The sequence below is a fragment of the Lampetra fluviatilis genome, chromosome 65 (assembly GCF_964198595.1).
Source record: "Lampetra fluviatilis chromosome 65, kcLamFluv1.1, whole genome shotgun sequence".
NCBI classification, from domain to species: domain Eukaryota; kingdom Metazoa; phylum Chordata; class Hyperoartia; order Petromyzontiformes; family Petromyzontidae; genus Lampetra; species Lampetra fluviatilis.
This window is the reverse complement of record NC_136339.1, coordinates 6,976,548-7,048,636: the sequence shown is the minus strand read 5'-3', so window position 1 is coordinate 7,048,636 and position 72,089 is coordinate 6,976,548. Positions and strand designations below refer to the sequence as shown.

The following is a 72,089-nucleotide window of genomic DNA, read 5'->3' as shown; positions in this document are numbered from 1 at the left end:
CAACCCGGGCCGACAACAACCCGGGCCGACAACAACCCGGGCCGACAACAACCCGGGCCGACAACAACCCGGGCCGACAACAACCCGGGCCGACAACAACCCGGGCCGACAACAACCCGGGCCGACAACAACCCGGGCCGACAACAACCCGGGCCGACAACAACCCGGGCCGACAACAACCCGGGCCGACAACAACCCGGGCCGACAACAACCCGGGCCGACAACAACCCGGGCCGACAACAACCCGGGCCGACAACAACCCGGGCCGACAACAACCCGGGCCGACAACAACCCGGGCCGACAACAACCCGGGCCGACAACAACCCGGGCCGACAACAACCCGGGCCGACAACAACCCGGGCCGACAACAACCCGGGCCGACAACAACCCGGGCCGACAACAACCCGGGCCGACAACAACCCGGGCCGACAACAACCCGGGCCGACAACAACCCGGGCCGACAACAACCCGGGCCGACAACAACCCGGGCCGACAACAACCCGGGCCGACAACAACCCGGGCCGACAACAACCCGGGCCGACAACAACCCGGGCCGACAACAACCCGGGCCGACAACAACCCGGGCCGACAACAACCCGGGCCGACAACAACCCGGGCCGACAACAACCCGGGCCGACAACAACCCGGGCCGACAACAACCCGGGCCGACAACAACCCGGGCCGACAACAACCCGGGCCGACAACAACCCGGGCCGACAACAACCCGGGCCGACAACAACCCGGGCCGACAACAACCCGGGCCGACAACAACCCGGGCCGACAACAACCCGGGCCGACAACAACCCGGGCCGACAACAACCCGGGCCGACAACAACCCGGGCCGACAACAACCCGGGCCGACAACAACCCGGGCCGACAACAACCCGGGCCGACAACAACCCGGGCCGACAACAACCCGGGCCGACAACAACCCGGGCCGACAACAACCCGGGCCGACAACAACCCGGGCCGACAACAACCCGGGCCGACAACAACCCGGGCCGACAACAACCCGGGCCGACAACAACCCGGGCCGACAACAACCCGGGCCGACAACAACCCGGGCCGACAACAACCCGGGCCGACAACAACCCGGGCCGACAACAACCCGGGCCGACAACAACCCGGGCCGACAACAACCCGGGCCGACAACAACCCGGGCCGACAACAACCCGGGCCGACAACAACCCGGGCCGACAACAACCCGGGCCGACAACAACCCGGGCCGACAACAACCCGGGCCGACAACAACCCGGGCCGACAACAACCCGGGCCGACAACAACCCGGGCCGACAACAACCCGGGCCGACAACAACCCGGGCCGACAACAACCCGGGCCGACAACAACCCGGGCCGACAACAACCCGGGCCGACAACAACCCGGGCCGACAACAACCCGGGCCGACAACAACCCGGGCCGACAACAACCCGGGCCGACAACAACCCGGGCCGACAACAACCCGGGCCGACAACAACCCGGGCCGACAACAACCCGGGCCGACAACAACCCGGGCCGACAACAACCCGGGCCGACAACAACCCGGGCCGACAACAACCCGGGCCGACAACAACCCGGGCCGACAACAACCCGGGCCGACAACAACCCGGGCCGACAACAACCCGGGCCGACAACAACCCGGGCCGACAACAACCCGGGCCGACAACAACCCGGGCCGACAACAACCCGGGCCGACAACAACCCGGGCCGACAACAACCCGGGCCGACAACAACCCGGGCCGACAACAACCCGGGCCGACAACAACCCGGGCCGACAACAACCCGGGCCGACAACAACCCGGGCCGACAACAACCCGGGCCGACAACAACCCGGGCCGACAACAACCCGGGCCGACAACAACCCGGGCCGACAACAACCCGGGCCGACAACAACCCGGGCCGACAACAACCCGGGCCGACAACAACCCGGGCCGACAACAACCCGGGCCGACAACAACCCGGGCCGACAACAACCCGGGCCGACAACAACCCGGGCCGACAACAACCCGGGCCGACAACAACCCGGGCCGACAACAACCCGGGCCGACAACAACCCGGGCCGACAACAACCCGGGCCGACAACAACCCGGGCCGACAACAACCCGGGCCGACAACAACCCGGGCCGACAACAACCCGGGCCGACAACAACCCGGGCCGACAACAACCCGGGCCGACAACAACCCGGGCCGACAACAACCCGGGCCGACAACAACCCGGGCCGACAACAACCCGGGCCGACAACAACCCGGGCCGACAACAACCCGGGCCGACAACAACCCGGGCCGACAACAACCCGGGCCGACAACAACCCGGGCCGACAACAACCCGGGCCGACAACAACCCGGGCCGACAACAACCCGGGCCGACAACAACCCGGGCCGACAACAACCCGGGCCGACAACAACCCGGGCCGACAACAACCCGGGCCGACAACAACCCGGGCCGACAACAACCCGGGCCGACAACAACCCGGGCCGACAACAACCCGGGCCGACAACAACCCGGGCCGACAACAACCCGGGCCGACAACAACCCGGGCCGACAACAACCCGGGCCGACAACAACCCGGGCCGACAACAACCCGGGCCGACAACAACCCGGGCCGACAACAACCCGGGCCGACAACAACCCGGGCCGACAACAACCCGGGCCGACAACAACCCGGGCCGACAACAACCCGGGCCGACAACAACCCGGGCCGACAACAACCCGGGCCGACAACAACCCGGGCCGACAACAACCCGGGCCGACAACAACCCGGGCCGACAACAACCCGGGCCGACAACAACCCGGGCCGACAACAACCCGGGCCGACAACAACCCGGGCCGACAACAACCCGGGCCGACAACAACCCGGGCCGACAACAACCCGGGCCGACAACAACCCGGGCCGACAACAACCCGGGCCGACAACAACCCGGGCCGACAACAACCCGGGCCGACAACAACCCGGGCCGACAACAACCCGGGCCGACAACAACCCGGGCCGACAACAACCCGGGCCGACAACAACCCGGGCCGACAACAACCCGGGCCGACAACAACCCGGGCCGACAACAACCCGGGCCGACAACAACCCGGGCCGACAACAACCCGGGCCGACAACAACCCGGGCCGACAACAACCCGGGCCGACAACAACCCGGGCCGACAACAACCCGGGCCGACAACAACCCGGGCCGACAACAACCCGGGCCGACAACAACCCGGGCCGACAACAACCCGGGCCGACAACAACCCGGGCCGACAACAACCCGGGCCGACAACAACCCGGGCCGACAACAACCCGGGCCGACAACAACCCGGGCCGACAACAACCCGGGCCGACAACAACCCGGGCCGACAACAACCCGGGCCGACAACAACCCGGGCCGACAACAACCCGGGCCGACAACAACCCGGGCCGACAACAACCCGGGCCGACAACAACCCGGGCCGACAACAACCCGGGCCGACAACAACCCGGGCCGACAACAACCCGGGCCGACAACAACCCGGGCCGACAACAACCCGGGCCGACAACAACCCGGGCCGACAACAACCCGGGCCGACAACAACCCGGGCCGACAACAACCCGGGCCGACAACAACCCGGGCCGACAACAACCCGGGCCGACAACAACCCGGGCCGACAACAACCCGGGCCGACAACAACCCGGGCCGACAACAACCCGGGCCGACAACAACCCGGGCCGACAACAACCCGGGCCGACAACAACCCGGGCCGACAACAACCCGGGCCGACAACAACCCGGGCCGACAACAACCCGGGCCGACAACAACCCGGGCCGACAACAACCCGGGCCGACAACAACCCGGGCCGACAACAACCCGGGCCGACAACAACCCGGGCCGACAACAACCCGGGCCGACAACAACCCGGGCCGACAACAACCCGGGCCGACAACAACCCGGGCCGACAACAACCCGGGCCGACAACAACCCGGGCCGACAACAACCCGGGCCGACAACAACCCGGGCCGACAACAACCCGGGCCGACAACAACCCGGGCCGACAACAACCCGGGCCGACAACAACCCGGGCCGACAACAACCCGGGCCGACAACAACCCGGGCCGACAACAACCCGGGCCGACAACAACCCGGGCCGACAACAACCCGGGCCGACAACAACCCGGGCCGACAACAACCCGGGCCGACAACAACCCGGGCCGACAACAACCCGGGCCGACAACAACCCGGGCCGACAACAACCCGGGCCGACAACAACCCGGGCCGACAACAACCCGGGCCGACAACAACCCGGGCCGACAACAACCCGGGCCGACAACAACCCGGGCCGACAACAACCCGGGCCGACAACAACCCGGGCCGACAACAACCCGGGCCGACAACAACCCGGGCCGACAACAACCCGGGCCGACAACAACCCGGGCCGACAACAACCCGGGCCGACAACAACCCGGGCCGACAACAACCCGGGCCGACAACAACCCGGGCCGACAACAACCCGGGCCGACAACAACCCGGGCCGACAACAACCCGGGCCGACAACAACCCGGGCCGACAACAACCCGGGCCGACAACAACCCGGGCCGACAACAACCCGGGCCGACAACAACCCGGGCCGACAACAACCCGGGCCGACAACAACCCGGGCCGACAACAACCCGGGCCGACAACAACCCGGGCCGACAACAACCCGGGCCGACAACAACCCGGGCCGACAACAACCCGGGCCGACAACAACCCGGGCCGACAACAACCCGGGCCGACAACAACCCGGGCCGACAACAACCCGGGCCGACAACAACCCGGGCCGACAACAACCCGGGCCGACAACAACCCGGGCCGACAACAACCCGGGCCGACAACAACCCGGGCCGACAACAACCCGGGCCGACAACAACCCGGGCCGACAACAACCCGGGCCGACAACAACCCGGGCCGACAACAACCCGGGCCGACAACAACCCGGGCCGACAACAACCCGGGCCGACAACAACCCGGGCCGACAACAACCCGGGCCGACAACAACCCGGGCCGACAACAACCCGGGCCGACAACAACCCGGGCCGACAACAACCCGGGCCGACAACAACCCGGGCCGACAACAACCCGGGCCGACAACAACCCGGGCCGACAACAACCCGGGCCGACAACAACCCGGGCCGACAACAACCCGGGCCGACAACAACCCGGGCCGACAACAACCCGGGCCGACAACAACCCGGGCCGACAACAACCCGGGCCGACAACAACCCGGGCCGACAACAACCCGGGCCGACAACAACCCGGGCCGACAACAACCCGGGCCGACAACAACCCGGGCCGACAACAACCCGGGCCGACAACAACCCGGGCCGACAACAACCCGGGCCGACAACAACCCGGGCCGACAACAACCCGGGCCGACAACAACCCGGGCCGACAACAACCCGGGCCGACAACAACCCGGGCCGACAACAACCCGGGCCGACAACAACCCGGGCCGACAACAACCCGGGCCGACAACAACCCGGGCCGACAACAACCCGGGCCGACAACAACCCGGGCCGACAACAACCCGGGCCGACAACAACCCGGGCCGACAACAACCCGGGCCGACAACAACCCGGGCCGACAACAACCCGGGCCGACAACAACCCGGGCCGACAACAACCCGGGCCGACAACAACCCGGGCCGACAACAACCCGGGCCGACAACAACCCGGGCCGACAACAACCCGGGCCGACAACAACCCGGGCCGACAACAACCCGGGCCGACAACAACCCGGGCCGACAACAACCCGGGCCGACAACAACCCGGGCCGACAACAACCCGGGCCGACAACAACCCGGGCCGACAACAACCCGGGCCGACAACAACCCGGGCCGACAACAACCCGGGCCGACAACAACCCGGGCCGACAACAACCCGGGCCGACAACAACCCGGGCCGACAACAACCCGGGCCGACAACAACCCGGGCCGACAACAACCCGGGCCGACAACAACCCGGGCCGACAACAACCCGGGCCGACAACAACCCGGGCCGACAACAACCCGGGCCGACAACAACCCGGGCCGACAACAACCCGGGCCGACAACAACCCGGGCCGACAACAACCCGGGCCGACAACAACCCGGGCCGACAACAACCCGGGCCGACAACAACCCGGGCCGACAACAACCCGGGCCGACAACAACCCGGGCCGACAACAACCCGGGCCGACAACAACCCGGGCCGACAACAACCCGGGCCGACAACAACCCGGGCCGACAACAACCCGGGCCGACAACAACCCGGGCCGACAACAACCCGGGCCGACAACAACCCGGGCCGACAACAACCCGGGCCGACAACAACCCGGGCCGACAACAACCCGGGCCGACAACAACCCGGGCCGACAACAACCCGGGCCGACAACAACCCGGGCCGACAACAACCCGGGCCGACAACAACCCGGGCCGACAACAACCCGGGCCGACAACAACCCGGGCCGACAACAACCCGGGCCGACAACAACCCGGGCCGACAACAACCCGGGCCGACAACAACCCGGGCCGACAACAACCCGGGCCGACAACAACCCGGGCCGACAACAACCCGGGCCGACAACAACCCGGGCCGACAACAACCCGGGCCGACAACAACCCGGGCCGACAACAACCCGGGCCGACAACAACCCGGGCCGACAACAACCCGGGCCGACAACAACCCGGGCCGACAACAACCCGGGCCGACAACAACCCGGGCCGACAACAACCCGGGCCGACAACAACCCGGGCCGACAACAACCCGGGCCGACAACAACCCGGGCCGACAACAACCCGGGCCGACAACAACCCGGGCCGACAACAACCCGGGCCGACAACAACCCGGGCCGACAACAACCCGGGCCGACAACAACCCGGGCCGACAACAACCCGGGCCGACAACAACCCGGGCCGACAACAACCCGGGCCGACAACAACCCGGGCCGACAACAACCCGGGCCGACAACAACCCGGGCCGACAACAACCCGGGCCGACAACAACCCGGGCCGACAACAACCCGGGCCGACAACAACCCGGGCCGACAACAACCCGGGCCGACAACAACCCGGGCCGACAACAACCCGGGCCGACAACAACCCGGGCCGACAACAACCCGGGCCGACAACAACCCGGGCCGACAACAACCCGGGCCGACAACAACCCGGGCCGACAACAACCCGGGCCGACAACAACCCGGGCCGACAACAACCCGGGCCGACAACAACCCGGGCCGACAACAACCCGGGCCGACAACAACCCGGGCCGACAACAACCCGGGCCGACAACAACCCGGGCCGACAACAACCCGGGCCGACAACAACCCGGGCCGACAACAACCCGGGCCGACAACAACCCGGGCCGACAACAACCCGGGCCGACAACAACCCGGGCCGACAACAACCCGGGCCGACAACAACCCGGGCCGACAACAACCCGGGCCGACAACAACCCGGGCCGACAACAACCCGGGCCGACAACAACCCGGGCCGACAACAACCCGGGCCGACAACAACCCGGGCCGACAACAACCCGGGCCGACAACAACCCGGGCCGACAACAGGGCCGACAACAACCCGGGCCGACAACAACCCGGGCCGACAACAACCCGGGCCGACAACAACCCGGGCCGACAACAACCCGGGCCGACAACAACCCGGGCCGACAACAACCCGGGCCGACAACAACCCGGGCCGACAACAACCCGGGCCGACAACAACCCGGGCCGACAACAACCCGGGCCGACAACAACCCGGGCCGACAACAACCCGGGCCGACAACAACCCGGGCCGACAACAACCCGGGCCGACAACAACCCGGGCCGACAACAACCCGGGCCGACAACAACCCGGGCCGACAACAACCCGGGCCGACAACAACCCGGGCCGACAACAACCCGGGCCGACAACAACCCGGGCCGACAACAACCCGGGCCGACAACAACCCGGGCCGACAACAACCCGGGCCGACAACAACCCGGGCCGACAACAACCCGGGCCGACAACAACCCGGGCCGACAACAACCCGGGCCGACAACAACCCGGGCCGACAACAACCCGGGCCGACAACAACCCGGGCCGACAACAACCCGGGCCGACAACAACCCGGGCCGACAACAACCCGGGCCGACAACAACCCGGGCCGACAACAACCCGGGCCGACAACAACCCGGGCCGACAACAACCCGGGCCGACAACAACCCGGGCCGACAACAACCCGGGCCGACAACAACCCGGGCCGACAACAACCCGGGCCGACAACAACCCGGGCCGACAACAACCCGGGCCGACAACAACCCGGGCCGACAATCAACCCGGGCCGACAACAACCCGGGCCGACAACAACCCGGGCCGACAACAACCCGGGCCGACAACAACCCGGGCCGACAACAACCCGGGCCGACAACAACCCGGGCCGACAACAACCCGGGCCGACAACAACCCGGGCCGACAACAACCCGGGCCGACAACAACCCGGGCCGACAACAACCCGGGCCGACAACAACCCGGGCCGACAACAACCCGGGCCGACAACAACCCGGGCCGACAACAACCCGGGCCGACAACAACCCGGGCCGACAACAACCCGGGCCGACAACAACCCGGGCCGACAACAACCCGGGCCGACAACAACCCGGGCCGACAACAACCCGGGCCGACAACAACCCGGGCCGACAACAACCCGGGCCGACAACAACCCGGGCCGACAACAACCCGGGCCGACAACAACCCGGGCCGACAACAACCCGGGCCGACAACAACCCGGGCCGACAACAACCCGGGCCGACAACAACCCGGGCCGACAACAACCCGGGCCGACAACAACCCGGGCCGACAACAACCCGGGCCGACAACAACCCGGGCCGACAACAACCCGGGCCGACAACAACCCGGGCCGACAACAACCCGGGCCGACAACAACCCGGGCCGACAACAACCCGGGCCGACAACAACCCGGGCCGACAACAACCCGGGCCGACAACAACCCGGGCCGACAACAACCCGGGCCGACAACAACCCGGGCCGACAACAACCCGGGCCGACAACAACCCGGGCCGACAACAACCCGGGCCGACAACAACCCGGGCCGACAACAACCCGGGCCGACAACAACCCGGGCCGACAACAACCCGGGCCGACAACAACCCGGGCCGACAACAACCCGGGCCGACAACAACCCGGGCCGACAACAACCCGGGCCGACAACAACCCGGGCCGACAACAACCCGGGCCGACAACAACCCGGGCCGACAACAACCCGGGCCGACAACAACCCGGGCCGACAACAACCCGGGCCGACAACAACCCGGGCCGACAACAACCCGGGCCGACAACAACCCGGGCCGACAACAACCCGGGCCGACAACAACCCGGGCCGACAACAACCCGGGCCGACAACAACCCGGGCCGACAACAACCCGGGCCGACAACAACCCGGGCCGACAACAACCCGGGCCGACAACAACCCGGGCCGACAACAACCCGGGCCGACAACAACCCGGGCCGACAACAACCCGGGCCGACAACAACCCGGGCCGACAACAACCCGGGCCGACAACAACCCGGGCCGACAACAACCCGGGCCGACAACAACCCGGGCCGACAACAACCCGGGCCGACAACAACCCGGGCCGACAACAACCCGGGCCGACAACAACCCGGGCCGACAACAACCCGGGCCGACAACAACCCGGGCCGACAACAACCCGGGCCGACAACAACCCGGGCCGACAACAACCCGGGCCGACAACAACCCGGGCCGACAACAACCCGGGCCGACAACAACCCGGGCCGACAACAACCCGGGCCGACAACAACCCGGGCCGACAACAACCCGGGCCGACAACAACCCGGGCCGACAACAACCCGGGCCGACAACAACCCGGGCCGACAACAACCCGGGCCGACAACAACCCGGGCCGACAACAACCCGGGCCGACAACAACCCGGGCCGACAACAACCCGGGCCGACAACAACCCGGGCCGACAACAACCCGGGCCGACAACAACCCGGGCCGACAACAACCCGGGCCGACAACAACCCGGGCCGACAACAACCCGGGCCGACAACAACCCGGGCCGACAACAACCCGGGCCGACAACAACCCGGGCCGACAACAACCCGGGCCGACAACAACCCGGGCCGACAACAACCCGGGCCGACAACAACCCGGGCCGACAACAACCCGGGCCGACAACAACCCGGGCCGACAACAACCCGGGCCGACAACAACCCGGGCCGACAACAACCCGGGCCGACAACAACCCGGGCCGACAACAACCCGGGCCGACAACAACCCGGGCCGACAACAACCCGGGCCGACAACAACCCGGGCCGACAACAACCCGGGCCGACAACAACCCGGGCCGACAACAACCCGGGCCGACAACAACCCGGGCCGACAACAACCCGGGCCGACAACAACCCGGGCCGACAACAACCCGGGCCGACAACAACCCGGGCCGACAACAACCCGGGCCGACAACAACCCGGGCCGACAACAACCCGGGCCGACAACAACCCGGGCCGACAACAACCCGGGCCGACAACAACCCGGGCCGACAACAACCCGGGCCGACAACAACCCGGGCCGACAACAACCCGGGCCGACAACAACCCGGGCCGACAACAACCCGGGCCGACAACAACCCGGGCCGACAACAACCCGGGCCGACAACAACCCGGGCCGACAACAACCCGGGCCGACAACAACCCGGGCCGACAACAACCCGGGCCGACAACAACCCGGGCCGACAACAACCCGGGCCGACAACAACCCGGGCCGACAACAACCCGGGCCGACAACAACCCGGGCCGACAACAACCCGGGCCGACAACAACCCGGGCCGACAACAACCCGGGCCGACAACAACCCGGGCCGACAACAACCCGGGCCGACAACAACCCGGGCCGACAACAACCCGGGCCGACAACAACCCGGGCCGACAACAACCCGGGCCGACAACAACCCGGGCCGACAACAACCCGGGCCGACAACAACCCGGGCCGACAACAACCCGGGCCGACAACAACCCGGGCCGACAACAACCCGGGCCGACAACAACCCGGGCCGACAACAACCCGGGCCGACAACAACCCGGGCCGACAACAACCCGGGCCGACGTCATGTCACCTGCTGCCGCCTGACGTGACGAGGGACCAGGAAGTTGCCGCTCGGCCCGTGCACTGAAATCCGAGGTGAGAAATTCTCATCGCGGTTGTGGTGGTGGTTATATTCTTAGGTTTTTTCGGTAAAGTCACGTAGGTAAAACATTAAAATTAATAAAAATAAAATAAAAATCACGACGTTTCGGAGGCAACACAAGCCTCCGTCTTCAGGTGGAACCGTCACAGCCACGACAGCTGTATCTAGTAAATGAGAGATTGCAGGAGCTACCACTCCGTTTATATAATGGTTGGAGAGGGGGGGAAGGGCCAAGTACAGAATAAAAAGTGTGCTGTACTTGGCCCTTCCCCAAAACGTCGTGATTTTTATTTTATTTTATTTTTATTAATTTTAATGTTTTACCTACGTGACTTTACCGAAAAAAACTAAGAATATGAATCCTTGCAGTCACGAAAGCTTCAAATCTAGAAGTGGTGGTGGTTGTTGTGGTTGTGGTGGTGGTTGTGGTGGTTGTTGTTTACCGAGGTAGAGCCTCGCTCTCTCTCTCGTAGGGATGTCAATTGAGTAGCAGCGAGCATGGAAGCGATGTCCAGGTTGGAACTTTACAACGCGGGGCCTTGCCTCCTGCCCTCGCCTGGTCGCGTTCGCTTCAATTCTCTCGCTTAAGTTGAATTTGTCTTCACCCGGCTCGCCACTTTGTAACTTTGTTTTACTTTAAACATTAACACAGTTTTTATTTTTACCAGGCCACGCCCGCTTGAGCTGCTGTACCGCTCTTGTTTTCACAAGAGACCTGCCAACAACAACAACAAGGTGAGGCTCGTCAACAGCGTGGCGGTGTTCACTCTGGACGCGTGGCGGTGTTCACTCTGGACGCGTGGCGGTGTTCACTCTGGACGCGTGGCGGTGTTCACTCTGGACGCGTGGCGGTGTTCACTCTGGACGCGTGGCGGTGTTCACTCTAGACGCGTGGTGGTGTTCACTCTAGACGCGTGGTGGTGTTCACTCTAGACACATGGCGGTGTTCACTCTAGACGCGTGGTGGTGTTCACTCTAGACGCGTGGTGGTGTTCACTCTAGACGCGTGGTGGTGTTCACTCTAGACGCGTGGTGGTGTTCACTCTAGACGCGTGGCGGTGTTCACTCTGGACGCGTGGCGGTGTTCACTCTGGACGCGTGGTGGTGTTCACTCTAGACGCGTGGCGGTGTTCACTCTAGACACATGGCGGTGTTCACTCTAGACGCGTGGCGGTGTTCACTCTAGACGCGTGGCGGTGTTCACTCTAGACGCGTGGTGGTGTTCACTCTAGAGGCGTGGTGGTGTTCACTCTAGACACATGGCGGTGTTCACTCTAGACGCGTGGTGGTATTCACTCTAGACGCGTGGCGGTGTTCACTCTAGACGCGTGGCGGTGTTCACTCTAGACGCGTGGCGGTGTTCACTCTAGACGCGTGGTGGTGTTCATTCTAGACACATGGCGGTGTTCACTCTAGACGCGTGGCGGTGTTCACTCTGGACGCGTGGCGGTGTTCACTCTGAACGCGTGGCGGTGTTCACTCTGGACGCGTGGCGGTGTTCACTCTAGACGCGTGGCGGTGTTCGCTCTAGACGCGTGGCGGTGTTCGCTCTAGACGTGTGGCGGTGTTCACTCTAGACGCGTGGCGGTGTTCACTCTAGACACGTGGCGGTGTTCGCTCTGGACGCGTGGTGGTGTTCACTCTAGACGCGTGGCGGTGTTCGCTCTAGACGCGTGGCGGTGTTCACTCTAGATACGTGGCGGTGTTCACTCTAGACGCGTGGCGGTGTTCACTCTAGACACGTGGCGGTGTTCGCTCTGGACGCGTGGTGGTGTTCACTCTAGACGCGTGGCGGTGTTCGCTCTAGACGTGTGGCGGTGTTCGCTCTAGATGTGTGGCGGTGTTCACTCTAGACGCGTGGCGGTGTTCACTCTAGACACGTGGTGGTGTTCACTCTAGACGCGTGGTGGTGTTCACTCTAGACACATGGCGGTGTTCACTCTAGACGCGTGGCGGTGTTCACTCTGGACGCGTGGCGGTGTTCACTCTGAACGCGTGGCGGTGTTCACTCTGGACGCGTGGCGGTGTTCACTCTAGACGCGTGGCGGTGTTCACTCTAGATACGTGGCGGTGTTCACTCTAGACGCGTGGCGGTGTTCACTCTAGACACGTGGCGGTGTTCGCTCTGGACGCGTGGTGGTGTTCACTCTAGACGCTTGGCGGTGTTCGCTCTAGACGTGTGGCGGTGTTCGCTCTAGATGTGTGGCGGTGTTCACTCTAGACGCGTGGCGGTGTTCACTCTAGACACGTGGCGGTGTTCGCTCTGGACGCGTGGTGGTGTTCACTCTAGACGCGTGGCGGTGTTCGCTCTAGACGTGTGGCGGTGTTCACTCTAGATACGTGGCGGTGTTCGCTCTAGACGCGTGGCGGTGTTCACTCTCTACATGTGGAGGGGAAACCCGGGGATCGGGAAGGAAATCCATGCGACCACGGGGAGAGAGAGAGACACGTAAACTACAAATATACAGCAGGCGTCAGGGTCGGGATCGAACCCACGACTTCCTGTATTCCAGGACAGGTAGTGAACATCTCACCACAGAGAGACACGCAGCCTCGGCTGTGTTGGTTGATCCTCAATGATGCTGCATGATGCTGCATGATGCTGCATGATGCTGCATGATGCTGCATGATGATGCTGCATGATGATGCTGCATGATGCTGCATGATGCTGCATGATGATGCTGCATGATGATGCTGCATGATGATGCTGCATGATGATGCTGCATGATGATGCTGCATGATGATGCTGCATGATGATGCTGCATGATGATGCTGCATGATGATGCTGCATGATGATGCTGCATGATGATGCTGCATGATGATGCTGCATGATGATGCTGCATGATGATGCTGCATGATGATGCTGCATGATGATGCTGCATGATGATGCTGCGTGATGCTGCGTGATGCTGCGTGATGCTCCGTGATGCTGCGTGATGCTGCGTGATGCTGCATGATGATGCTGCGTGATGCTGCATGATGCTGCATGATGCTGCATGATGATGCTGCATGATGCTGCATGATGATGCTGCATGATGCTGCATGATGATGCTGCGTGATGCTGCATGATGCTGCATGATGCTGCATGATGATGCTGCATGATGCTGCATGATGATGCTGCATGATGCTGCATGATGATGCTGCATGATGCTGCATGATGATGCTGCATGATGCTGCATGATGATGCTGCATGATGATGCTGCATGATGATGCTGCATGATGAGGCTGCATGATGATGCTGCATGATGATGCTGCATGATGATGCTGCATGATGATGCTGCATGATGATGCTGCATGATGCTGCATGATGCTGCATGATGATGCTGCATGATGCTGCATGATGCTGCATGATGATGCTGCATGATGCTGCATGATGCTGCATGATGATGCTGCATGATGATGCTGCATGATGATGCTGCATGATGATGCTGCATGATGATGCTGCATGATGATGCTGCATGATGATGCTGCATGATGATGCTGCATGATGCTGCATGATGCTGCATGATGCTGCATGATGATGCTGCATGATGATGCTGCATGATGATGCTGCATGATGCTGCATGATGATGCTGCATGATGCTGCATGATGCTGCATGATGCTGCATGATGCTGCATGATGCTGCATGATGCTGCATGATGATGCTGCATGATGATGCTGCATGATGATGCTGCATGATGATGCTGCATGATGCTGCATGATGCTGCATGATGCTGCATGATGTGAAATATGAGGAAGTGAAGGTGAAATGTGAAGAAGTGATGGTGAAGAGCAAAGACGTGAAGGTAAAATGTGAAGATGAGTCAATTCCAAAATCGGACCACAGCGATGGAGGCAACGTGAAGCAGGAGGAGAATTCTGACTGTGAGGCAGAGCAAGGCAAGTCCCAGCAGTTTGTGGAAGTGGAGGTGTGGGTGGACTTCCTCTTGAGACTACAAAGTCAAATTAAGACCTGGGAGATGTGTAAGTTTGAGACGATGTCGCTCCAATAGATGCTCCTTTGTCACAGGCCTTTAATGACAAGAATGTGAAGTTTAACACTCAATTCCTCCGTTCTACCTGCTGAGTAAGAGCGGCCAGTCTTTGTGGACCTGTGGGTTGGGTAGATCTCTAACCAGGAGCGAGAGCCAATAAGCTCCCAAGCATTCACTATGTTAGCATAATTTCATTTATATTGTGCTTGCTTAATTGCCTCGGCAATTCGGATTTTTGCATCATATCTCGTCTCAAACACTCGAAGAGCATCCCCAAGTAGCAGCTGCCCCTGTGCCACAAGCCGAGGTCGCAAACGGGTTTTGATTCTGTACCCGTACCCGGCCGCTCCAGGCTCGCAAACAGTACCCGTACCCTACCCAATACCCGGCTACCTGTACCTGGCCAGGTATCGTGTACGGTACAGAGACGGGTACCCGATTGCGACCTCTGGGATGAAGCCATGTTGCAGGCGCGGTTGGGTTTATTCTAGGAACTTGAATTGTGAGAAGAGACGAGACGTTGGGAAATGAGTGACAAACGGTTACTCGCCAGTGACTCACGGCCTACCCATAACCGGCCGCACCAGGGTCGCAAACGGGTACCCGTACCCGGCCGGGTAGACGGGTATCGGGTAGGGTACGGGAATCGGGTACCCGATTGCGACCTCTGGTCACAAGGTGGTGGCCCTGCACTGGCCTGCATGTGGACTAGAGCCGGGCAGTAGGGGGCGATGATTGATGTGGCATCTCAGTTGTGTAGTTTGTAGATAATGTTTAGAATTTGCTCAATTTTGACCCAGACGCCAGCATGCAATGGCCTACTCGTTTTGAATGGTGCATTAGTATGTTGTACATATACTGTTAAGCAGACGATGCTGTTTTTTTTAATATAGCTTGTTAATGCGATGTAACCTGATGCAGTATATTTCAGTGCAGTAATTACATTTTGTTAATATGCCTGTCACTAATTTAGAATGAATACTTGTCTGATGGTGTGCGTAAATGTAACCTTTTGTCTATAAGGGTCAAACATTGAATACGTGATGTTTTGAAAGTAACCTGGACAGATAACTCAGGTGAGACTCATTGTTCTTGTGATGCAGGTCAAAAGTAGTTGTGTTTTCAAGAAGCATCTCCATCTGGAGCAACTCATTGTCTTTGAAATAGGGAGCACACTCGATCATTCATCAATTACAAGGCATACCACTCAAAAGTTACACGTAGTGGAGATACATTCTCTACAACACGAAATATAATTTGCTATTACGTGTTGACACAAATTTCGTCTAAGACTAGAAATGCTCCTTACAGATTAACGTGTGGATGTTTGAAGCTATCGGTTGAAACAAGCCTGGCTGCTGTTGAGACTCTGTGCACCAATCGGGGTGCACATGTGGCTTGCACTGAAGCAATGATGCACTCCCAGAAGGCTGCTAGTTATAGTTTGTATAAAACATTCCTTTGCTTCGTGGAGAGATCGATAAATGAAAGATTTCGTGTCTGCTGATCTGCTTCATAGCAAGGAGGTAATTTTAAGAGCACATTTGGAATGCATTTTTGGTACAGATTTGTATTCGGTTACAAGGCAGAGCACATCTCGTATATACATTCTCCACAACAACACTCATTTGAATTTTGCATGACGTCTTATATGTTGGCGAACTAGGACAAGAAATGGTCATTGCCGATTAACGTCTGGATGTTGACAACCATGGGTTGAAGCAAGCCTGACTGCATGCAGCGCCCCTGGCAACCATTTTCGGCTTTCAGCCAGGAAAGTCACGAAAAAACTTTCAGACAAACGACGCATTCACGCCAGGACCTGATGCTCCGTTTTGAAGTTTTAAAATGAAACAACTTTGAACTGTTATTTTTTAATTAGATAAATGTATTCATTAAAAGCTTATCTCAGTGTGTGAGAAAACGTTTGCACGGTTATCTTCTCTTAAAAATCACCAGAGAACACACACGGGAGAGAAACCCTTCAAGTGCAGTGTGTGTGGGAAAACGTTTGCACGGTCATCTACTCTTGTAAAACACCAGAGAACACACGGGAGAGAAACCCTTCAAGTGCAGTGTGTGGGAAGGCGTTTGCACGTTCATCTACTCTTAAAAATCACCTGAGAACACACGGGAGAGAAACCCTTCAGTTGCAGTGTGTGTGGGAAGGCGTTTGCAGGGTCATCTACTCTTCATGTACACAAAAGAACACACACCGGAGAGAAACCCTTCAAGTGCAGTGTGTGGGAAGGCGTTTGCAAATTCATCTGCTCTTATCACACACCAGAAAACACACGGGAGAGAAACCCTTCAAGTGCAGTGTGTGTGGGAAGGCGTTTGCACATTCATCTACTCTTGTAGAACACCAGAGAACACACACAGGAGAGAAACCCTTTGAAAGCACTCCGTGCGGGATGATGTTTGCACATTCATCAAATCTTCACAGACACCAGAGAACACATGCATCAGAAGATCCACAAGGAATGGAGTCTGAAGTCAGCTTGTGAAAGCCAAAGTGCTGCCATGAGCCCATCCCTCATGAAACAAGAACTGGAAAAAAATCCCAGCTTGGACACTTAACGGTAATGAGGTGAAATATGAAGAGGTGAAGGTGAAATGTGAAGAAGTGATGGTGAAGAGTGAAGAAGTGAAGGTAAAATGTGAAGATGAAGATTCAACCCCAATATCGGACCTTCAAATCGATGGAGGCAACTTGAAGCAGGAGGAGAATTCTGACTGAGTCAGAGCGAGGCAACTCCCAGAAGTTTGTGGAAGTGAAGGTGTGGGTGGACTTCCTCCGAGACAATACAAAGTCAAATGGAGAGCCGGTACATGTGTAAGCTTGAGATGATGTCGCTCCAATAGATGCACCTTTGTCACAGTGTTGTATATGCCGGATTATGAAAATTTGATGAAAATATTATTTTAAATAAACATAGAAAAAGGCATAATTCGCATGAATTATGTTAACATATAATTATGTGCATAAATTATGCTAATCACTGATATATTCGTATTAATGTATGCAAATGCTTGTGCTTATGTTAGTGTTCAGTTATGATAACTAGGCTTAGTTTCGTTATCCAGAGTTGTATCAATCGGGATAAACGATTATCTTTGATTAAACATTTATTGATTATCTTAGTGTGTTTATGTTATGTTAGGTCTCCAAATTCACATCTCATCGCAGGTTACAGTTCTTATGATTAAGACAGTTTTGCATGGACTTGGAAAGAAGCACTCGAACACTTGGTGTTAAGCAATTTTAATTCTAAACGAACATATGACACTCTATTATTCAAAGGCAAAAGTATATGTCAATAGATTCATCGGCATGATTATGCAATTAACGAAAATAAATGACGAAAACATTTCTTATTCATGTAACTCGACGGCAGCAACTGCTTTGCACGATCAGTTGATATTGAACGCACCACCTTGAAATGGCAACCCTTTTTGAAACACAAAGATAACTTTTTGAAAGTCTTATTCGTGCGCGTGTTGTGTGTGCGTTGTCCCCTTTGTAAGATTAATTAGAAAAACTTTTTTTTATAGCCGAGAGTTGTGTCGGAGCTTGTGGGGTGGGGGAGGGGATATACAAACAGCAGCCAGAGAGGTTCTCGCTGGCTTGGGCATGGCCGCAGCGAGCCCATCCTGCTTTCTCGCTCCACTGCTAGATTGAGCGGCGTTGGCACGATGTTCCTTGAAGAAACTTGCTTGCTTGGCGCTTGATGGTTCCGGGGGCTTGGTGCTGCTCGTGCACTCTCTCTCCGCTGCTAGATTGAGTGGCGTCGGCACAACGCTTGCCGTCGTGGTGCACGATGATTCCGTTGTCGGATAGCACGCAGCTCCTCCACCGCTGGATGACGAGTCGGCACGACGTTCGCCGTCGTGGTGCGCGATTATTCCGTCGTCGCTGCTGGACGTCTTGTCTGTTCTCACTGGGTGTTGGTCGGTGTGTGTGTGTATCAAACACACGGCGCATTCGACGGCGCTCTCTCTCTTGGTGGCAGCTCCAGTCTTCTCCACTGCTGGATGATTGTTGAGTCGGCACGATGCTCGCCTTCGGCGGTGCCCAACAGCGCTTGCAGCTCATCCGCAGGTCGTCAGTGCTGACACTCTTTCTCCCTTGGCGTGCAGCTACCAGCTTCACGCGGGTACTCACTGATGCCTCTCCCGCCCTCACTTCAGGGGTTTCGTTGGTTCAGGCTCTCTCACGAGAATGATAGCTGGAATTTCGCAAGCTTCACTCGCACTTAACCACACCTCGCCACTTCGTTCTGCGAGAAGCGATACCGGCCATCGGTATCAGACTTCTGCGACTCCAACGACCCCTCCTCGTTCCATCTCTCCTCGAGGCACGACGCGCCCCAACTCCCCTTGCGAGCCCTGTCGCAACGCTGCGTCGCAAGCCGAGTCCCGAGACTGAGCGCGACTCAAATCAGACTGCTCACAGACTTCTGCGCGTTTTTGCTTAAACTCAAAAACGTGAACACCCTCTCCTCTCTTGCGAGAGAGACAACCAACCGAAAAAAAAACCAGACACCCTCCCGACCCCTCCTCGCGACCCTTTCTAACCCCCTAAGTATTTATGGTGCCATCTGTTTGTGCTGGACCGTTGGAGACAAAGGTGGCTGAGGTGATTTTTGCAATACATTTATGTGGTCCTGTGTGTTACATTTATTCTTGATATTTCTTATGAGTTCCCTCGGTCTTAGTATATTGTGGTTATTATTCGGTCTATGTTTAATGAATATTCGTAATGATCCTTGTTACATCATTATTTTGAGGGCTTTGCCAAGTTTGGTTATGCGTTTGTCTCCAGGGATTGGTGTTTTATTCTGAGTTATATTTTAATGTCCTGAGGTTAAGTGTAACTAAGTTTCCACTTAAGCTTTCTGGAATTCGTATTCTTTAGTTGTTGGTAAGGTCATGTAGATAGAAACATACAATACAAAATAATATATATGCGGTGAATACAAGTAAAATAAGGGAATTACTAATAAAAAGCCCCTATTGTAGGCTGCAGTCTTATACTGTTGGTTGATTTTTTTTTGTTAAGTTTCTACTTTTCGTTAAGGAAAACGTTAAAGAAAACGCGAGTTGCAACAGTTGTTTTTCTCTGCTCTGGACGTCTTGGGAAGGTTAGGCCATCGACCTTTTGTCCATCTGGATGTCTCTGACCTCTTTGTGCTCTGAAGTCTTACTGTTTAATGGCCCTCCCCGTTTCACAGATTCCTGGTGTGCTTGTGAGGAGTAGGGGCTGTTTTCATTATTTAATTAAAATATATAGATATAAAAAAAAAATTTGGCCTAATTATTCTTAATATTAATTTTTGGAAAACGGCATAGATACAACAATCCGCCCTTTTAAAAATTATCAGTGTCGATTTGGCGACTGGCGAATTTTTAAACAAAGTAAATGCCCCTTTTTTCCCGTTATGAACCCATCACCCGCCCTCGTGTTTCGGTAAATTTTTTTTCCAACGCGCGCGTCGTATCACAATCTTAGCATGGTTACATTTTAAATAAGCAAAGAAAAGAAAACAAAATGTTAAACATCGATGCCACATGTTACATCGGTTCTTATCCATCATAACTACGACGAATATTAATTTTTTTTGTTAAATCCTGGGAAACGCTAGATAGCGGTTTCGAACGAATTTATGCGTTATTTTCCTCCTGTTACCTCCTTGCCATATTTTTACCCAGTTATCATCTGGTGGCCAGCAGGTGGAAGCACAGAAATATATTCTTGAATGTATCCAGTGGAAGGTTTGAGTGTCACCCACCGCTATGCATTGTGGGTTTTCTCCAGTTTCCTCACACAGGAAGCCAAACTCTCATTATTGGAATTCGCCATACACCGCAATGTGGCAGTGCCACCCTGAAAACGAGTTTTGCGACTCAGTGGGTCTCCCCAAGAGAAAAAGCATCGTTATTATTTCAAAGTGCATAGAACACAAACTCTGGTTCTTTCGGCAATGTCACGTGACTTTACCGAAAGAACCAAAGAGTATGGATTCCTGCAGTCACGAAAGCTTCAAGTCAAGATTGCATATAACACATTAAGGCAATATGGCGCATTATGCATTACATGATTAGGGTTCTCAGATTGTCAATCTACCGTTGGATGCAGGCCTCCTCACGCCGTTCTGGCCATGGTGATTGTTTGAACATACGTCCCCACGCCAGGCAGTGTGGGTTGGTAAAAGCCCACATTTGTTTATCCTCCCCCCACTGGAAATTGGACACAAACCTCACCCTGATCCTACACCAACATCGCACATCAACAACACAGTCAAATTCACACCTGGCTCGCTTGCTCGCTCGCTCTGTCCATTGGCACTGTCCCTCAAGGGAAACCGGAGTGACAAATCACATTTAAGGTTAAGCTTGAAAAATATTGTTGTTTTCTTCACAGAAAAATTACATCATTCAAAAAAAAGGTTATTATGTACAAAGCTGCTCAGCACACATCGTGAACATTTACAGGCACATACACACAAACCCCTCGCGTCTGTCTAACACACATTTATTGCTGTACACTTCACAAAAACATAGATGGCATCGAGACCAAAACCCTATGTCGCCTAGACACGAACACATTCCCTTTAGACTCCGTCATTAACCATCGTTAGCTCCACACGATGATACGTTAGATAAGCGAGACAGAAACATTCTTGTTTTAGTTTCCAGTCGCAGTCCACGGTGGCCCGACGCTCACACGCAGAGCCCACGGCGCGAGAAGTCACCACGACTCCCGGTCACGCGGGGCTCCGCCGCACCTTCTCCACGGCGACCGCGGCACGGCCGAAGAGACCGGGCCCCAGGACACGACGACGACGAGCGATGTTAAAAGCGGCCGAACAGCCCGGCGATTGCGCCATTCACTGCGCAGAGAGGGAGAGAGCGGCGCTCGCAGCCAGGACCAGAGCCAGGCCCGCGACGGCCAGGCCCGCGACGGCCCGGGCCGGAGACTGGGGTCCGCTTGAACTGGGGTCCTCCTGGGCGTAGCTGTCACCTGCTTACGCACGCACGCACGAGATCGCACCCGGCCGGTGACCCCACGCGCCTTGCCCGGCCACGTTGGTCCTAGACGCTGTCACCCCGTGCACGCGCGATGGGCGGCCTGTATCTAGCACGGGAAGGGGGGGGGGGGTCGGATGGGTGCGCGTCACACGGCACGTGCGCGGACGCACGTGCACCTGACTGGGACGCTCGCTCGCTTACTGACCTTGAATGGGAGTGGGGTAACTGGGAGAATGACTTCCTATGAGTGGAAGGGAGGGTGGCAGGGGAGGGAGGGCAGAGACAGGAGAACGTGAGAGATGCACACGCCGCAAGCCCCGCACTGCTACGTCCGTGCCCTCACCGCTGTTGCGTCTGGCACTGCAGCGGTATTATTTATTTATTATTCTTATTATTATTCACCGGGATATCCCTCGGGATGGGCACGTTTTTATTGCCGAGGTGGCGGCCTTGGCAACCCACCACCGTGCGGCTCTCGATGTCGACCGTTCTACCACTTTACTTAAATATATATTCTTATATTTGTTATCAATATATTTTATTATTTTCGAGCACAGGCCCAACACATCAATAAGCCAGTACCAAACAGCACCATCATCAATAATAGATAAGAGTTGACACATTGCTTGACTTGAGCCAAGTTGTAGGAGTAGTAAGAGAATCAATGGCAAACAACTGAAGAGTGACGCAGCGCGTGGGGAAAGCAGAAACAGAAGTGAGGTGACCTGCAGTGTGCTGAGTGAACCCTGTGGTAAGTGAACCCTGTGGTGGGTGAACCCTGTGGTGAGTGAACATTGTGGTGAGTGAGTGTTGTGACCTGCAGTGTGGTGAGTGAACACTGGTGAGTGAACATTGTGGTGAGTGAACACTGTGGTGAGTGAACACTGTAGTGAGTGAACATTATGGTGAGTGGACCTTGTGGTGAGTGAACACTGGTGAGTGAACCCTGTGGTAAGTGAACACTGTGGTGAGTGAACCCTGTGGTGAGTGAGTGTTGTGACCTGCAGTGCGGTGAGTGAACACTGTGGCAAGTGAAGACTGTGGTGAGTGTGGTGAGTGAACACAGTCTGGATGAGACGAAACCATCTGGTAGACCAAGTCCTCATCGATATAAAGTGATAACATGCTACACAAGCCAGATGATTGTGAAACACGTTCCACGTAACAGAGAGAGCGCTGACAAATGCCACACATTCAGCTTGTGAGCTGGTGGTCTGGACAAGGCTGAGGAGCTTGTCCATGCAGTGAGGTAGTCACATGACACGCAAGGCAAGATGGATGCGAGTTGTGCCTCTGCTGGCTGCGAGCAGCATGCGTCAAGTCGCTCGGCGGTTGTGAGGAGCGTTCTCAGTGAGCACACGGAGAGAGCTCCTTTGCTGCTGTTGTGCGGTTCTCATCCGGCAGGTCAACCCTTGTTAACGCCGCAGTCTGGTTTGGCCGTCAACGCGACGCGCCGTCTGCTTCGTTTACTGCATCGTTAATTAAGCCACGAGGCCATTCATCGCAGCCCTCGAGCGTGCACCGGCATCACGGTGCAAATTTGTCGAGATTGGAAAGTAACAACGCTAATTACTGCAATCGTCACAGCATTTGCGATTGCTATACACGAAGCAATCGTCTTGCTCCACTTTAAAAGCTTTGCAGGACAAAACTGAAAAAGTTGAGGTTTTTCTAGCTAAGAAAGCATCATAATAATGATGATAATCGTGAAAGCATCATAGGGAGTGCACGCACGTGTGGCCAGCAGACTGACGGTGCTGAGCCCCAGGGGATTGTTGGCCTGGCAGGTGTAGTTGCCATAGTGGAGCTCGGTGACGTTGTGGAAGGAGAGAGTGGATCGGCGGCCCTCCGTGCGGATGCTCACCCCGCTAACGCCATCTTGCAGCCTGCACGAGACTCACAGGGCCAGGCGGCTGGTTACTCCACTCGCTCCCATGACAACCACTCGCTCCCATGACAACCACTCGCTCCCATGACAACCACTCGCTCCCATGACAACCACTCGCCTGCTATGTCCCCTTCCTGACTCCTGCATTGCTGCTGCTGAGATGGTACACGTGGTCACAATGTGGTGCAGAGAAAGGGGCTGGGAGTGGAGATGGGGCTGGGAGTGGAGTCGAGGCTGGGAGTGGAGATGGGGCTGGGAGTGCAGATGGGGCTGGGAGTGGAGATGGGGCTGGGAGTGGAGTCGGCTGTGAGTGGAGTCGGGGCTGGGAGTGGAGATGGGGCTGGGAGTGGAGTCGGGGCTGGGAGTGGAGTCGGGGCTGGGAGTGGAGTCGGGGCTGGGAGTGGAGTCGGGGCTGGGAGTGGAGATGGGGCTGGGAGGGAGGATGGGGCTGGGAGTGGAGTCGGGGCTGGGAGTGGAGTCGGGGCTGGGAGTGGAGATGGGGCTGGGAGGGAGGATGGGGCTGGGAGTGGAGTCGAGGCTGGGAGTGGAGATGGGGCTGGGAGTGCAGATGGGGCTGGGAGTGGAGATAGGGCTGGGAGTGGACTCGGCTGTGAGTGGAGTCGGGGCTGGGAGTGGAGATGGGGCTGGGAGTGGAGATGGGGCTGGGAGTGGAGTCGGGGCTGGGAGTGGAGTCGGGGCTGGGAGTGGAGTCGGGGCTGGGAGTGGAGATGGGGCTGGGAGGGAGGATGGGGCTGGGAGTGGAGTCGGGGCTGGGAGTGGAGTCGGGGCTGGGAGTGGAGATGGGGCTGGGAGTGGAGTCAGGGCTAGGAGTGGAGATGGGGCTGGGCGGGGGGTTTCATCACCTCTTGTTCTCCTTGAACCACAGAAACGATGGCAGGGGCACGGCAGCGGCCTCACATCGCAGAGAACCCAAGCGGCCCACCAACATGCCATTGCTGCGCACCTCCAGTCCCGACGGGGGATCTGTAAAGACAACGATCCCTGTGTAGCCTCAACAGATTGTTGGGGCAAGTGCAGTTCGCAAGTGATCACCTGAGTGGATGAATGAGTGAATAGGTTCCAGAGGCGGCCACTCACAGTTGACGGTGACGCGCACTTTGCGCGTGTCTGTGGACGCGATGTCGTTGGTGGCGCTGCACTGGTATTCGCCGGCCTGGTCGCGCGAGATGCCCTCGATCTCCAGGAACTCGCCCTCATACTCGTCATCCTTGGCTGCAGGAGGCGACACGGACGCACTCTCTATAGCCGGGCGGTGGTGGTGGTGGTGGCTACGCTGCACATGGCCTGTAATCCAGCACTGTGGAGGTGGTGAGCGTTGGGGGATCACTGCACATATGTTGTGAAACTGCCTGGTTCACCAGGAGAAGGCAGCACGGCAAGTTGACTAATCGGCACCTGTTTCCATCTGTATGGGGATATCGTGTAGCCCTCTCATATGCTTGGGTTTTCTCTGGGTGCTCCAGTTTACTCTCACGTGCATAATAAAGACAACTCAAACAGCTTAAAATGAAAACCCAATGCAGCTGCACTCACTTGAAAATGAGTCCTACGACTCAGTGTGGCTTTCCTCGATATTTCAATAAATTATAATAATGTATTATTATACACTCACTCCACACTCACGATACACACTACAAGAGGTCCCCGATATACGTCGCCATAATATACGTCGTTTTGCACTCACGTTGCCGACTTTGAGGAAGCGAACGTTACATTGCTCCACACCTGCACCGTTATGTCGTTACGGCGACAAGGCGCTTTCGAGTCAGTTCAGCTTCGTATATAAACACTGCTGTGAGTCGTATTTCGTGCATGACCCGCCATCTCAGCACCTATCCCCAGCATCCTGTCTCTCTCACGGTGTACATTGCGAGTGCTCATTGTAATCGGCCTAATCCTCTCCAAACACCTTCTCCAATTAAGCCAATCAAGGGCCACTCATCCACTCAAGGTAAGATTGTAGCAATTATAGTTCAAGGTAAAATATATATTTTTTTAATGTTGTTTAAAATCCTGGGGTTTTTTTATACTAAAAATAGTTTTTCTGTTTGTGGCATTGCTTAAAAATGTCACGAAAACTTTTATTTAAAAAAAGGAAACATTTTAAAGTGCACAGGGCTGCTTCGAAATGCTCATAAAGTGGTTTTCAATTAAGCATTTGGTAAGAAGATCATAATGAGCCAGGCTATGCGTCAACTGTGTTAGCCGACTCTCTGTGCTGCATTGCCTATTTCTCTCTCTAAAGTTCACCAGGCTCTCATAGGGCCAGCCATTCGATCTTCTTTCCCTCGGTCGCTTCGGGGTGGATTCATTGACATGCTAATTTCCTCATTATACATAATTTCATTTTAATTAGCAATTTTCTGGTCCTTAACTCCAACATATATCAGCGACCCCCGTATCATAACACACTACAACACCACACTCACTATATACGGCACGCTACGACAACACACTACGACACCACAAGCACTAAACACACACAACAACAACAACACGCACTACACAACAACAACACGCACTGCACACACAACACACTCACTCAACATTACACACTCACTCTGGTAATACACCACACACACGACACACACTACACAACAACAACACGCACTGCACACACAACACACTCACTCAACATTACACACTCACTCTGGTAATACACCACACATACAAGACACACACTACACAACAACAACATGCACTACACACACACCACGCTAACTCAACATTACACACTCACTCTGGTAATACACCACACACACGACACACACTACACAACAACAACAACACGCACTACACACACTACACACACTACACACAACACGGCCATCGTGGTGACACACCCTCACGGGACACGGGACACAGCATGGTGCCCGCTCAGTCGCTCACCGGCGGGAGATAGGTGCCTCCAGGTGATGCTGGGCTCAGGCTGCCCCATTCCCCAGCACGAGATGGTCACGTTGGCACCTTCGTTCACCGTCACGTCCCCCGAGATGTTCGTGATCCTGGGCGGCACTGCAGCAGAGTCGTAGAGAGTGGGCGCGGCACGATGGCACGTTTACCCCCCCACCCGGATAAGGGATTCAGAATGTGCAATGCCAGGGCTGAGCCTAGGTCATGCTGGAGTAGGAGGCTGCTTGGAGTGCCAGGTGGCATTGGGTTGGGGCCAGCCGTGAGGTGGCCAACATGTGGAAGCACATCAATGGATTCTTGAATCTATCCACGCGGATATTTGAGTGTCACCTCTTCCCGTGCATTGTGGATTTCCTCCAGGGTCTCCAGTTTCCTCCCACAAGAAGCCAAACTCTGATTATTGGAATTCGCCATACACCCCAATGTGGCAGTGCCATTCTGAAAAGAGTATTCGATTCAGGAAAAACGTCTCTGCCACAGTTATGGCCTCCTATCTGTATGATTGCAAAAGGTGGAGTCCTTTAAAGGAACATATGCACCATTTTGAAAGATTCAGGCTGGCCTACCCACGATCCATCCTGGGTTTAACCAGACTGGATCGTGTGAGGAGCTCACAAATCCTTGAAAAATCTGGACACGATCCCTTCAACAGTGCGCTCCTCCAGCAGGCAAGGCTGCATTAGCTGGGTCATGTAGCCCGCATGCCCAGCCACAGCATTACCAAGCAGCTTCTGTATGACCGGATAGAGGGGACTAAACGGGCATGGCTCGGCCTGGAGAAGAGATGGAGTGATGCGGTACAGGAGGATGTGGAGCTGATTGGACTTGTCGATGACCGGTACCAGCGGTGTCGAGATCGGCCTCTGTGGAGAAGGCTCGTGAAGGATGCTACTGGGCAGTTGGAGGCAGTCGCCCTCCAGCAACAACGGAGGGCGCAGCAATAATGCTCACGAGTGAATCGCCAGACACTAAAACGCATTAAGTTGGCACAGTGGAAAGCACAGTTTGTGTACAGGATTCAATAATCTCAGTCAACCCATAGCACCTGGGTCTGTCCCGTGACCTGACAGCAGGCTTTCCACACTTCATATAGTCTCAAAGTGCACCTAGCCTGGCACAAGAGGCATGGTGACATCACCACCACTTAGCGGTGAATGACAGTTGTCGTTGTGTATGTGTAAAAGTGTGTAGGTGCGAGTGTAAATGTGTGCGAGTGTGTACGAGTTGGGGCGTGTGCGAGCCTGGGCCACGGAGCCGAGGTTGAGCCGCACAATTGCGTGACGAATGCAGCTGTGAATCCCAAGCGACGCTGATGAATGGAGCGGGATGGAGAGGGCAGTCCCTCTACCCTCTCTCTCTCTCCCACCTCTCCCCCCTCTCTTCCTGGGGCACAGCAAGAAGGACCCCTGCCCTTGGCGCCACGATGTGTCATCAGAGAGCACAAGGACGGTGCTGCTAACGGGGCAAATCCCGGCTCTGCGCCCTACATATACATCATCATCAAGATGTCATCACGGACAAAGCCTTTGATGTCACCTTCACCACACCTCACTACCAACGCTCTCTACCCTCCCGAAAGATTCAGCAGCTGCTGCACAAGAGAAACACACCAACCTTCAAGATCTCCCCTGACAGTCTCCCACCACCATCTGCTCTTTACTCACAGAGACACCCATAGACTCGCACAGAGATCCACAGACTCACAGAGTACAGTTAAGCCTGTTAAGTCAGGTGAGATCTAAGGAGACCCATAGATCTGCCCTCACAGTATCCAACCATCTGGCCGTAGGTCTTCCCCAGTCTCTGTCTCAGCAATCGGCCCTCCCCATGCTGCCTAACCTCACATCTGTAATAAACGACTGGACCACGATGTCTGGCTCAGTGTCCTTTATTATTCGGTTCGTGCTGTACACCCACACGGCTGTCTTTACTCTGTAGCTTCTCCACGGTGCTGACTCCAATGTCGGCCCGATCCACAACAGCAGCTCCGCTGCTGTTTCTCTCACACAGCCCCCCTTGGCTGTACTCGCTGCTGCTCTTCTCCCTCCGCAGCTCTCACAGCTTCTTGCTCTCTCTCTCTCTCTCCGCAGCTCCTCCTGGCAGCCACACCGCTGCCTCTAACACGCAGCCCTCCTGGCTGTCTCCTCCCCAGCTGCACACCACTCCGCAGCTTCCTCTTATCTTCGGGGTTGGCTCCCGATGGCCGTCGGCGCCCCCCCCTCTCCACACTTGCCCGCGTGGCCTCACTCTTTTTCCGCTCACACCCCGACTGACTTCCCCTTCCGGTTTACCCGCTTAAGGCCCCCGAACCTTCCCCCCACGTCACATGACTCCACCCCCCGTGACGTCACCTCCGGAAGGTCGCTTACGCCCGCATTACACCACCCTCCCCCGTAGAAAAATCCCAGCCGACCTCGGCTGACCAATAGCAAATCGTAATGCGGCGAACCGAGCTTCCCCCCCTAAAGGACACTAAGCATATAATGTAACAGCAAGAACAACAACAACGCAATTCACATCAACGAACGTACAAAAGCATGCAATAAATACAACTGTAAGAAAAAAATAACAAGACAGCAACAATCAACGAAACGTAAGCGATTTGGAACGTGTGCGGGTCGCCGGCCCGTCCCGGACGGTCGGCGGCCCACTCGCAGAACGGGAACGCGATGAAAGTCGAGGAATGACAGGGGGTAATCCCCCTGTCGCAGCTGGAAGTCCACCGACGTCCCGTGTCCCTAAAGAGTTAGTCTTGGGCTTGTCCTGTGACCGTGCCCGCAGCTGGGTCGGAAGAGCTGCAGGGCTCGAAGGTCCCGCAGACCTGGCAGGCGTCCTCCGAGCAGGGCCCCTCGTCCCCCGCAATGTCACGGCCGGCCTGTCTGGAACAGGTACGACAGGCGCTCTAGCGAGATCAATGGACGCAGGCAGGGGAGAGTCAGCAGCAACAGACCCCGGCAAGGCAACATTGGGGGATGACGCATCATGTAAGGGAGCAACATATGGTTTCAAGCGCGACGTATGCACAACCCAGCGACGAGACCCAATCTGGACGCGTGCTGACTGTGGGTTGGGAACCGCAATAAGGCGTACGGGACCATGCCAGGGTTTGTGCAATTTCGGCGAGGTCCCCGGACGTACCTGTGGACAATGAAGCCAGGCTAGGTCCCCAACCTTCCAAGGGCACTCCCCCTCAGACCGTCGCGCATATCGCTCGTTCCGGGCCTGGGCTTTGGCCGTAGCCACGCGGGCATTCTCCCGCGCCTCCGTGACTCGGCGAACCGTGTCCTGAATGTATTCAGGAAGTGGTTTACGAGGTCCCTTCACCCCAGTTCCCAATTGCACATCCACCGGCGGCACGTTTTCCCGACCATACATAAGGTAAAACGGCGAATATCCTGTAGCCGCATGAGGCGTCATCCTGTACGCCGAAAGCACCCCGGGGATGTGCAGATCCCAATCTGATTGTTGTTCACTCACGGTATGGCAAAGCATGGCAGACAATGTCCTGTTCAGCCGTTCAACCATACCATCCGTCTGCGGATGATATGGGGATGTCCGTACCTTCTTAGTCCCAAGGCCCGCGCACACTTCCGCCAATAATTTAGAAGAGAAATTCCTGCCCTGGTCCGTGAGGAGTCTCTCAGGCGCCCCCTTATCCATAATATACCCAAACAAAAAGGCGTCGGTAATGGCCGCGGCCGACTGATCGGGCAACGGCCAGGCCATCGGCCAACGGGAGAGGTACTCAACCCCTACCAGCAAATATTTATTACCCCTCGCCGATGGTGGAAAAGGTCCCAATATGTCCAGCGCCACCAATTCATTGACTCGAGACACCTGAATCGACTGGAGAGGCGGCACGTAAGGATGTTTCGGCGGCTTACGTTGTGCACACGCAGGGCACGCGCGCACGTGCCCTACGACATCTGTCGCCATGCCGTGCCAAAAATAATGACGTTGCAACGTCAACAAGGTCTTCTGCACCCCTAAATGTAAGAGAGTGTCACAATGGAGGGTTCTAATCAACTCGAACCGCAAGGACGTTGGTACCACCAGGCGCCAACGTTCCTGGAACCCCTCCCGCCACATAAGCAGACCATCTCGGAGAGCGGTTTGCGGCCCCACAGCCGTACTCGGACTCCCATTGTCCTTAGCAGACCGCTTCCGCAAGGACACCAATGACTCATCCATCATCTGTTCCCGGATCCAGACAGACCGCGGCAGATTCAAAACCCCGTCAGCCGGTCCCGGTTCCATCGGAGTGTCCGACTTCTCGACGGCCAACGTGAGCGGCTGAGGGGGGTTTGGAATCGGCGAACACCTATGCGTCCCCGACTCACATTTACAAGGGGCGCGCCGCGGTAATCTGGAAAGTGCGTCCGCGTTCGCATGGCGCACTCCCTTCCGATGTTGAATTTGGAAGGAAAATTCCTGTAGCGTGTCCAACCAACGTGCCAACTGTCCGGATGGCTGGTCAATTTTAAGGGCATATTGCAAGGCCGCATGATCCGTACGCACAATAAAAGAACGACCATAAAGGTATGGTCGAAATTGCCGTAGGAAAAAAACAACCGCCAATAGTTCTCTGCGAGTGACACAGTAGCGGGTTTCCGCAGGAGACAAGACTCGGCTACCATACGCCACGACACGCTCTACACCCCCTTTAGACTGTGATAACACCGCCCCAATACCTGTGTCACTCGCGTCCGTATCAAGAATGAATGGGTGATCGAAATCGGGATAATCCAATGTTGGGGCCGTGGCCAATAGATCACGCAGACTCCAAAAGGCCGCCTCCTCCGGCTGTCCCCAAACAAACTTCCGTCCTTTACCCGTAAGGAGATGCAAAGGCCTCGCAATCGTCGCAAAACCCGGCACGAATCTTCGGTAATACGAGGCAAATCCCAAAAACCGCCGAACATCCCCCACGGTGGCCGGAGTCGGCCAATCCCGGACGCACGCCGTCTTTTCCGGATCCGTGGACACTCCCTCAGCGCTCACAATGTGCCCCAAATAGCGGACGGACCGTTGCAGTAGGTGACATTTCTTTGGTTTGAATTTCAATTTGGCAGAACGCATCCTCGTGAACACTGTCTCCAGCCGCGTCAAATGTTCATCAAATGTGCGGCTGAAGACAATGATATCGTCCAAATATATAAGACATGTCTCCCACTGCAACCCCGTCAAAACGAGCTCCATCAATCTTTGAAATGTAGCAGGGGCCGCATTCAATCCCATCGGGAGACAGTTGAATTGAAATAACCCCTGCGGCGTACGGAATGCGGTTTTCTCCCGTGAGGACTCGTCAAGGGGAAGCTGCCAAAATCCCGAAGAGAGGTCCAGTGTGGAAAAGAACTTAGCCCCCGACAATGCGTCGAGGGAGTCATCCATACGCGGCAGGGGGTACGCATCTGCCACCGATATCTTATTCAATTTGCGGAAATCAACACAAAATCGCAATTTGCCATCCTTCTTCTTAACCAAGACGACTGGAGCGCCCCATGGGCTGTTAGATGGCGATATAATGTCCGCAGCCAACATGTCTTCCACTGCCCCCCGTACGTGTTCTCGCTCCGCAGGACTCATCCGATGCGAATTTAATCGAATAGGGGCAGCATCGCCCGTCTCAATGTGATGGTAAAGTAAGGAAGTGCGGCCCAAATCCAAATCATCGGAGCTGAACACATCGGAATATGTCAACAACAATTTACGCAGCGCACCACGTTGCTCCATGGACAGGGAAGAATTTTCGTCACACAAATGAGCAACCCAACGATCATCCGAACTCCTTGGCTCGGAAACCCCAGCAACAACTCCCCGGCTATGTGGACAATCATGAGTCGCAAACGCCGTAGTGGCATGTGCCACAACCGTACCGGCCGGGACACGGACGTTTTCTCCCCCCGCATTAAGCACCTGTAAAAACGGTAATTGATCCGGCCGGACGATGGTCTGTGCCCCCACTAACGCCAACCCGGTTGTTATCGTGGCGGACGGTGACAACAAGACCCCTACTGCTCCTAGCCGATCAGGCAGGGGCTTCCGATACCGCAAGGGTATAAGCATCTGTGTACCAGGTGGGATGTCCACAGATGCGACGGACAGCGCCTGCACTTGTACGGCCGAAGCAGGTCGCCCCCAGGGCGACGGCAGAAACGAGATTTGACGGCCCCCCGGCAGTTCAATACAATTCTCATTGATTTTGATCAAAATGGGCATCTTAGCCAAAAAATCGGTGCCTAACAAACAAGGAACCGCCAAAGATCTCGATATCAACACAACACCCGAGGCCGACACATCCCCAATAGATATCTTAGCATCCACCTGACCCACGATACCCATGCTACCCCCGTTCGCAGCGACGCACGACCCATAAACCGGACGCACAGCCCCCGACGGAATGCCCAACAGATGGAAAATGACATCCGATATAATAGTCGCAGACGCCCCCGAGTCAACCAAAATGCGCACGTCCACACCTTGTATGGACCCCGGTACAGTGGACGAACCCGTAGCGGCCGCGACAACTCTCCGTGCCAATTTGCGCCACTGCGTAACTGAATGAAAAGGCCCCGTCGATGGCCTTTCTTTAACAACAACAATAGGATCGCGCAACACAGGTGGTGGGTGAGGTGGAAAGCCTTGCCGAGTGTCTGGTGCGTGCCGACATGCCTGTTTCGGAGGATCTTTAGCCGACTTGACCGGTGCCGAGGCCTCCTGCTGCGGCGGAGCCGGGAAGCGGGCCCAGCAGTCTCTGGCGTAGTGGCCCCTACGCCCGCAGCGGAAACATTCGGCCTCGTTGCGCCGAAGCGCAGGCCTCGCCTCCTGACGGCCCCGTTCTGGTAGCACCGCGCGCGGTCTCGGCCCGCCGCGTCCCGTCCATGGAGCGGAGGCGGCCGTCAGTTGTTGAGGGCCCCGGTCATCCGGAACATAGACGGCCTGCGCAGGGTTCCACCCCAGCGCCTCCCCTTCTTTGACGGGCCCCCCCGTCCACGCCGTCACTTGTTTCCAGCGACGGAGGTTGAATTGCGCATCGAGACACTTAGCAGCCATCCGGGAAGTTAGCTTCTCATGCCCACACACAGGCATGGGTATCCCTAGATCCCGAGACAGCTCCAACATTTTCCCTAATATGAGAGGCTCAAGCAGGTCCTGTGGCGTCTCAGGATAAGCTGCCATGGCCAGCTCCAGCACCGCACCCCTGAACGCCACGGGCGACTCCTCTGGTGCTCGTTGTCGTTGAGCGAATCGCCGATGCGCATCATCTGGTGGCTCATAAGCATCGGCCATTTCTTGAAAAACACCACGTAAAGTTGCCTTCTTATCGGTCGCTATGGAACGGAAGAATCGGACAGATTCGTCGTCCAGGAGAGTCGGCAACACCTCCAAAGCCTCCGCATCGGTCCATCTTGCTGTGCGTACCGCCGCCAAGAAGCGGCAGGCGAACGCGCTCCAGTCCCCACCGACGGAAAATTCTTTAACCGTTGTAAGGTGGCGACTCCGACTCCTCTTCCCGCCGTCTTCCAATGGTGGTGGTTGTGATGGCAAATTCAAAATGGCGTCGGCCCGCGGCGTGGCCAAGATGGCGGTTTGGCGCCACGGAGCGCGCAAAATGGCGGCCTCATGCCGCGTGGGCAATGGCGGCGGCAGGACAGGCAACGTGGCGGGCCGCGGAGCACCACTTGCATCCTCCATCGTCCCTGGCGCGACGAGATGGCATAGATGCGCCAGGACGTCCTTAAGTGCCTCCAGTTGTACCGCCATCGCTTGCCATCGTTGATCCGCGTCTGATGATGTCGACGGACCCGCCACCGCGCCAACATCCTCCACTCCCGTTCCCGTGGTCGCCTCAGCCGGGCTCTCCTCCACCACCCCAACAGGATCCGTGGTTGGGGGGAGTTCGTCGTCGTCGGACGAAGAAGCCGATGCAGGCGCCGGATTAACTTTCTTCCTCACTTGTTTCGACATGCCGTTGCACTTCCGACACCAGTGTAATAAACGACTGGACCACGATGTCTGGCTCAGTGTCCTTTATTATTCGGTTCGTGCTGTACACCCACACGGCTGTCTTTACTCTGTAGCTTCTCCACGGTGCTGACTCCAATGTCGGCCCGATCCACAACAGCAGCTCCGCTGCTGTTTCTCTCACACAGCCCCCCTTGGCTGTACTCGCTGCTGCTCTTCTCCCTCCGCAGCTCTCACAGCTTCTTGCTCTCTCTCTCTCTCTCCGCAGCTCCTCCTGGCAGCCACACCGCTGCCTCTAACACGCAGCCCTCCTGGCTGTCTCCTCCCCAGCTGCACACCACTCCGCAGCTTCCTCTTATCTTCGGGGTTGGCTCCCGATGGCCGTCGGCGCCCCCCCCTCTCCACACTTGCCCGCGTGGCCTCACTCTTTTCCGCTCACACCCCGACTGACTTCCCATTCCGGTTTACCCGCTTAAGGCCCCCGAACCTTCCCCCCACGTCACATGACTCCACCCCCCGTGACGTCACCTCCGGAAGGTCGCTTACGCCCGCATTACACATCCACAACACTCAGCTGCCGATTGCTTTTCACAACCTCCAATTCCCGTGCCCCACCCTCCCCCATCCTGCACGCGCACGCTCCTCCAGCGTGCGCACGCAGCGAGCGGGGTGAGTCTGTAGGCGGGGGAGCTCACCCTGCACGATGAGGTGGTAGTGAGTGGTATGGGGGCCGCTGCTGGGCGTCTGCACGGAGCAGGTGTAGGTCCCCTCGTCACGGGGGGTCAACTGGGCGACCCTCAGGCTGTACTCGCCCCCGCCAGCGACCCCCACCAGCGTGACACGCGGATCGCTCGACCACTTGTCAGAGCCGGCAAACACGATGATAGAGCGGTTGAGCCACGCGGCGCGGCCCACGTGGCCCTCCAGGTAGCACCTGCGTGACGACACGGAGACACCGTGACACACACACAGAGACACCGTGTCACACACAGAGACACAGTGTACACACAAAGACATCGTGCACACACAGAGACATCGTGCACACACAGAGACACCGTGTACACACAGAGACACAGTGTACACACAAAGAGACACCGTGACACACGGTGATGTACACACGATGATGTACACGCAGTGTACACACAGAGACACAGTGTACACACACAGAGACACCGTGACACACGGTGATGTACACGCAGTGTACACACAGAGACACAGTGTACACACGGTGATGTACACACAGTGTCACACAGAGACACTGTACACACGGTGATGTACACGCAATGTCACACAGAGATATAGGTAGCACCTGTGTGATGTGGTTATTGTAGTTATGGTTGTAATGTGGTTATGATGCAGTTGTGGCTTTGGTTGTGGTTGTTTTAGTTGTGGTTATATTGTGGCTGCCATGGTTGTGGTCACGTGGTTGGGGAGCGGGAATGTAGCGTGGTGCTGGCCACCCACCCCCTTGGTGTGCCGTGTTCGCTAACACCACTTGCTCTAACAGTCTGTTAAGGCTACACGGGGGATCTTTGTGGGAATATTACTCCAAGTCTGTGTATTACCCTACACCAGGGGTCGGCAACCTACGGCTCCGGAGCCGCATGCGGCTCTTTACGGACTGCTTCTTGACGATATGTACGTATGTACAGTATGTACTCAGATGCATTGCGGCTCTTGAAATACTGAATTTTGTACCGAATTGGAAAGAAATGGCTCTTCTTGTTATTTTGGTTGCCGACCCCTGCCCTACACTGAACCCTCTCTCCTCGTCACAGATGCTTAGATGATCACGTATTTCTACCACTGCCTGCCCATTTGCGTTGGATGTAGCTGGTTTCAATCAGTGCCCCCCCCCCCCCCTCTTTATAAAAATGCGGACTACCAGGGCATCCTTCCAATCCTGTGGACCCATTCTCAGCCTGCATACAAATGCCACCATCCATCAGCAGTTCGCCTGAGTGATCTCTCGCTCTGGATCGACTTTCGCGTTTCCTCAACAGATGGTACGCCATCTATACATACTGTACATTAGCGTGAGTACATCAGCAGGCGTACAGGAGGAGGAACAGGCACGCACGGAGACATGGACTCCTCCCACCTCAGAATCGCCGTCTCCCCGAGTCTCAGCGTCACGTTGTTGCCAGTCCGCGTTGCCCCCTCCGCAGGACGCGACGCAAACCCTGCGAGGAGAATAAACAGCAGGGGGCAGCCCCCCAACAAAGTTGTCTATCCCGCCCCTCCACTCCCCCCATGCTGCCCCCCCCCCTCCACCAGAGTTGTCTACCCCGCCCCTCCACCCCCCATGCTGCCCCCCCCCAGAGTTGTCTACCCCGCCCCTCCACCCCCCATGCTGCCCCCCCCCCAGAGTTGTCTACCCCGCCCCTCCACCCCCCATGCTGCCCCCCCCCCCACCAGAGTTGTCTACCCCGCCCCTCCACCCCCCATGCTGCCCCCCCCCCACCAGAGTTGTCTACCCCGCCCCTCCACCCCCCATGCTGCCCCCCCCCCACCAGAGTTGTCTACCCCGCCCCTCCACTCCCCACATGCTGCCCCCCCACCAGAGTTGTCTACCCCCCCCCAGAGTTGTCTACCCCGCCCCTCCACCCCCCATGCTGCCCCCCCCCCCACCAGAGTTGTCTACCCCGCCCCTCCACCCCCCATGCTGCCCCCCCCCCCACCAGAGTTGTCTACCCCGCCCCTCCACTTTCCCATGCAGCCCCCCCCACCAGAGTTGTCTACCCCGCCCCTCCACTCCCCACATGCTGCCTCCCCCCCCCCACCAGAGTTGTCTACCCCGCCCCTCCACCCCCCATGCTGCCCCCCCCCAGAGTTGTCTACCCCGCCCCTCCACTCCCCACATGCTGCCCCCCCCCCCCCCAGAGTTGTCTACCCCGCCCCTCCACTCCCCACATGCTGCCCCCCCCCCCCCCCCAGAGTTGTCTACCCCGCCCCTCCACCCCCCATGCTGCCCCCCCCCAGAGTTGTCTACCCCGCCCCTCCACCCCCCATGCTGCCCCCCCCCAGAGTTGTCTACCCCGCCCCTCCACCCCCCATGCTGCCCCCCCCCCCCCCCAGAGTTGTCTACCCCGCCCCTCCACCCCCCATGCTGCCCCCCACCAGAGTTGTCTACCTCGCCCCTCCACTCCCCACATGCTGCCTCCCCCCCCCCACCAGAGTTGTCTACCCCGCCCCTCCACCCCCCATGCTGCCCCCCCCCCCACCAGAGTTGTCTACCCCGCCCCTCCACCCCCCATGCAGCCCCCCCCCCAGAGTTGTCTACCCCGCCCCTCCACTCCCCACATGCTGCCCCCCCCCCCCACCAGAGTTGTCTATCTCGCCCCTCCACTCCATTGGGTGCACGACCGTCACCACCAACGGTACGCGGCACAACACCACGGCAACTACAATTCACAGCCTGCGCGGGTTCTTTTCCAGTTAACTCCCAATGGATTCATCATTGACGTGTGGGTCAGATCGTCTCAGTGAAATGACTGCCGTAAACCCTCCTTCACCCAGCACAGCCAATTAACAAGTCTGTCACGTGAACAAGTGCCAACTACTGCTTCAGCACCACAATGTATTGGAGAGCAACGTCACAACAATTGATAATTGGTTACGAGGTTTCACTCAAAGTTGTTGTTTTTTTCTCTCAGCAATGGAATCCATGGCCAAGCATCCTAATGTAGTAGGCCCCCCTCCTGACACACAGTTCTCAGGCTCAGTGAGAATTTCCTGGGTAAAAGAAGAGCGTTGTTATGATTTTTACACTGCCACCATTTCCCCATGGGAGATAGGATTTGGCGGCATTCCACATTCAGGAATGTCACAGCACCGCATCGTCTGTCTTTAAGAAAACCAGCCTCAGTTAAAGGAGGCGAGACCCATTCACATCCACAGCGCGACTCGGCTCTGTGGATAGCACGCACACTGTACACATACAGAACACACACAGTACACGCACAGCCCATACAATACACACAGTACACACACAGCACACATACAATACACACAGTACACACACAGCACACATACAATACACAGCCTACATAGTACACACGTACACACAGTACACACACAGCACACGTACAAAACACACAGCCCACACAGTACACACACAGCACACGTACAATACACACAGTACACACAGCACACATACAATACAAACAATATACAGAATACACACAACAGAACAACGTATTCAACATACACCCAACACACACACACATATCACTGTGCAGAACACAGCACACATCACAATGCACTTCACTGCACACACACACACAATGCACTCAATGCAGCACACACACACACACCATGCATTCACTGCTGCACACACACACATCACTGTGCAGAACACAGCACACACACACACATCACTGTGCAGAACACAGCACACACACACATCACAATGCACTCACTGCTGCACCCACACACACACGACTCCTCTGTCTGTGTTCGCCCACACACCCTCGGCCTCCTCTCCCACTCGACCTGACCCCCCACGATGTCACCATGGCAACCCCTGCACCCTCTCCCCTCCTCCCCCCACCCCACCCCGCCCGCCTCCCTCCCCCCTAGCCCCGCCCGCCGATCCCCGTCGTGAATCCGCAGCCACCCGGCGAGTGAGCGCTGCGTGGGGAGCGGTGGCGCAGTGGTTGGCGCTGCGCTACGAACCCGGCCCCTCCCGCTCACGGCCAACATCGGTGACGTGTCAATTCCCATCCGGTTATGGGCACCCTCTGGGTAGACTCAACCTTAAAACAGAACCTATTTTGCAGCGTATTAATAAACATCAGCACTGGTGAGACAAAGGTGGCCGGGTGTAGTTCAGGGCACATCAACCGCTCTTACGCCGTGATGACCGTAATAGGTGCTCGCTAACAGCACTCGCCCCAACCGCACACTTCGGCTTCGCAGGCGCCGTTGTTGTGCGCTGTGTCGTCAGGCTCACCACCGGGGGACCTCGTCTTGTGTTGAAGATTCGCGCCCCACCCCCGCCTGATTAACGGCCCCAATTAGCGCGCTCGTAATGGGCCGTGATTAATTAGCGCCCGCGTCCCGCAGCCGCGGAGTTGCACGGGGAGTCTCCTCCACGCTCCCCTCTCCAATCAACACCAATTAAGCTCCAATTAATTCATTACGCCGTGCCCGTATGCTCTGCATTAACAAACGCGCATGTGATTACTTCCACCTCATATCTCGGTCTGCACACAACAAACAGTTGCCGCCGTATCACTCTTCTATCGCCATGGCCATGGCCAGAATCTGTGTTGAGACTGGAGGAATCGGACGAGTTCTGACGCTCTTCGAGATTCACAGTTGTTTAGTGCGAGTCTCTCTCCTTGAGTCCTCTCGTTGACTCGGTCAATTTCAGACATCGTCACCGAATCCACGACACCGAAGGTTACTACAACAGCGCACTCAAGCGCCCACTCACTCACTCGACCACTCATCACACTGTGTGGTCTCATCGACACTCTTCAACCACCACACGAGAGGTCACAACAACTCTACAAATCTCAGATTCACCCAACCCCACCCAGTGAACCACTCACCCGCTCACCGCAGTGCAGGTCACCTCACTTCTACTTCTTCTCTCGCACTGCTCCACACTGGAAACATTCCCTCCTCCTCCCATCATCATCACCGTCTCCTTTTCCCAACCTCATTCAAAAACAACTTCGCTCAATTCACAAACCGCGTTACACTCTTGTCGAGTACCAAGTCGAGAGGGCCGCTTGTGTTTTGCCACTCGGCGATTTGGGTCCGCGCTAAGCCACTTCGTTGACATGTATATAGAGGTTAGTAATCTTTGCGAGTAACGATGTCATCGATTAATATAATATCAAATTCTAACCTTGGAATCGCGCATTTTAAGTTTGATACGCAAATGAGCTGCCACTGTTAACATTAAACAAATAAAACTGTGCCGACTCAGCACACATCGGAACACAAACGAGGCGATTAAAAATAAGACGAAATAATCAAATATTGACTTGAATCGTGACCTCCAATCGTGACGAATCGATCAGTGGGGGGTGAGGAGGTTGGAAGAGCGGGAAGATGATGCGGCCAATGAGTGTCGCTGATGAATACTCGAGCTGCCAAGGGTCGCCCATGGCAACCGAGTTAATGACGCACAGCTCCACCGCCGCCTCAACCCACCCACATCTCGCACCACCTCTCACTTCACCTCACCCCCCACTCACCTCTTAACCTTCCACCCCTCCCCTCACCTCACGTTCACCATTTTCTCTCCCTCATTTCTCCCCGCTCCCCACTCTCCCGTTCCGATCCCGAGCCCTTCCCTCGGGGGACGCACATTTACATTTAGTACCTGGTGCGGTGTTTCCATACCTGGGCAGTGCACAATGCCTATGGCCAGTTCCGGTTTGGCTGCAAAGGTCTCACTTTGAATTCGCCAATGGGTATTGTCCTTTGATTAGCTGCATATTGCTGTGGAAATGTACTGGCCTATCACGCCATACAAAACTCCGCGTCTTCTCAACCACCATTGTCCTCCCATATATCTATGGTTGCAAAACATGGACCCCTTCAGAGGAACATCTGCATTGTTTTGAAACAGACTGGCCTGCCTACGATCCATTCTAGGTTTAATATTTTGACTGTGTGTTGAGCTCACAGACCTTTGTAAGATTTGAACGCAGTCCAGATTTCGCAGCGGCTTTTGGCTAACCATTCAATGATCCCTCAATCACTCAATTCAGTGCACAGAAATTCACAAGCCACTCAATACAGAGACGTACATTCACTAGTCACCCAATGCAATGATCGCCTATAGGATCGTGACCACAGTCATGACAGCAGAGCACCTATATGACGTATTGTTTTAATTCAGCACCCCCGCTGCATGGAGAGCTCCTTCAGAAATACACGATCTGCAGATGGCCTTCTTCAGAAGATAGCGCCCCCCTCACTGGACGGCCACTGCAGTTAGAAAGACCCTTCAGAGAAACATATTTTAAAAATAATTGATTCTTGAATAGAATCGGGGGTGTGGCGAGGAGAGGGCAAGGGTTGATAAGTCGCACTCCCACTGCCCCCTCTCCCCAAAAAAATGAATACCCTATTTTACACCCCCCCAACCTCATCACCACGAGGGAGACAAAGGCGACCGAGCATAGTCCTGGCTGCCCACCCTCTCGTGTACTGTGCCGGCCTTCATAGGTGCTTACCAATATCACTTACCACAACAGTTGGTTAAGGCTATACGGGGCATATTTTTGTCTTTGTGGTTCCTGTGGGGAGTGTGTGTGCGATTTGTGAAAGATCTGTACAGTCACATTCGTCAACTTCTCCGGTAGGCGAGGTTGCGTTGGTTGGGTTATGTAGCCTGCATGCCCAGCCACCGCATAACCAAGCAGCTTTTGTTTGGCCGGACAGAGGGGGCTTAAATGGGTGCAGCACGGGCAAGAGAAGAGTTGGAGATGATGAGGTAGAGGAGAATGTGCAACTGAATGGAATTGCCGATAACCGGTACCAGCGGTGTCAAGATCGGCCTCTATGGAGGAGGCTCATGAAGGACGCTATTGGGCAGTTGGGAGGCAATCGCCCTCCAGCAACAACGGAGGGTGGAGGAGCGTTGCTCACAACAACAAGCGGAGCGCCGGGCGGATAAAACAAAGTTTGTGCAGTGGGGAGCGCAAACGGTGCATCGACCGGTCATTTCAGTGAGTCAACCCTTGGCACCTGGGCGTCCCACGACCTCCTGCCAGTGAGCCTTCGACACTTCACGCAATTGCCTTAAAGTACACCTAGTTTGGCACAATGTGGTGACGCCTCTTGTGCAGGCATTGAACTGCCCATATAGGACCCACCACCGCAATCTCTACATTGGGTCAAACTTAACATCTCTTAAGGATCGATGGCTGGTGCATCAGATCTGATTTATTTTATTAAAAATCAGCAGACTACCTGCTGGATCTCCTCACGGTGTCGAAGAACAAATGTGACCTAAGGTCTTCGCTCATTTACAGCTTCACATTCCCTATTGCCGTACAAATTCTGGAGGAAGGGTCTTTGCTATTGCTGCCCCCAGGGTCTGGAATGCTAAACTGCAACTTGGATCACTACCTGTGGGATCTTCACTCAAAACTGCTCTGGAGGAGTTGTACACCCCTAGCTGCCACTGCTATTCAGTGGCCTGTAATCAAATGTATCGCTCCGGATGACCGCTGCAAAGTATGATCTTGAGTTTTGATTAATGTGTGCTTATCTTTAAAGGTGCATTGAAAACTTTTGATACTCCTACTGATACTCCTGCTGTTATGGAGTGACTCATGCTGCCAGCTATGGCTGCAAAGTTTGGTCGTACATGTTTTGTATATCGTTTATTGTTAAATTTGAATCACAGTTCCTATGATCACTGTTACATTGTTTTTATCGCTTTATTTTGGTGATTTCGAAAACGTTTTGGTTTAGCCATATTTGTTTGTTGTAGTACAGAGTTAGACTGATAACTTTAATCTAAATTGTCTTGTGGTTGTTATTGTTTTGACTTGCATCCCACTGGGATTTTTGCACACAGCATTCATATACGGTGCTTTTTCTGGAAGATTTTGCTGTTTTTTTCCTTGATTTTTCTGTTGCGTGTAGCCACTTTAAGATGTTTCTTGTTCATGTTTTTGTTTGTTGCGGTTGCACCCGAGTCAAGAGCCGCATGGCTCACAGGGCTATCCCTAATAAATGGACTGAAATGAACTTACCTGAGGTATGACGTGTACACATGTGGTGTACGTTATGTATGATATAGTTTGTTTGTGATGTTTATTTATTTTTTATTTATTCGTGAGGCTTTTTGAGCTATGTAGCTCTTTTTCAGAAGCGACTTGGCTATAAATGATAGCTCAATAAAGTGGCGTATCGTGTGGAAATGCATTGCAGCCATGTTTCTAAATGTGGGTGGGAAACCCGGAGGACCCAGCAGAATATCCAAGCGGACACGGCGAGAACATGTAAATTACAAATATACAGCCGCATATATGCACACACGGTGTGTGCGTATGTGTATGTGTGGTGCAACGTGTGGGTTTGATGTATGTTTGATTTATTGGTACACGCATGTGTTACCTTTGTAATGTCTTCATAGATGTGTGTGTGTGTGATGTATTTATACTCGCATTTGATGCATACGTTTGCGTGTGATGTATGTATGATCAAGAGGACCATCCATGTACCTCACCTGGGCATCAATCAGCTTCCCATTGCGTCTGTAGAGAAATTCCTTTGGTACAGACATAAGAAAGTGTCTATAACGACTTGGCAAAAATGGATGTTAAATAGTGTAGGAGCCAGCAGACATCCCTGTCGCACCCAAAAGTGAACAGGGGACGGTTACAAATCTCAGCTACGCAGCTATACCTGGACCTGTAGGTCCTGCTGAAATTCCCGACACCTCTGCTGTAGCAGATGGACAGAGAATATGGCATCAATGAAGGACCGTCCTGGCCTGAAACCACATTGGGGCTCTGCCAGCCTCTTCTCGGCGTGCCTGGCTAGCAATGTTCAACAATCCTTGCTAGCGTCTTTTCCTGTCTAACATTGAGGAGAGAGATGTCCCGGTAGTTGTTGCAATCGGTGCGGTCTCCCTTCCAAGAAGGTGAAGCCACCAGGCCATCGTCGCAATCCTGCGGAACTCGTCCCGTGGACCAGGCAGTTGTAAGGACATCACATAGGGCAGCGTGCATGTCATGCAGACACTCACAGGGGGTGGGTGTCTCGATGATCTACAGTATTTGACTTGCAGCAGCCCCAACGGGGTCAACACCAACTTGCCCCATGATGTGGTCTGGACCAAGGGGTTTCCCACCCCCAAGACCGCACAGAAATGTTAAACAAATCTGTAGGCCTGTTCCTGGGGTCGGTTTGACATTCGTACCCGGGTCAGCGACCCATCCAAGACTCTTTCTCCGCTCGGCAAATCAACATCCAGCCGATCTCCCACCATAGCTATGGTGACGAGTCACATGCCTCATCCAGTCTGCCGCAACCATGAAATATTCCACGAGGAATGCATCCCCCTATGTGTAACGGATAACCCATGTTATTAATTGAAAAACACAATCAATAGGGTCATTTCATTATCAATATGATAAATCTGATAGGAAATAGGGTCATCTGGTTTAAGCAAGCCTAACTGCGGACGAGACATTGAATGTCATTGTACTGTATTAAACTAATGCTGTTTAAACATTCACGCGCAGACGTCGGCGTGTCAGATGATGCGGAGAGACGCAGGAAGGGGTATCGTTGAGTATTTACTTTGATACGTAGCGAGGCTCTCTGATCGTCAGTGAGGTTATCAGATAATTAAATTGGGTAACCTCTTCTTCAATGCGATGTCATTGAAGCGAAATTAGCTCATCTTCACAACAAGATCCCATCATCGTCACTCTCAACATCATCACCGTGGCAAGACACCACACCCGCGCATGTGGCTCAGCGGTTTCGGTGAGCGACGTCCAGTCAGAAGGTTGCGAGTTCAAATTCTGGTTGTGGGTGAATGAGTCGATCGCGCCCATCTCCCAGCCTCTGCCGCTGTGCCATAAAAATACGGAATGTCCGCCACTGGCTCTGCAGGGCTGCAAGCAGATGAGCAACTCCTGAATGCTCGTTTGAGCAGGAAACCTATTTGACCCTCATCACGAACAATTGTCATCAGGAGCATCATCATCTGGTGTCGAGTGCTGCTCAAGTATATCCGATAGGAGAGATCGGTGGAATCTGTGGAAACGGTGGATTAGGAGGGAACATCAGAGCGAAGGGGGTGGAGGAGGGAATAGGAAGATGGAGGAAAGCACGGGGTGTAGGAGGGGCGAAGATGGATTCGTAGACCGACTCACCCGTCGCGCACACGAGAATCAAGGAGAAACTGGGCAGCAGCAGCAGCAGAAGCAGCGGATTCATGGCCGAGTAGAGAGAGGCTCCTCCTGGGCAGGAGTGTGTCTACAGCCTGACTGTGCCACTCTGCGTGACAGCCTGCGTGCTACAGCCTGACTGTGCCACTCTGCGTGACGAGCTACGCGCTGTAGTCCGTGTGCAGCATTCTCGACCGTAGCAATAATGGACGCCGCTTTCAGTTTGCACACCCTCGGGTCCGCGACTCCCTCTTCCCTCCTCTTCCCTCCCTCTCTCCTCCCCTCCCCTCTCTCTCCTCCCCTCTCTCCCCTTCCCCCACCTCCTCGCTTCATGCTCTCCCTGCTCTTTCAGTGGCCCCAGCCTCCCCCTCCCCATTCCTCCACCCTCCTCTCACTCCTCACATTGCTCCGCTTCCTCTGATTATGCTGGTCATCTTCCTTTTCTCATCTCTTCCATAACGACAGCTTCAATAACGCTCATCTATTCCCCCACCCCTCCACCCACCTCTCACCCCACCTCTCCCCCCCTTCCCCCACCTCTCCCCCCCTTCCCCCACCTCTTCCTCCCTTCCCCCACCTCTTCCTCCACCTCTCCCCCCACCCCCTCCTTCCCCCCCTTCCCCCCCTTCCCCACCCCTCCCCCCACCCCTCCCCCCACCTCTCCCCCCACCCCTCCCCCCACCTCTCCCCCACCTCTCCCTCTCCCCCCACCCCTTCCCCCACCTCCCCCACCCCTTCCCCCACCTAACTCCACCTCTCCCCCACCCCTTCCCCCACCTCTCCCCCACCCCTTCCCCCCCCCACCTCTCCCCCCCTTCCCCCACCCCTTTCCCCACCTCTCCCCACCTCTCCCCCCACCCCTCCCCCCACCTCTCCTCCCCCTTCCCCCCACCTCTCCACCCCTTCCCCCCCCCCACCTCTTCCCCCCCTTCCCCCCCACCTCTCCTCCCCCTTCCCCCCACCTCTCCCCCCCTTCCCCCCCCACCTCTTCCCCCCCTTCCCCCCCCACTTCTTCCCCCCCCCCACCTCTCCCCCCCTTCCCCCCCACCTCACCCCCCCTTTCCCCCCCTTCCCCACCCCTTCCTCTTCCCTTCCCCACCCCTTCCCCCACCTCTCCCCCCTCCCCTCCCCCCACCTCTCCTCCCCCTTCCCCCCACCTCTCCCCCCCTTCCCCCCCACCTCTTCCCCCCCTTCCCCCCCATCTCTTCCCCCCCTTCCCCCCCACCTCTTCCCCCCCTTCCCCCCCACCTCTCCCACCCCTTTCTTCCCCACCTCTCCCCCCCTTCCCCCCCACCTCTCCCCCCACCTTCCCCCCCACCTCTCCCCCCTACCTCTCCCCCCTTTCCCCCCCCCATCCCCACCCCTTACCCACCCCTTCCCCACCCCTTCCCCCCCTTCCCCCACCTCCCCCCCATAGCACTGGAGGCGAGAGTTCGTGAATCGCACAGCAAGTGAACTCACCGCCCATCTGTTAATAAACACAACCCATCATTTGCTGAAAACATCTTAAAATAAAAAAGACAAATACAGCAGCAGCAGCAGACCCCTGCTGAAATCAGTCCTCGGACTCCGTGTGGCTCTCCTGGATAGATAAGAAATAACATCCTGGATATAAAAGTAAGTTTATTATTCATTATTATTATTACGGAGTCAGAGCAAGCAATGCGTTGCTTGGTAAACGCGGGGAGCCGAGACGGAAGGAGGCGGGCGCTTACGAGGAAAGGATGGGAGTCAAGTTTATTAGCGGGTCAGAGCTGAGATCATCAGGGACGTCGCGTCTGGCACGGTCCGATCGCGAGCACGGGAACCCGATTGCCTCCGATGCAAATCACAACAATGTACAACCCGAGTGAAAGCACACGACACAGATCGTGCAGACACTGCAAACGAGACGGACGAGCAGACGAGGCAGGCAAGGGCTGACTGGTTGGCTCCAAGGAGATCGCGCGGTGCGATCCGGGGAGCTGCCTGTGATGAGACTGCAAGTGCAGTGAGTTGATGGTCTCAGCCGAGTTAACAAAGACTCACACAGAGACCCATAGACGTATACAAAGACCCATAGACTTATACAGAGACCCATAGACTTACATAGAGACCCATAGACTCACACAGAGACCCATAGACTTACACAGAGACCCATAGACTCACACAGAGACCCATAGACTTATACAGAGACCCATAGACTTTTACAGAGACCCATAGACTTATACAGAGACCCATAGACTTATACAGAGACCCATAGACTCACACAGAGACCCATATACTTATATAGAGACCCATAGACTTATACAGAGACCCATAGACTTATACAGAAACCCATAAACCCACGTGGAGACCCATACGCTTATGTGGAGTCCCACAAATTCACAATGCGACACAGAGTTGCATAGACACCCATGAACTGACAAAGTGTTCACGAAAGCAATGAACCTGCATCTCACTCTTCCAACACAAACACCTCGTCTTCCTCCTCCTCCTCCTCTTCCACCTCTTCATTCCCAGAGGTTGCCACCCCATGCCCCATTTTCCCTGTGTCTCCTGCTTCCTCTCCCACATTTTTCTTCCTCATCCCCACCTCCGGCACCTCCCCCACCTCCTTCACCTCCTGCACCGCCGTCGCACTCAACCCCAGTTGCAGTTTCTTCGCTCGTCTGCTCCGCACCCTCGCGGAGACCAAGGCTACTCCGCTCCCCCTCCTCGTTCTCCTCGTCATCCGCTTGCTCCTCCTGCTCCTCCTTCTTCTCTGCATCGTCCCCCTGACCCCGGCTCTCGCCCCCATTGCTTCTCATCGCCACTTCCACTGCCACCGCCTTCAGCGAGGAGCGGCTGGGGAGACGCCGCTTACCGGAGTGGCGTGGGCGACCCTGGGAGGAAGAGAGCAGAGCGAGACATCTTTTGTTTAATGTTTCATTAAAAAAGGGGGGGGGGGGGTTACATGAAGCAAAGCATTACAAAAAAACCGAAATGATGAACGAAGCAAAGTGCCGACTACACCGAGCATCTTCTTGTTTCCTCTGATCGTAAAAAAGAGAGGGAGGGAAGAGAGGGAGGGGGGGGAGGTAAGGGATATTAACCCTGCGCCTGGGTGCGGGTGATCGCTGGCTCCCAGTGGCGATGTGGGGAGCAGTGCCCAGTGGGATTCGCAAGCTGCTCCCGATGACGTTTGGGGTTGTAGAGTAAATTTCCCCCCCAGCGCCAGGTTTGGCTCGGAGCAATTTCCTGAGCAGCGCCAGTGTCTCAACAACGAGCATCGGGCACTGGCGCTCGCTCCGGCGTACATCTCTGGGCCAGCGGCGGGAATCCCACGTTCATATGGCGGGGGTCGAGTCTTTCCAGAGGACAACAACTACGTTGTGAATACCGTGCAGGGAGTCATGTGCATTGCAGGTGTGAAGCCGCGAGCAGCTTTGACGGCGTGTGAACACGACCGGGCGGCACTGCCACTCTTTCATTGGACGTGTGTCGTGGTCGTCATCTCCTGCTTTGCCGGGGCATGGCAGTACAGCAAGTGTGTTGATTTTAATTGAGTGTAACCACCCGCCCTTGCACGGCTGGGTTCACCACCACCACCACCACCCACTCAGCTACCACCCAAAGCACTTACTCAGCACCCACCCACCACCACCAAACCACCACCCCCCACCACCCACCCAGGGAGAGAGGAAGCTAGAGAGGACGCAAGGGGGAGGCGCAGGCCGTCACTGACCTTGTTGAGACTGGGCAGTGTCTCTCGACCGGCCGTCTCGGGCCCGAGACTCTCTGTGCCTGTTGGGACCTCGGGGCCCGCTGGGGCCTCGGGACCCGGCCGAGGGGAGAGGGGCCGTATCCCCAGGTGGAAACGGCGCACGGGGGAGCAAGGGGAGAGGGACGCGGAGGGGGAGAGGGGGGCGAGCGGGGAGAGTTGAGTGGTGGAGCCCGCGGGGGCCGACCACCGCTTCACCGCGGGGTTGCAGGAGGGTGGGGAGAGCGCCGAGGGGGGGAGCACCAGGCTTGCCTGGGGGGAGGGGGGGGCAGAGTTTTAGGGTTAGGGCCACATGACTGATGCCACATCCCCATGACCACTTACAGCTGAGCCGGCGTGTAGGTGTCCGAGTGGCTCAGAGGTCAGGCTGTGGAGCCCGCACCGCTGGGATCCGAGATTCCAGCCCCAACTACCGTCATTACACCGGGGTCTCATAGACTCACGCAGAGTTCGATTGACTCAAACAGAAACCCATACACTCACACAGACACCCATAGACTCACACAGAGACCCAAAGACTCACACAGAGACCCATACACTCACACAGACACCCATAGACTCACACATAGACCCAAAGACTCGCATAGAGTCCCATAGACACAAACAGAGACCCTAGACTCGCACCCATAAACTCGCACATAGAACCATAGACTCGCACAGAGACCCATAGACTCACACAGAGAGCCATAGACTCGCAATGAGATCCATAGACTAACACAGACTGAACTTTCTTAAACCGGGTTCTTCAGTGTAGTGAAATGATGTTCTCAGCCCAGTCACCATAGACCGCATGAAGGAAACTTTGAAGTTAGTTCTGCACTTAATTTGTCAAAAATTCTCGGTCTGAGATTGAAAATATCAGTCACACCATCACGTAACGAACCCTCCTCTCATGGGCAGAGCAGTAGCCAGAGCGCTGCGCTCGACTGGGTGTGGGCTCGAGATCTTCCGTGGGCCGCTCTCTAACACGGAGGGTTTTCCCTTCTCCGCGAGACTCCCGACTGGATTCATCGTCCCGTGGGATGAAATTGGGGAAATAACGACAAAGTATGAACCGGCCAAGCGGTCCAAGCGAGCTGGGCGGGGTGGGGGTCACGGCGTGCTGGGCTCCTGGGCCGCGTGGCCCTCTCTGCAGCGGCACTCCACGCAGTCGAGGTCGCGTGGTTAACGCGAAACAGACGAGCTCCCTCGAAGCTCGGTCGAGCTGAGGTGTCGGCGTCGGAGCGTGGCTTTGTTTAGCTCAAAATGGGAGCAGAAAACGACGGATTACGGGGTTGGGAACGTCGACCGAAGCCAGAGCCACTCACCTGGAGCTTCCCGATGAAGCTGGAGGGAGGTTTGGGTCGAGTGCGCAGGGGAGAGGTCACCTTGAGGTCAGGGGTGTCCTGCGGGATCAGACAGGGGGCACATGAAGGGAATAGGAGAGGAGGGCGATGAGAAGAACGGATGGAGGGAGGACAGAGCAGCGTCCCTTGAGACGCTCGATGTGAACACTCCGCCACGTTGCATTCAATCTGGTTGAGTCCCAGCTGAGAGACGGGGACACATTCGCGATGTGAGGGTCACGTGGGGACACTGCGCCCAGGGCCCATGACGTCCTCCTCACGAGCGTGTCGAGAGAGAGGCCCCCGCCTTGTTCACCCATTCACGAGTCCCAACGTCCACCACGTCACCCAGCGCTCCAGACCGCACGCTCTGGGCGGCCGCTCTCAATCACAAACGCCGCAGGAGGAGGAGGAAGAGTGGTGGAAGACAGGACGACTCTGTTGAAGTGACCTCAGGAGTCCTTCTGTCGATCTTCTGGGGCTTGGACCGCGACGCCGGCGAGCGGCGTTCCACGGTGACAACACCCACGGTGTTGACCAGGGCGGGGTGAGGTGGTGGTGGCGGTGTGAGGAGTGGCAGTCGAGGGGAGAGTTGAGTGATGAGGGGAGAAGAATGAGAGAGAGGCTCGTGTCGCTCTGTCCCCCGTCCCAGTGAAGCCCTCTCTGTGTGGTGGTGGTGGCATCGTGTGCCACTCGTGGTCACTCGCCTGTTCCGTGGACTGAGTTGGGATGGCATTGTGTGTTGGGCCCGCCCATCCCCCCTCCTCCTCCCATCCCTCCTCCTCCTCCCACCATGACTCATGAATCCCAATCTCTACGCTGATCTCGTTACGCGCTCCAACTTCCTCTGAGCAAAACGCAACGCGTCTGAGTTTGGGTCTCGGTTCTTATCTGCGGCTCACACACACAGCGCCTGTGCCAAGATAGGTGCACTGAGAGGCCGTCACGTGAGGTGAGAAGGGCTTGCTGCTGCCACGAGTTCACGGGACAGATCAGTCCGCGGGGAGAGCCACCTGGGCTCCTCGCGGAGTCACTTCGCAGCCTGTCCGACGATTCGAATCGACACGCACACAAAGACAAATACCCCCCGTATAGCCTTAACAGACCGTAGGTGCAAGTGCTGTTAGCGCGCACCTATGAAAGCCGGTATGGCACACGAGGGGGTGGGTGGCCAGAAGCACACACTGCCGCCTTTGTCTCTCCAAATGACGATGTTTACACACCGCACCAGGTACTCATTTGAGGCTGAATCGACCTCGGGGAGGCCCAGGACTCGGGAAAACCGCTACACCACCGCTCCCCACAACATCGAGGGACACACAAAGACAGACACATAGACAGACACACAGATACACAGACAGACACACAGACAGACACACAGACAGACACATAGACACACACACAGACACACACACAGACACACAAACAGATACACAGACCCACAGACGGACAGACACACACAGACACACACACACAGACACACACAGACAGACACACAGACACACACAGACAGAGACACACACAGACACACACACAGACAGACACACAGACAAACAGACACACACAGACACACACACAGACACACAGACAAACACACAGCCAGACACACAGACACACAGACAGACACACAGACACACAGACACACATACAGACAGACACACACACAGACAGACACACACACAGACACACACACAGACACACAAACAGACACACAGCCACACAGACAGACAGACACACAGACACACACACAGACAGACACACATGTAGGGGTGTTAGAGAGAGAGCCGTTATGCATGGCAGCTTATGGGAAACAAACACAGTGGGCGGGGCTACGTGAGTGCACGGGGGGGGGGGTGCTCTCAACGACGTCCGCACCAGGCAGCCCGGGGCCCCACCCCTCAGCGGGGGTGGAGTATAAAGGGGGATGTGTCAGAGGGCTCGGGGCAGAATGTTAAAGCTAAACCAGTGAAGACCGAAGATCGTCTAGCTAGAGCCCTGGACTCCCCTGGGACGCCGCCCTTGTCAGGGCCGCGCAGGACCGAGCCAGCGGCGTGGTCCCGAGAACCAGAGCTAGTGCTCTGGGACTCCGGGTACCGTAGCCCGACTTACCAGTGTCGGGCCAGACAGCCTCCCCTAGCCCGTTAGTGGAGGACTAGGAGGTAGGTCAGAGATAGCTAGCAGTGTATTCCCAGATAGCCGGGTGAGGGGGCCGATGCCCCCTCTAGTATTGTATGTCCACAGTTGTGACTACTTGTACGGAATAAATACATGTGCCTCACCAACGGTGTCCAAGAGTCATCAACGGTACTTCATCTGGTGTCAGAACAACTACGAACATGGACACGCGCCGGACAGCTCGAGCCGGAGTACCGCAGGTGGAGGACACCGCTGAAATTGTCGAGCCCGAGACGGCTCAACAAGACATCGTGCAGCCGGGGCCGGACGCATTCTTTCCGGGGCATCAGGATGAAGAGGAGCCACCATCAGAAGGGCTGAGGCTGGCTCACGCGAGGCTGGCGGAGCTGCTTTACGCCGCTGCCGCCACACTCGAACACATCACGCGGCTGGGGGCTGGTGGACCACCACGGGGCGAGGAGAACCGACGTCCGATGCGCCTTCCCGCCATCTCAACGGATTCAAACTTTGAATCTCCCGCCATCGCCGTAGCAGCTGCTGAGGGCGTGGCCGGCCTGAACCTCGGGTCCAACATCACTCTCGCTGGGGCTGCCGCGTCACCGCCAGCGGAGGGAGCGTCATCACGGCTGCGACAGGCGATACCATCTGCCGTTCGCGCCGAAGCGCAGCCGAGTTACGGGGACAGCAGCCTGCGAGCTTCCATGGCGACCGCTGCGCTGCACCAACGGCTGCCTCCGCTCAAAGAGTTTGTTGGCGCGGAGGGCGACTGGGGCGGCTTCCAGCGACGCTTCCTCGCCCACCAAGAAATGGCACGGTGGTCGGATGCTGAGGCTCTCTGCGCGCTGCCGGCGCTCCTCGACAGCGACGCACTCGCCGCCCTTACATCGGCGCCGAGGGAGAAGCGCTCCACGCTACAGATGGCGCTGCAGTTGCTGGCCGGGGTCTACGGACCTTCAGCGGAATGCAGGCAGCAGTTTTACGATCGCCAGCGGGGTGCAAAGGAGTCGCCCCTGGCGTACAGGACGAGTCTCCTGGCACTGGCGAAGACGGCCTTCCCTCGAATGGACGACGACGGCGTGGACGCCATGGTCACAGAAAAAATCCTCCTGCTGGCAGACGACCTGGACATCGCCGTCGTTGCACAGGAGGACAAGGAGATGAGTTCCCTCCAGGATGCGCGGCTCCTCCACGCCAACCTGCTGTCACAGCGTCTGAAAGCCAGCAGGGCAGCGGCCGGGCGTGCGGTGGCTGCAGCCACCCTCCCGGCGGAGGAGGTTTACGCCGTCGACCGTCGACGGCAGCAGGGGACGGGAGCACGGTCGGGCCGGGATGGGTCGAGCCGCTTCGACCGTCCGTCATCGCCGCTGGCGCTCCCGCGTTGCTTCAACTGCGGCGTCCGGGGCCATGTCGCCTCGGGGTGCCGCTCTCCTCGGCAGCGCGGGACGACGCCTCGACAGGACGCCAGCCCTCCTCCTCCCAAGCTCCATCAACATAATCCGGCGAGTCGCGGCACCCCTCATGTTTGGCCCAAGCACACACTCGTCACACACTCGCACACCGCAACGAACGGGGGGCCGACATTGCGCTGCGATGGGCCAACACGCACCACTATGGGGACTCAAATCGAACCCAGGCAGTGGTCCATGTTGGCCCATCGCGTTGTGGCCGCGTCGTCGGGGTCGTCGGCCGTGGTGGGACACATTGACGGGGTGGAGGTACGCATCCTGGTCGATACGGGGGCATCGGCGACCATCATTTCCGAACTCATTTACAATATTCTACCTGTCCAGAGCCGTCCTTTACTGCCGGTTAACGTCCCATTCTATGCTGCTAACGGGGGCTCTCTTGGCATCATTGGACAGATTCGAGCGCAAATTTGTATCGGGGATATCAAATTGTCGGGCCCGATTTTTGTTTCCTCCTCGCTGGCAGTTCCGTGCCTGCTGGGGACGGACTTCTTGGGAAAAATGCCGATTCGTATTTTAATAGACCAGGGATGCATTGAGCTCCCGTCGGGACAACGCATGGCGTTCCTGCCTTCCCCTACTGCGGCTCGGACGGCGTTCGTAACAGTACCAGCGTTCGTCGTTAAAACAGTTCGTGTGCCGCCGGGAGCTCAAATGTTGGTGCCTCTAAAACTTCGTCGGCCCTTCGCTGAGGGCATTGGGGACCAGGGAATTCTGCTGGGATCATCTAGGGCCGGGGTTAGTGGACCTCATTTGATTCCGGCCCAGACCGTCGTAAGAGAGGACGGGGACCCTTTCATCGCGGTCCTCAATGTGGGGTCGCAGACAGTGGTAGTTCCTCAAGGGACGGTGCTTGCTCACGCGACGCCGGTGCCCTGCGAGGAACCTGTTGCGAATCACGTCGGCACTGCTCCCCGGCCGCACCCACATTCGGACAGCGATGGAGGGTGGCTCGATGCGCTTTGTGCAGGATCGACGGACCTGTCAAATTCAGAGCGCTAACAGCTTAGAATGCTACTGCGGGAATTTTCCGACGTTTTCAGTCGGGACAAACACGATTTGGGTTGCACTCATCTGCTGCGTCACCATATTGACACGGGTGACAGCGCGCCAATACGCCAGAATCCGTTTCGGTTAAGTCCCACCGAAAAGGACCATGTCAAATCGGCTATTGATGAAATGTTAGCCGCCGACATCATTTCTCCTTCCACCAGCCCTTGGGGAGCGCCGATCGTCCTGGTTAAAAAGCAGGACGGCTCGTTGCGGTTTTGCGTTGATTTTCGGCGCCTTAACAAAATTTCGGTTGCCGACGCATACCCGCTCCCACGGATGGACGAATCGCTGGACGCCTTGGTGGGAGCGCGATTCTTCTCCACACTGGATTTACTTTCGGGATTCTGGCAGCTTCCTCTGGACGATGATTCAAAGCCTAAAACTGCTTTCCGTACACCGCACGGCCTGTTCCAATTCAACCGGTTACCGATGGGCTTACACTCAGCGCCGGCAACTTTCCAGCGTTTGATGAAATTGGTTTTGGCTGGATTGCAATGGGAGTCGTGCCTGATTTATTTGGATGACGTTATCGTCTTTAGTAAAACTTTTGACGAACATCTCCAGAGGTTGCGGGCAGTTTTCCTAAAGATGCGGGCTGCTAATTTGAAATTCAAACCCCAAAAATGTCATTTGTTACGCGATTCGGTGCGTTATTTGGGGCACATCATGGGGCGCTCAGGTATTGCTACCGATCCCGCCAAAACGCAGTGTGTCAGCTCCTGGCCGACTCCCACCTCGGTGGGAGAGGTCAGGAGTTTCATTGGCTTCGCGTCGTATTACCGACGGTTCGTCGCTGATTTTGCGACGATTGCCAAACCCCTACACGCTTTAACATCAAAAGGGGTTCGGTTCCACTGGGGTCAGGAGGAGGAGGCTGCTTTCTGCTCCCTTCGGGACGCCCTGGTAAAAGCTCCTCCCTTGATTTACCCCGATTTTTCGGAACCATTTTTGCTCGACACCGATGCGAGCAACACGGGTATTGGGGGCGTGCTTTCCCAGGTGGTTGACGGCGTGGAACGGGTGGTTGCGTACGGCAGTCGGGTGTTGTCTCCAGCGGAGCAAAGATATTGTGTCACCCGTAGGGAACTGTTGGCAATTGTCTATTTCATCCAACAGTATCACCCATATCTGTACGGTCGGCATTTCACCGTCCGCACAGATCATGCGGCACTGCAGTATGCCCTGCGAGTTCAACAGCCATCGGGACAATTGTCCCGATGGTTGGAGATCCTCCAGGATTTTGATTTCGAAACCACCTACCGTAAGGGCGTTCGCCACACCAACGCGGACGCTCTGTCGCGCATGCCAACCACCTCCGAATGTGCATGCCTCCTGGGGTCGGGACGTTGCAAGCCAGCAGGGGACATGCCGGTTCCGGTCCTGGCGGCCGCCGCCGACGACGAAACATTGCTTCCAAATTCTATCGCACAACAGGGAAAAGATTCCCTGCTGGGTTTGCCTGTTAATGAATGGGGGCGCCTCCAGATGGAGGATACCTCCCTCCTCGCGTCGCGTCGTCGCGCCGGGGAGGCGGGGCGGGGGGACGGGTGATGCCGACGCATAGGAAATGCACGCGGGGTTGCTGATGCATTGGGACGGGAAATCCCATCGACACCGGCTGGTGGTCCCTTCTGGGTTACGGGGTAGGGTGGTGTGGGCTGCTCATGAGCGCCTCCTCCACCTGGGTACCCAAAAGACCCTCGCCTTGCTCCAGCTTGATTTTTTTTGGCCAGGCATGACGAGGGATGTCGCAGATCTGTTGGCATCATGCCCTCAGTGTGCGCAGCGAAAACCACCAGCACGGGAGTCAAACCCGCCTTTGCAGTCTATCAGAGTCTCCAGAGTGAACGAACTTGTCGCGCTGGATATTCTGGGGCCATTTCCCGCCACCCCTAGGGGCAATAGATATTTGTTGACCGGGGTGGAATACTTTACGCGCTGGCCTATGGCCTGGCCCCTGGCCAACCAGTCGGCAGCAGCCATCGTGGAGGCCTTTGTCCAAGGTTACGTCATGGACAAAGGTGCTCCGGAGCGGCTGCTGACCGACCAGGGAAAAATTTTTTTCCGGCAAACTCCTCCAACAGGTCTGTGAGCTCCTGGGAACGAAAAAAAATTCGTACCTCTCCCTATCACCCGCAAACTGACGGGATGGTCGAGCGTCTGCATCGAACCATCACGTCTATGTTGTCGCAGCAGGTTTCGGACTCACAGACCGATTGGGACTTGCAAATTCAAGGGGTCCTGGCAGCATACAGATTGGCCCCCCATGCTGCGACGGGATTTTCACCCTTCTTCCTCATGTATGGCCGCGAACCTGACCCACCTGTTCGGGCACAGCTGCAGATCCCCGCGCCGCTGGGAAAAGCTAAATTGGCCGACCATGTTAAATTTAACCTTGCGAAATTGACTGAGGCACGGGATGCTGCCATGCTAAATTCCGACAGGCGTCAGAAAGCGAATGAGCGCCTCAGACTGGGTCGCGCGCACGTGCTACAGTGGAAGCCGGGGGATAGGGCATGGCTGCACTGTCCCCAGGTACCACTCGCGACCTCCTCAAAACTGGTGCGGCCGTGGCGGGGCCCCGTCGAGGTGGTCGAGGTTTTGCGGCCTCAGTGCGTTCGCATCAAATGGGGAAAGCGCCGGTGGTTTGTGCACCCCTCTAGGCTGAAACCCTTCATTGCGGTGCGAGGCCCCACTCCACACACGCGTGGCCAAACATGTGGGGGGTCGGCCGACTCAAAGGGTCCGTCTCTGCTGCTCTCGCCTGACGTGTTGCCGGCTGTCCCGCCCCCAGGTGCACCAGGAATGACGGGCTCCCGCCCAACAACCCCTACGGGGGATGCCGAGGGTCTCGCGACATCAAGCGCAGACTCACTTCGAAATGGACAGCTGCCACCGGATGGTCCGCCATCCGGGGTTGCCCCGTGTGACGGGCCTGCGGCAAGGACGCGCGCAAGAATGCGCAGACTCTTGTGATGCACAAAAAGAAGAATTTGTTTTTATTTTTTATTTTCACGTGTATGGTTACTGTGCGCTGCGTTGGTGGTGTGCTCCTGGCACATTGTGTTGTGTGTGTGTTGGGGGTTCCTTGCGATTTGTATATACGTTGCTTTTACGGAATTCGTATTTATTCGGGGGGGTGCGTCGGGTTGTTTTACCTTCGGGGTTTTCTGGTTCTTGTTGTTGTTCTCTTCGCGTTATGTTGAAAAATAGTGAGGCACACTCGCGGTCAGGGGGTAAATGCGCTTTTATTGTCGTTTTTTTTGTATGTTGGCAGCCGGGACGGCTGCAAGCTATGCGGGGGGGGGGGTGATGTAGGGGTGTTAGAGAGAGAGCCGTTATGCATGGCAGCTTATGGGAAACAAACACAGTGGGCGGGGCTACGTGAGTGCACGGGGGGGGGTGCTCTCAACGACGTCCGCACCAGGCAGCCCGGGGCCCCACCCCTCAGCGGGGATGGAGTATAAAGGGGGATGTGTCAGAGGGCTCGGGGCAGAATGTTAAAGCTAAACCAGTGAAGACCGAAGATCGTCTAGCTAGAGCCCTGGACTCCCCTGGGACGCCGCCCTTGTCAGGGCCGCGCAGGACCGAGCCAGCGGCGTGGTCCCGAGAACCAGAGCTAGTGCTCTGGGACTCCGGGTACCGTAGCCCGACTTACCAGTGTCGGGCCAGACAGCCTCCCCTAGCCCGTTAGTGGAGGACTAGGAGGTAGGTCAGAGATAGCTAGCAGTGTATTCCCAGCTAGCCGGGTGAGGGGGCCGATACCCCCTCTAGTATTGTATGTCCACAGTTGTGACTACTTGTACGGAATAAATACGTGTGCCTCATCAACGGTGTCCAAGAGTCATCAACGGTACTTCACACAGAGAGACACACACAGACACACAGACACACAGACACAGACACACACACAGACACACACACAGACACACACACACAGACACACACACACATTAGCGCACCTGTGCGTGGGCAGGGGGCTGTTGGCCTCGGGAGCCGCTCATGTCGACGCTGCGAGTTGGAATCCAGTTCCCAGCAAGAGCCAATTTCATCTGCCGGGCGAGACCACGAGAGGGAGAGGGACCCCCCCCCCTTAGCGGCCAATATAACTGCAGACAGTTGAGTCAATCACTCGCTCAATCGCTCTCTCCAGCACCACCACTTATCACAATCAGCTCACCACCACTCATCACAATAAATTCACCACCATACTCAATAGCTCGCTCACCAATTCACTCACTCACCCATTCCCCCCACCACTACACACCCCAAAAGCGGTGAGATGAGTCTACTCACCCTTTTGCTCACGCTCACTTTACCCACCGCTCACCGCACAACTCCTTCTACCATTCACCGATGCCACCACTCATTTCGAAACTCACTCACCCACCAATCACTTTCCCCATCATTCACTCGTTCGCCCTCTTCACTCAATCACTCAATACACCACTCACTCTGCCGCTTATTCACTCACCCCACCGCTTATTCACTCACCCAAACACTCACCCAAACACTCACCCCACCACTCACCCAAACACTCACCCCACCACTCACCCCACCACTCACCCAAACTCACCCCACCACTCACCCAAACACTCACCCCACCACTCAACCCACCACTCACCCCACCAAACACTCACCCCACCGCTCACCCTCTCTCCTCTTGGCGCCCTCTCTCCCCCGTTGCGCGCGGACCGAGGAACAGCGCTCACCCCCAGTGAATCAACAACAGCAGCAAGCAGCAGCAGTGGGAACTCGGGGAGGGAGGAGGGAGAGCGTGGTGGGGGTGGGGGGGAGTTTGCAGGAAATGTGGAGCGAGGGGACCCGAAGCTCCCGTCTCGGGGCCGCTCTTCCCTCCCGCGGCGGCCACCGCGGCCGCTGCTGCTGCTGCCGCTGGTGTCATTTGTGTTGTTGCTGTGGTAGTGGCGGTGGTGGTTGTTGCTGGGGTGGTGGTGGTGGTGGTGATGCAGTTGTTGTTCTTGTTGTGGTGGTGGTTGTTTTGGCACGTTGTCATATTGTGGTGGCAGTTATTGGTAGTTTTGTTGTTGTTGTGATGGTTGTTGTGATGGTTGTTGACTTGGTTGTTGTGATGGTTGTTGCCGTTGCTTTTTCAGTTTCCTGTGATGGTGGTGATTGCTGATGAGGTAGTTTTGGTTGTAGGATTGTAGTTGGAGCTGTGGTGGTAGTTGTTGGATTGCTTTGGTTTTTTTTATGATGGTGGTGTTAGTTGATATTTGGCTGGTTTTTGTGGTTGTAGATGTTAGACCTGGTTCCGGCATCAATGTAAGCTAAAATCCTGGGTTCCTGGAGTAATAGATTCCTGGATCTTGGATTTCTGAATCCCTAAGCCACGAGTTATGGATACGTGATACCTCGATCCCGGAGTCTGGGTCCACAGATGCTGGAGCCAGGAGCCAGAGATCCAGGTTCATGTTTTCCGAGTTCCTGGAGCGAGAAAGCCTAAAACCCGGATCCTGGAGTCATACATTCTGGATTCCGGATCGTTGAGTGAGCTGGGGGAAGTGAAGAGGTCGCGGTGCAGAAGCGGAGACCGCGGGGCGCGGGCTCCCACGCGTGTGCGCAGCGATAAGAGAAGAAAACAACACGCGGCTAGGATTGCACACACACACAAACAGATATACACAGAGAGACATACATAGAGATATACACAGAGAGATAAACACAAACAGATATACACAGAGAGATATACACACATAAAGATATACACAGAGAGATACACACATAGAGACCAATACCCGCCATTCGCCGCTGTGCCAGGCCAGGTGCACTTTGAGGCCACGTGAAGTATCGAACGCCCGCTGGCAGGAGGTCACGGGGCAGACCCAGGTGCCACGGGTCGACTGACTGAGATGACCGAGATGAGTAGCTGATGCACCACCTGTACCCTCTACTGTGCCAACTTGCTGGATTTTAGCCGCCCGGCGCTCCGCTCGTTGTTGTGAGCGTCGCTCCTCCGCCCTCCGTTGTTGTTGGAGGGCGACTGCCTCCCGCTGCCCATGAGCAGCGTCCTTCACTGGGGGCACAGCCCGACTGCTGCCTGGCGGGTCCACAGGTGGCGAACCGAGAATTGCCCTTCAGTGAGCGTGGAGCTGTGAGACGAGCAGCGTCAGTCTGATCATTAACAAAGCAGCAGCAGCAGCAGCGCCAGGATGTGGTAGCGATGTCAGCGCTGTTCCTCTTGAAAAGCCACAAACGCCCTCGCGCATTGCTGTGCCATGCAGAGCGTGGGCCGCCATCGCAACGAGCGTGCCCAGCCCACAGCAAAGCGGGCGGAAGAAGACGTCAGAATGGCAAGAGCAGCTGCGAAGATGAACGAGGGCTGCAGCGCCATGATATCCCCAAACAACTGTATGTATGTTGAACCTCGTTCGTACCGTACGTAGCCAACCCTGCAATCAGACGTGCCGGATCTGCGTTGGACGAAGGCCCCATTCTGTCAAGAACCGCGCGGTAGGCTGGCGTGCAACGACTTCTCCACACTATGGGAACCTCATTTGCCAGTAAAAATATGATAATTTGTTTTTTACCCTTTTATCTGGCAACAAAACTGACACCTTTTGAGTCACGTAGATAGAAAAATTATAAAAAAATATCCATTTTTAATTTTTATTAGAATATGAATTCTTTAAAAAAAAATGTTTTTACCAGGCTTGCTGGGCCTTTCTCTCCCCCTGACGCCGCGGGGTGGATTTCCACACAGCTCTCTCATTGCCATGCTAACTTCTCTGCTCCAGCAGAGCCACCTCTCTCTCTTTATTTCAGGCCACGACACAGAGGCATTGGGTCTCTGTGTGTCTATGTTGTGTGTCTCTCTCTGTGTGTCTCTGTGTTGTCTCTCTCTGCTTGTGTGTCTGTCTGTGTTTTGTTCTCCATCTAAACCTTAGTTCTACCTGATGACGACTGCTTGTGTTGCAAGTGAAACGTCGTATTTTATTTCATTGATTTTCTTTCTACGTGACTTTACCGAAAGAACCTCAGCGTAATTCCTGCAGTGATGAAAGCTTCAAATCACGTATGAATTCCTGCAGTCACGAAAGCTTTAAGTCAATCATCAATAAATGTTGGTCATGAGCAGGAATCGAACTCGAGTCGCCGTGTTTTATAGTACAGCGCGCTAACCACTGTGCCACCGCTCCCCACAGTTACACACCTATTAACAGCCACGCACGCAACTCTGCCAGTACTGTCGAAACTAGACCACGACACGAGGATGGATCTGAGCTTGGTTAAACCCCCGATGAATAATAGGCAGGCCAGCCTGAATGTTTAAAGCCAGCGCAGGTGTTTCTGTGAAGGTGTCCAGGTTGCGTTAGCACAAGGAAAAGAGACGGGGGGGGGGGTATGACTGTGGCCGACAAGACCCCAGAGCCTCATGTGGAGCGACGGACCAGGTAGCTCTCACACAGCATTACACAGCCGATGAAGAGATAATAGCGCTCGACGGATTCGGAGCGAGACCTCCGCTGCCAATCCGCAGCTCGGCATAAGCACACACAACTGCCCAATCACTCCTGGGGAGTGGAGGGAGGGGAGTTTTTGATTACATAACATACCCAGGCAGTGAGAATCAATAACCAGATCAGAGCATACAGAACATGGTTGACCAATAAGAAGCGACCCATTTACCGCACCCGGGCATCGATCATTGTATCTGTACCAGATGATTGATGACACAATACCCAGGCACACACACACACGCTCACACTGACAATATTACTACTTTACTGAGGTGCATGACACAGCATAATCGGGAGAATACGGTCATATAATGGACACGCGGAGCAGTAACGCGCTCATGCGCTCGTTGTTGCAGAGCTTCGCGGTTCGACTCTGGCAGGGCGCCCGAGTTAATAATGCGGGAAGTCTGCCTCACTCACAGTGGACGCTCAAGCTCCTGTGATGTCATTCGAAGAAGAGGAGGCCGCGTGTCACGGTCCAAATTTGGGGACTGTTGGAATTTTTACTCCGCAAGTTAATCAATTTGGAAGAGCTACGCAGCAACGTCGCCCGCTAGCGGCTGACTGATGCGCTCGTGCAGGCCGACGCTCAGTCAGCTGGTGCCACACAGAGGCAGCCACCACCGGGGGGGGGGTCCCCTTTGAAGGACTGCAATGAGGTGGGAGGTAAGGCGCTTCGAGTGTCTGAATCACTCAAGTAAGCGCCAGATAAGCGCAAATATGAACATGAACATGCGTGTCAAAAGCTGCGCTGGATCGCTTTGTCGCTGGGAGCATGGAAAGGAGGCTGGCAGTAAGCGGAGTCGATAAAATGAGTTCCACTTTGAGGGAATGTCAACAGTGGTTACCTGAAGAGTACACGGATACTTACCCCTGTCATAGGAATGTGGAATTTATACCACTGGCTGTGCAGGACTGTAAACGGAAGATGCGCACGAATCCCTCAATGCAGGAGATCGCTTTGACGTTTGAATTGCGATGGAGATGAGGGCACCTGGTAGAACCAGGAGCTGGTGGAATCAGGAGCTGGTGGAACCAGGAGCTGGTGGAACCAGGAGCTGGTGGAACCAGGAGCTGGTGGAACCAGGAGTTGATGGAATCAGGAGCTGGTGGAACCAGGAGTTGGTGGAACCAGGAGCTGGTGGAACCAGGAGCTGGTGGAACCAGGAGTTGATGGAATCAGGAGCTGGTGGAACCAGGAGCTGGTGGAACCAGGAGCTGGTGGAACCAGGAGCTGGTGGAACCAGGAGTTGGTGGAATCAGGAGCTGGTGGAACCAGGAGCTGGTGGAATCAGGAGTTGGTGGAACCAGGAGCTGGTGGAACCAGGAGTTGGTGGAATCAGGAGCTGGTGGAACCAGGAGTTGGTGGAATCAGGAGCTGGTGGAACCAGGAGCTGGTGGAACCAGGAGCTGGTGGAACCAGGAGTTGGTGGAATCAGGAGCTGGTGGAACCAGGAGTTGGTGGAATCAGGAGCTGGTGGAACCAGGAGCTGGTGGAACCAGGAGCTGGTGGAACCAGGAGTTGGTGGAATCAGGAGCTGGTGGAACCAGGAGCTGGTGGAACCAGGAGTTGGTGGAACCAGGAGCTGGTGGAATCAGGAGTTGGTGGAATCAGGAGCTGGTGGAACCAGGAGTTGGTGGAACCAGGAGCTGGTGGAACCAGGAGCTGGTGGAACCAGGAGTTGGTGGAATCAGGAGTTGGTGGAATCAGGAGCTGGTGGAACCAGGAGCTGGTGGAATCAGGAGTTGGTGGAACCAGGAGCTGATGGAACCAGGAGTTGGTGGAATCAGGAGCTGGTGGAACCAGGAGTTGGTGGAACCAGGAGCTGGTGGAATCAGGAGTTGGTGGAATCAGGAGCTGGTGGAACCAGGAGTTGGTGGAACCAGGAGTTGGTGGAATCAGGAGTTGGTGGAATCAGGAGCTGGTGGAACCAGGAGCTGAGGACTTTACTTGAAGCCGCAGGGAGTAAGGGAGCTGAGCCCTGGGGGACCCACGGTTGGCCCCACGTTGAGCGTCTCCGCCTCAAGCCGGTCTCCAGGGACCCGCGCGGAGATGGGGGCACGACGGTGGTGGTGGTGGTGGTGACGGCGGGCATGACGTAGGGGGGTGTGCTGGTGATGGCGATGATAATGGTGGTGGTGGCGAGGTGCCAGAGGCGTCGATGTATCGGCTGCAATGGGGGTCTCCTCGCGAGCAGCTGGGCGGGAGAGGAGGCGGAAGAAGGGAGACGAGGTGGGAGGGGAGTCGTCCTCCCTGGGGCACGGGAGACAAAGGTGGACGTTATGGGTTACATCTAGAGATGGGGTGTAGAGGTGAAATCTTGAGTGTAGAGGTGGACGCTCACAGGATGTCGTTGGGGCAGTCGTCCTCCCGGACTCGTCGCCGGTGGACGTGAAGTCTCAGAGCGAGGAGGAGGAAGAGGAGGAGGAGGAGGCTCCCCACGCCCCCTACCACCGCGGCCACCACCAAGGGGCGGCTTGGGTGCACTGTAGAATATCACCATCATCAATCATCATCATCAACATCACCACCCCACGAAGGTCTTCATCGTGAGCAGCGTCGCGATCACCACCACGACAATCATCAACATCGTAAAAGGAGTCCCACCACGCCTTGAAGAATCGCGGTATCGTGAAAGGCGTCGTGTGAACACGCGTCGGGCGAGGAGCTGACGTACAGTCAACAATTCCCGCTCCTCCGATTACGTGCGGTGTGAAAGAAGTTCAACATACATCACCACCACCGATCACCACGACTACCACCACCACGGCATCACTACTACCACCAATCATCACGAGTGTGGAAGGCTCGCTGCTGGCAGGAGGCCACATGGCAGAGACCCAGGCGCTGTGGGTTTAGGGAGTTGCTTTGCAGTCTCACCACGCGCCCCCCCGCTCCTCGCCCCCCCCCCGCTCCTCGCCCCCCCCGCTCCTCGCCCCCCCCCGCTCCTTGCGCCCCCCGCTCCTCCTCCTCACCGCCGCCGCGCTGGCGCCGCGCCGCAGGGGAGCGGCTCACGTGGAGGCGGAGTGAGCACGTGGCCGCGCCGATGGCGTTGGACGCGGTGCAGGAGTAGGAGCCTCCGTGGCGAGCGCTCACGTTCCCCAGCCACAGCGTGGCCCCAGTGGGGGCTACGGGGTCACGATGGGGAGGAGGGGAGGGTTGGTGAGGGGGGGGATGGAGAAGAAGGCGTTCGTGTTATGAAGGGGAGGAGATGGAGGAAGCGAGAGGGGAGTGGGAGAGTAGAATGAGGTTGGGAGGAGGGGAAGGGGAGAGGCACGTGGTCATCACGAACCTTGCGGAACAAAAACTGAAAAGTGCGCAAAGATGCAGGAACAGAGACGGCGCGCTCGGAATGCCTCTGAGGGTCAGCAAGAGGAGCACGCGGCCTGGAGAACGGACGCAGGTCAGTGGGCAGCAGCAGCAGCAGGGCGGTGGTGGTGGTGGACGATGGTCGAGACTAACAAGGAATGGAATGCCAAGAATGGAATGCGTTACGAGTGGATGGTCATCGAGTAGATGGAGCGATGAGATCAGCTTATGTGTAGCAGCAGGTGCAGCAGGTGCAGCAGGTGCAGCAGGTGCAGCAGGTGCAGCAGGTGCAGCATGTGCAGCAGGTGCAGCAGGTGCAGCAGGTGCAGCAGGTGCAGCAGGTGCAGGCTGGATCGTTACTTTGCACGATGATGAGGAAGTGGTGGCCGCTCGGGGAGGCCTTCATCCAGCAGTGGATCGACTATGGCCGATGATGAATCATCACCATGCGCCCATCATCATCGCCATCATCACCATCATCGCCATCATCATCGCCATCATCACCATCATCATCGCCATCATCACCATCATCATCGCCATCATCACCATCATCGCCATCATCACCATGCGCCCATCATCATCGCCATCATCGCCATCATCGCCATCATCACCATCATCTCCATCATCGCCATCATCGCCATCATCACCATCATCGCCATCATCACCATGCGCCCATCATCATCGCCATCATCACCATCATCGCCATCATCACCATCATCGCCATCATCACCATCATCACCATGCGCCCATCATCATCGCCATTATCACCATCATCATCGCCATCATCACCATCATCACCATGCGCCCATCATCATCGCCATCATCACCATCATCATCGCCATCATCACCATCATCACCATCATCATCGCCATCATCACCATCATCATCGCCATCATCACCATCATCATCGCCATCATCACCATCATCGCCATCATCACCATGCGCCCATCATCATCGCCATCATCACCATCATCGCCATCATCACCATCATCGCCATCATCGCCATCATCACCATGCGCCCATCATCATCGCCATCATCACCATCATCGCCATCATCACCATCATCGCCATCATCACCATCATCGCCATCATCACCATCATCACCATGCGCCCATCATCATCGCCATCATCACCATCATCATCGCCATCATCACCATCATCACCATGCGCCCATCATCATCGCCATCATCACCATCATCGCCATCATCACCATCATCGCCATCATCACCATCATCGCCATCATCACCATCATCGCCATCATCACCATGCGCCCATCATCATCACCATCATCGCCATCATCACCATCATCGCCATCATCGCCATCATCACCATCATCGCCATCATCACCATCATCGCCATCATCACCATCATTGCCATCATCACCATGCGCCCATCATCATCGCCATCATCACCATCATCGCCATCATCACCATCATCGCCATCATCACCATCATCACCATGCGCCCATCATCATCGCCATCATCACCATCATCATCGCCATCATCACCATCATCGCCATCATCACCATCATCACCATGCGCCCATCATCATCGCCATCATCACCATCATCATCGCCATCATCACCATCATCACCATGCGCCCATCATCATCGCCATCATCACCATCATCGCCATCATCACCATCATCGCCATCATCACCATCATCGCCATCATCACCATCATCGCCATCATCACCATCATCGCCATCATCACCATGCGCCCATCATCATCGCCATCATCACCATCATCGCCATCATCACCATCATCGCCAGCACCCCAAGCCCCCATCATTATAACCTTTACATGAAATAGGTTTGTGTCACCGCGGCCTTACTAACTGCACACGAATCGATGCGATGAATATCACCTCGAGGTCTGTGCTTTTCGCTTGCAAGTTTCAGATTTACTGCAATACACCCGTCCTTGGACGGGCAAAAGGCGAGTTTAACCACAATCATCGCCATCATCGCCATCCTCCTTGTCACCCCAAGCCCCCATCACCGTGCCCGTGATGTCGAGGACTCACAGGTCGATGCCAGGGGGGGCAAACCCCCCGCGGGCCCGGGCCCCCCCCATGAGTAAGTGGGCGTGGGGGTCCCCTCGTCCGAGCTGCAGCTCAGGGTCGCGTTGCCCCCCCCCAGCGCGGGGGGCACCAGCACGCGGCACTCCGGCTGGGACGGCGGCACTGCACACAGACAAAGGTGCCCCATGTAAACAAACAGGCTGTTGAGACAAGTGCTCTTATTGAGCGTGTATTAAGGGCATTGTGGCACATGACAGGGCGGTGTGGCCAAAACCACGCCCGGCCGTCTTTGTCTCCCACAGCGCTTATGTTTGCGCACCGCACTAGGTAGGGGTCATTTGAGGATAAGTTGACATCTCGTGGAGCCCGGGAGCGGTCCAGATATTCGACGGCGATGTTCGCCGCAGCGCTTGTGCCGGGCACCTTCAGGCCGTCACGTCAACTGTGGAAGGCTCGCTGCTAGCAGGAGGTCACGGGACAGACTCAGGTGCTATGGGTTGACTCAGATGACTGGCAGATGCACCACCTGTGCTCCGCACTCAGAATGAACATGAGCGACGCAGCATTCATTGGTCCGCATCTCCTGTGTATAACCCTGAAGCACCAGGGATAACCATTCCACATTCACATGGCGGGGATCAGCCCAGAACAAATCGCTCTCCATTTCCCCAAATAGCGCGCTCATTTTCATCGAATCCGGAGGGGCGACGGACCGAGTGAACCTCCAACCAGGACCACAACTCTCGACCCCTCCTCCTCCCACTGCGAGTCGACCGCTGTCTGCACAATGGCACTCACACACGAGACACTACATAGTGCACACGACCCCCGGGTAGCCCACGCAGGCTGTCGGGGAAAGTGCTGTTAGCGAGAAGCGCTCTGAAGGCCGACATGACACACAAGGCCAACACCACGCCAGTCCATCTTTGTCTTCATAGCTGCGATGCTTACACATCGCACCAGGTACTGATTTGAGGCTGAGTCGACCTAGGGGAGGGCCAGGACCGGTTCAGATAATCGTCACCGGTGTAGGAGGCCATGAGCGGGAATCAAAGTCGGGTGGCCGTGGTTCGTAGCGCAGCGCTAACCACAACAACCGCCATTCTCCACTTGTGCCAGGCCATGTGCACCTTGAGGCCACGTGAAGTGTCAAACGCCCGCTGGCAGGAGGTCACGGGGCAGACCCAGCAGGTGCCACGGGTCGACTGACTGAGATGACCGAGATGACTGGCTGATGCACCAATTGTGCCCCCTACTGTACCAACTTGCTGTGCTTTAGCCACCCGGTGCTCCGCTCGTTGTTGTGAGCGTCGCTCCTCCGCCCTCCGTTGTTGTTGGAGGGCGACTGCCTCCAACTGCCCAGTAGCGTCCTTCACGAGCCTCCTCCACAGAGGCCGATCTTGACACCGCTGGTACCAGTCATCGGCAAGTCCACTCAGCTCCACGTCCTCCTGTACCACATCACTCCATCTCTTCTCTAGCCCGTGCCGCACCCGTTTATCCTCCTCGATCGGGCCAAACAAAACCTGTTTAGGCATGCGGTGGCTGGGCATGCGGGCTACATGGCCCAGCCAATGACGCCTTGCCTGCCGGAGGAGCTCACAGTGACACACACAGTGACACACACAGTGAGTGACACACACAGTGACACACACACAGTGAGTGACACACACAGTGACACACACACTGAGTGACACACACAGAGAGTGACACACACAGAGAGTGACACACACAGAGAGTGACACACACAGTGAGTGACACACACACACGACGCATGCACCCGTGGCTCCCCACCCAGCACGGAGAGCGCCACGACGAACAGGGCGCCCCCCGCCATCTCGAGCGCCCCTCCCCGTGCCGCCACGCACACGTAGGTGCCCGCGTCGCGGTCGCGAGTGCCGTTCAGGACCATGGAGGCGTCGGGCGCCGGGAGGCGCGGCGCGAGGAACGCGGCGCGGCCCGCGTAGCGAGCGGAGGTCACGGACGCGCGGCCGCGATGGAAGATCAGGACCTGGCGGGGGGCGGTCAGCTTCATTTAAGGAGACAACAACAACAACAATTATTATTTTAATAGTGTACTCATCTATCCAGGGAAAGCCACACTGAGTCCGAGGACCGCTGTTGAATTTGAGGATGTTTTCAGCCAATGAACGACGAGTCGTGTCGTCACACCACGTGGGAGGAGGATACCGGAGCACCCGGAGAAAACCCACGATTTCCGCGAGGGGGAAACGCTCTATCTCCGTGTGGATGGAAATAGATGGTGATTAGTACACTTGCTTGTACTGCCATCTCGTTCACCTGCTCCGGTGAGCGCGGCTCGTGTAGCGGAGTGACGGCCCAGAACACAGAGAGGGAGGACGCGGCGGAGGAGGAGGAGGAGGCGCCGAGGCGGCAGGGGAGGAGCGCCGAGTCTCCACGGGACGCGCGCACATCGCGAGCGTGCACAGGGACACGCGACTCCCCTACACACAGACACACGGACACTCACAGAGAGACACACACACACAGAGACCCATACACACACACACAGAGACACACACACAGAGACTCATACACACAGAGACCCATACACACAGACGCACGGACACACACAGAGACACACACACACACAGACCCATACACATGTAGGGCTGTTACAGAGAGCCCGTTATGCATGGCAGCCTATGGTAAACAAGCACAGTGGGCGGGGCTACGTCAGTGCACGGGCAGGTGCCCTCTACGACGTCCGCGCTTCGGACGTTACGATCCCCCGGGGCCCCACCCCTCAGGGAGGGGGGTGTATAAAAGGGGAATGTATCGGGAGGCTCGGGAGTGATGTTTAGCTAAAGAAGAGGAGGCGGAAGACGTCTGAGATAGAGCCCTGGACTCCCCCTGGTACGCCGTCCATATCAGGACCGCGCAGGCTCGAGCCAGTGGCGTGGTACCAGAGCCAGAGCCAGTGCTGGTCTGGACTCTGGGTACCGGGCCCGACTGACCAGTGTCGGGCCAAGATAGCCTCCCCTAGCCCATTAGTGGAGGACTCAGAGGCAGGCTAAGGTTAGCCTAGAGGTGTGTCCTCAGATAGACGGGTGAGGGGGCCGATACCCCCTCAATTGTGTATGTCACAAAGTTGGTATTCAAATAAACAAGTGTGCCTCCAACTCCGGTGTCAACGAGTCGTAAGCGTTACTACATCTGGCGTCAGAAGTGAAACAAAGTACGAACATGGATACACGCCGGACGACTCGAGTCAGAGTACCAGGGGCGGAGGACACCGCTGCAGTTGGAGAGCCCGAGACGGCTGAAGATGCCATCGAACAGCCGGGGCTGGGTGCATCCACGCCACAGCAGCTGGAGGAAGGGGAGCCGTCGACGGAGGGGCTGAGGCAGGCGCACGCGAAGCTGGCCGAGCTGCTGTACGCCGCAGCCGCCATGCTCGATAACATCACACGGCTGGGGGCTGCGGGACCGCCACGAGGCGACAGCAGCCAACGACCACAGCGCCTTCCCGCCATTTCAACGGAGCAACATTTTGAAACTCCCGCCATCGCCGCAGCTGCTGTTGAGGGCGTGGCCGCTCTAAGCATCGCGTCCAACGGCGGGAGTACAGTACCTGCCACGTCACCACGGGTGCGACCGGCGATGCCATCGCTGCTTCGGGCCGACGCTGAGTCGAGTGAGGGAGACGAGGGAGCGCGATCGTCCTCTGCAGCCGCTGCC

General features: G+C 56.7%; 3 protein-coding genes across 6 annotated transcripts in view; all 3 read right to left on the bottom strand.

Moving 5' to 3' along the window:
* Positions 1 to 18,409: 18,409 nt before the first annotated feature.
* LOC144951989 (limbic system-associated membrane protein-like) lies at positions 18,410 to 46,246 on the bottom strand. 4 transcript variants are annotated; one of them, XM_078882365.1, is made up of 9 exons: positions 46,087 to 46,246; positions 37,077 to 37,158; positions 35,671 to 35,909; positions 26,987 to 27,112; positions 25,175 to 25,309; positions 24,940 to 25,060; positions 23,923 to 24,074; positions 22,394 to 22,429; positions 18,410 to 22,180 (listed from the first exon to the last, which is right to left on the bottom strand). In XM_078882365.1, the coding sequence occupies exons 1-9, from the start codon at positions 46,229 to 46,231 to the stop codon at positions 22,047 to 22,049; spliced, it is 1,170 nt and encodes a 389-aa protein (XP_078738491.1). In that variant the 5' UTR covers positions 46,232 to 46,246; the 3' UTR covers positions 18,410 to 22,046. The 4 variants fall into 4 exon arrangements, with proteins under 4 accessions (XP_078738491.1, XP_078738493.1, XP_078738492.1 ...); XM_078882367.1 differs by having other exon boundaries at positions 45,841 to 46,120; XM_078882366.1 differs by lacking the exon at positions 22,394 to 22,429.
* A 1,274-nt stretch (positions 46,247 to 47,520) lies between these two features.
* Positions 47,521 to 60,552, bottom strand: LOC144952084 (uncharacterized). The gene is made up of 5 exons (XM_078882489.1): positions 60,230 to 60,552; positions 59,540 to 59,629; positions 50,905 to 50,982; positions 49,562 to 49,849; positions 47,521 to 48,719 (listed from the first exon to the last, which is right to left on the bottom strand). The coding sequence occupies exons 2-5, from the start codon at positions 59,627 to 59,629 to the stop codon at positions 48,348 to 48,350; spliced, it is 828 nt and encodes a 275-aa protein (XP_078738615.1). The 5' UTR covers positions 60,230 to 60,552; the 3' UTR covers positions 47,521 to 48,347.
* Positions 60,553 to 64,881: 4,329 nt separating this feature from the next.
* LOC144952051 (immunoglobulin superfamily member 11-like) overlaps positions 64,882 to 72,089 on the bottom strand; it is a 14,929-nt gene continuing 7,721 nt past the window's right edge. Inside the window, exons 2-7 of the mRNA XM_078882443.1 lie at positions 70,689 to 70,801; positions 70,182 to 70,398; positions 68,391 to 68,549; positions 66,032 to 66,184; positions 65,401 to 65,542; positions 64,882 to 65,309 (exon numbers count right to left, since the gene is read on the bottom strand). Coding sequence (XP_078738569.1) covers positions 65,003 to 65,309; positions 65,401 to 65,542; positions 66,032 to 66,184; positions 68,391 to 68,549; positions 70,182 to 70,398; positions 70,689 to 70,801 — 1,091 coding nt within the window. The 3' untranslated portion in view covers positions 64,882 to 65,002. The remainder of the gene's footprint in view (positions 65,310 to 65,400; positions 65,543 to 66,031; positions 66,185 to 68,390; positions 68,550 to 70,181; positions 70,399 to 70,688; positions 70,802 to 72,089) is intronic.

Coding starts and splice junctions, on each gene's coding strand:
- LOC144951989 (XM_078882365.1), bottom strand. CDS start 46,231: ATGGGGAGGGGGAGGCTGGGGCCACTGAAAGAGCAGGGAGAGCATGAA. Junction 27,113..35,670: donor CTACCACCTCATCGTGCAGG/GTGAGCTCCCCC, acceptor ACTCTGCTGCAG/TGCCGCCCAGGATCACGAAC. Junction 22,181..22,393: donor TTACCCCACTCCCATTCAAG/GTCAGTAAGCGA, acceptor GTGCGTAAGCAG/GTGACAGCTACGCCCAGGAG.
- LOC144952084 (XM_078882489.1), bottom strand. CDS start 59,629: ATGAAATTGGCTCTTGCTGGGAACTGGATTCCAACTCGCAGCGTCGAC. Junction 50,983..59,539: donor AGCCCCCTGCCCACGCACAG/GTGCGCTAATGT, acceptor CTGATCCCGCAG/GACACCCCTGACCTCAAGGT. Junction 49,850..50,904: donor GCTTCATCGGGAAGCTCCAG/GTGAGTGGCTCT, acceptor CCCTCCCCCCAG/GCAAGCCTGGTGCTCCCCCC.